The sequence below is a fragment of the Ornithodoros turicata genome, chromosome 7, assembly GCF_037126465.1.
Source record: "Ornithodoros turicata isolate Travis chromosome 7, ASM3712646v1, whole genome shotgun sequence".
Lineage (NCBI taxonomy): Eukaryota > Metazoa > Arthropoda > Arachnida > Ixodida > Argasidae > Ornithodoros > Ornithodoros turicata.
Window position 1 is genome coordinate 11,790,026 of NC_088207.1, and position 69,905 is coordinate 11,859,930.

The 69,905-nt window shown below is 47.6% G+C and overlaps 1 protein-coding gene and 15 non-coding genes across 16 annotated transcripts; all 16 read left to right on the forward strand.

Annotated features, from left to right (window-relative positions):
* Positions 1-15,524: 15,524 nt before the first annotated feature.
* On the forward strand, positions 15,525-31,322 carry LOC135399535 (uncharacterized). The gene is made up of 3 exons (XM_064631277.1): positions 15,525-15,682; positions 25,548-27,611; positions 30,995-31,322. The coding sequence occupies exons 1-3, from the start codon at positions 15,603-15,605 to the stop codon at positions 31,155-31,157; spliced, it is 2,307 nt and encodes a 768-aa protein (XP_064487347.1). The 5' UTR covers positions 15,525-15,602; the 3' UTR covers positions 31,158-31,322.
* Positions 31,323-33,503: 2,181 nt separating this feature from the next.
* On the forward strand, positions 33,504-33,587 carry Trnal-uaa (transfer RNA leucine (anticodon UAA)). The gene has a single exon. It is a non-coding gene; the product is annotated as a tRNA-Leu (tRNA).
* Positions 33,588-33,771: 184 nt separating this feature from the next.
* Trnal-uaa (transfer RNA leucine (anticodon UAA)) lies at positions 33,772-33,855 on the forward strand. The gene has a single exon. It is a non-coding gene; the product is annotated as a tRNA-Leu (tRNA).
* Positions 33,856-59,126: 25,271 nt separating this feature from the next.
* Trnal-uaa (transfer RNA leucine (anticodon UAA)) lies at positions 59,127-59,210 on the forward strand. Its single transcript has one exon. It is a non-coding gene; the product is annotated as a tRNA-Leu (tRNA).
* Positions 59,211-59,394: 184 nt separating this feature from the next.
* Positions 59,395-59,478, forward strand: Trnal-uaa (transfer RNA leucine (anticodon UAA)). Its single transcript has one exon. It is a non-coding gene; the product is annotated as a tRNA-Leu (tRNA).
* Positions 59,479-62,890: 3,412 nt separating this feature from the next.
* On the forward strand, positions 62,891-62,974 carry Trnal-uaa (transfer RNA leucine (anticodon UAA)). The gene has a single exon. It is a non-coding gene; the product is annotated as a tRNA-Leu (tRNA).
* A 451-nt stretch (positions 62,975-63,425) lies between these two features.
* Positions 63,426-63,509, forward strand: Trnal-uaa (transfer RNA leucine (anticodon UAA)). Its single transcript has one exon. It is a non-coding gene; the product is annotated as a tRNA-Leu (tRNA).
* Positions 63,510-63,693: 184 nt separating this feature from the next.
* Positions 63,694-63,777, forward strand: Trnal-uaa (transfer RNA leucine (anticodon UAA)). Its single transcript has one exon. It is a non-coding gene; the product is annotated as a tRNA-Leu (tRNA).
* Positions 63,778-63,960: 183 nt separating this feature from the next.
* Trnal-uaa (transfer RNA leucine (anticodon UAA)) lies at positions 63,961-64,044 on the forward strand. Its single transcript has one exon. It is a non-coding gene; the product is annotated as a tRNA-Leu (tRNA).
* A 184-nt stretch (positions 64,045-64,228) lies between these two features.
* On the forward strand, positions 64,229-64,312 carry Trnal-uaa (transfer RNA leucine (anticodon UAA)). Its single transcript has one exon. It is a non-coding gene; the product is annotated as a tRNA-Leu (tRNA).
* A 185-nt stretch (positions 64,313-64,497) lies between these two features.
* Positions 64,498-64,581, forward strand: Trnal-uaa (transfer RNA leucine (anticodon UAA)). Its single transcript has one exon. It is a non-coding gene; the product is annotated as a tRNA-Leu (tRNA).
* Positions 64,582-68,742: 4,161 nt separating this feature from the next.
* On the forward strand, positions 68,743-68,826 carry Trnal-uaa (transfer RNA leucine (anticodon UAA)). The gene has a single exon. It is a non-coding gene; the product is annotated as a tRNA-Leu (tRNA).
* A 185-nt stretch (positions 68,827-69,011) lies between these two features.
* Trnal-uaa (transfer RNA leucine (anticodon UAA)) lies at positions 69,012-69,095 on the forward strand. The gene has a single exon. It is a non-coding gene; the product is annotated as a tRNA-Leu (tRNA).
* A 184-nt stretch (positions 69,096-69,279) lies between these two features.
* On the forward strand, positions 69,280-69,363 carry Trnal-uaa (transfer RNA leucine (anticodon UAA)). The gene has a single exon. It is a non-coding gene; the product is annotated as a tRNA-Leu (tRNA).
* A 184-nt stretch (positions 69,364-69,547) lies between these two features.
* Trnal-uaa (transfer RNA leucine (anticodon UAA)) lies at positions 69,548-69,631 on the forward strand. Its single transcript has one exon. It is a non-coding gene; the product is annotated as a tRNA-Leu (tRNA).
* Positions 69,632-69,816: 185 nt separating this feature from the next.
* On the forward strand, positions 69,817-69,900 carry Trnal-uaa (transfer RNA leucine (anticodon UAA)). The gene has a single exon. It is a non-coding gene; the product is annotated as a tRNA-Leu (tRNA).
* The last annotated feature ends 5 nt before the right edge of the window (positions 69,901-69,905 follow it).

Consider the following 69,905-nt stretch of genomic DNA (forward strand, 5'->3'; position numbering starts at 1 on the left):
CCCTAACAGATTACCTTTTTGCTGTAAATCAACACCTCAAGATGGAAGTACACCTTCTAGGAGAGGTGCTAATACAACACCATCCGGGGTGTAACTGAGTGATACCCTAACTGATTCCATTTTCGGTGTAAATCTAACTCCGTAACTATTACACCCATATAACACCCCATACAAACTTTTTTGCGCAGAAATGTGTAGCAGCGGTGTGCAAAACACCCAAGTGCAAGTGCAAACCCCAATTTTACACCCAAGTTACACCCCATTTGCACCGAAAAGGGTGCTCAGAATTTAAGAGTGATAGCAAAAGACGGACACACGGAGCACCAAGATGACGCTACAAATTTCAGAGACACAGCAAATGTTTATTTGCAAAGGCCAGCACCATACTCCCAGATAATCCCGAATGGGAGGGAGAGTGACAAGTGAGGATCTTGTAACACAGTGGGCGCGTTGGCTATCTCCACGAATCCATTACGTAATTGAGTAGCTTCGTGAGGAGAACCAGAGAGATTTCAAATGCCACTAAAATGGTCTCGAGATAGCCAGCCGTGGGAACTGCGCTAGCATATAGGATTGAGTTCTACAAATAAACATTTTCTGTGTCCGAAAAATTTGTTGTGTCAACTTTGTGTTCCGTGCATCCTGTCTTTGATCACCATAGTACATATTGTCTGACAATGAGTACAACGCTCCAGTTAACAATACTAGTTCACGAAAAGCAAAGAACACGGGTACTGGATAAGATAACAGATAATAATAACAACTGGACTGAAGTTCGGGTGCTGCTTTTGTACTTGTGTCCTTTACTGCCTCATCTCTCACTACATTGTAGTAGTACGCTTCCGCCCCCGCAGAAACGATCATACAATGCAATACAATGTTTATTACTAAAGCAAACAACCTTGTAAGAGACCTCTAGGATGTCTACTTTGAAGTCACATTCAGGTGCCACCTCATCTAGAGCGCCACCTGAAATACACAAGATCTTATAGCAATAACGACATCATGTTGAGTTCAGTTGAGTTGACATCAAGTGCATGCGGATGTTTTACACTCGTTCGGCATAGCTTGCGGGTGCGAGTGTCAGAAGAGTGTCACAACACTTTAAAATATTTCATAAATGTCGGACATGCTTTCAGTGGAAGAAGGTGTTCCGTCTGGATTTTGCTCAGACGGCGGAAACGGAATGTCTCGTATTTTTCTATGAAGTAAACCTAGGAAACCCCGAGCGAAGCCGCCGGATCAGGATGTCAAACAATTCGGTAATACCGGCATTATCACCAAAATTTTCCAGCACCACCACACCCCTTGCATTCCAGTCTTTTAGATAAGCATATATAATTTTCATGAATGTGGATGGCAATAGTCAGCATACAACCGTGTCCCACCCCTTTACGGAATAAAAAAAAAAGACATGAGATAGAAATGCTTCAAAAATTCCTAATCACCAGAAGCAAGTCTTCCCAAGTACCCAAGCACTTGTCTTTCTCCTTTCTTTGCGTCAGCGCGTGTGTGCATTTGTGTTTATTCACAATCAACCTCGAAGGTTGTAAAAGCTTTACAACACTACTCTTTAGGACAGACTAAATCCTACAAGTCATCTCTAAAATCTCACAAGTCCTCACAAGCCTCACAAATCCAACGACGGCCTTGATTGGCTTAGGTGGGCGCATAGCATTTGCGAGTCACAACGTATGGTGCCCGCATATTCCGAAATGTTATTCACTGCGACAACGCGCGTCTGAGACGACATACCTATACCATGTCACGTCGAAACTGAGAGGTACCCGGGTTCGAATCCCGGTGCCGGCTCTGCTGTCTGGGGTTTTTCCTGGGTTTTTCTCAGACACTTTCAGAAATATGTCGGCACAGTTCCCTTAGAAGTCTGCCCAAGACGCACATTCCCCAGAGCGTCAGTCGTGACGTTGCCCACCTCTGTGAGGCCGACAACGGCGAGCCCTTTCATCATCACCACCACCACCACCACCACCACCACCACCACCACCACCACCACATATCTATAGCACAATTGGATGATTTGAAAGGCACTGTAAAGGACCAGAAATGTACCTTATATGGACGACATAGTCTGATACCACGTTGCTTGTAAACGCAGCGCAACAAGTTAAAAATGTGTCAGACAGCACTTCATATTTTGATTTCCTAGCCACACTGCGCTAAAACGGCTCGCGGCAACACCTGGTGGGAGAAATTCCTCATTTCGTGAAGCACTAGTGATCTATGACTCATGTGCTGTTTCTGATGGCTACGTAGTCGTCTTCGCCACGTAGCCAACTTCGTTTCTGGTTATAGTGTTGCCCGCTATCAATGTAGTTGTGCCGCTGTAAGTGATAAGCGATGCGCAGTTGGTGACCTCTTTCCACACAATGTAGTTCTTAATTTTTCGTTTTCATTATCTAAAAAATATGACTACAATTGTGTCCGATTAGTACTGAAAGCTGAGACTACAGAGGATATATTTTTTTCTGAAATTTCATTTATTCTCTCTTATGCTACCTGTAATGGAAACATGTAAAGTATTCGTGTTATTAAAACATGCGATACGGCTTCTCCATCTGTCAGCCCGGCGCAGGGAAGTGACACGATCTTGGGTCGGCGATAACTGTGTGTCTCAGCGAGACATCAGTGTTCCCAGTGCCTTCTATACCAAACGGAGTCTGGCCATTAATGGGACCTGCCTATACCTGGAGCTCCACCCACTTTTTGAGCTCTCTGGCCAATCACGATCCAAATACAGTTTGGTATTAATCCCAAGCTATCCAAGCTATATATTACCTGTATTTACTGTGTAAGGTGCCACATACACAATTCAAAGCGAAAAAAAAAAACGCTCACAGTTAAGGTACTACCTTCAATTCATTTAATGTTTTTCTTTGCTTTCTTTGTTTTTCAAAAGCGTACATTTCATAATATATATAAGCTTTATACATTATCTTGACACATGGAAACGAACTGTGAGACCTAAGCATAAGTCAACAGTGGAAGGGTGGTATATGTGGTGTATGTATATGGGCATAAGAGGGGTGTGTGTAGATGTTCAGTTGTTCTTTCGATAGCTATGAAACACGAAGCAATACGCAAGTATAGTTTGCCTAGCAGTTGCATACAAGAGGCAAACGGACTACAAATTTCAACAGATTACATAAATTTACAACTGCTAACAATAACTTAGAACAAAACGTTTCAGGATAAAATCTGTGTTCAAGCTCAATGCGTCCAGAATGCAACGATACCGTAAGAATGCGGCAGATGAACTAGACCCTCCAGGACAGCTTCGAAGACTTCCAAGTCCGAGACGGTCGAAACACCTTGCATTCTTAGTAGAATGTGAATGTAATCTAAAAGATAGTAAAGTGAAATTAATGTGAAGTTGAGTGTATGTAAGCGTGAATTACATTACGTATTACATTTTATGTATGTACAGTCAACCCTCGTTTTATGAACCCTCGATATACGAACTCCCTCGGTTTAAAAACGGCAGGAGAGAACTGATGTTCTGAGGCTGGAACAACATAGAAAGGGCAAACACATACATAGCCACAAATTGCCTAAGAAATGACCAATGAAAGATGAAAGTCATTGAAAAGGATAGACTGCTGTAGGACTCGAACCCACATCTTCTGGATTGTCGGTCCAGAGCTCTACCAATTGCCCTAAACTAATACGCCTTCTCAGCGACTTCCAAGGGTGCGTCATCTGAAGGGACAAATCAGCCAAACGTGGCGGTAATCCAGAAGATGTGGGCTCGAGTCCTACAGCTGGCTAACCTTTTCAGTGACTTCTTTCATCGTTCATTTCTTAGGCTATTTGAGACTGTGTATGTGTTTGTCCTTTCAATGTTGTTCCAGCCTCAGAACATCAGTTCTCTCGTGTTCAACAGTTGCCACTTGCGTCGACCTCGTCGTATGAACGTGTGTATGAGTGAGCAAAAATGTAAGAGTGAAAGGAGGATGAGTGAGAGAGAGTGGCTGTTTTGTCCCTTCAGATGGACGCACCCTTGGAAGTCGCTGAGAAGGCATGTTAGCTTAGCTCAATTGGTACAGCCCTGGACCGGTAATCCAGAAGACGTGGGTTCGAATCCTAAGTTGACGCGCGGGGAAGTACTGCAATCGCATCAATAAAGATGACCAGTGCCGATGGACGTGCAGTGTCCCACAGCCACAAGAATTACCAGAGGTGACTCACCTGTTTTCTGAGTGATGAATTTTACTTCCGGAGTAACCTTTGACGGCCGATTTTTGAATCATATTGTAGATGGAAACACCTCGCGGCTCCAGCAGATAGCGATTAGCTCTACCGTTCAGTGACAAACGGGATATTTGGCATTGGAAACAGTGTCACTCCTCGTGTAACGTGAATGGCGTCCTGGATTTGATCCACAATGGCCGTTGAAATAAACATAAGATCTAGTGGATTTCCTATCGTGTTTCTGTCGATTTCTCCCTTTCGCGCCCCTTGTACCTCGATTTATGAGTTCTTCGATTTATGAACGATTTTTCGATAAACGAAAGGTGTAGATCAATCGGGGGTTGACTGCATACAATTACATACTATGGTGTGCTCGAAGACTCCTGGACGTGGAAACAAGGCCTACAGAAGGTGTTATATCTCGGATGGCTCGGATGCAAGCAGATTGGAGAACACGTTTATTCCCTGATCATGTTCCATCCGGGAGCGACCAGCTCTCGCCATTGTACTTTGAATAGTGAGAGAGGAGAAGAAGACAAAAGGATCATCTCACGTCTGAGAACCCGTATCCAAGGCAAGACTAAAAGAAGTAGAGGATGCTACTGTACAACTCTACAACATGCCGCCCCTTTCTCTTTCTTTTGTTTTTAGAATGTACAACAGTTCAATGGAACCAGACACTTTTCATCACGCGGCCAGTCCTTCTGACTTTTCAGCTGGTGTAGTAATCTCGTAAATACGCCGGGCACACGACGTGTCTTCCTGACCTTGTCACTCGGCTGTCGGAAGAACGTGGACCCATTGATGAGGAAGTCTCTTCATGTTGTGTACGGCCACGTACAGGTGAAAGAGGCTCTCCTGGAGGTGCACGGCCATGTGCAGGTGCAGAGGGAGAGGCAGTCACTGTAGTGAATTCTGTACCAGTAGTAGCGGAGGCAGTCGCAGAGTTGTGGTAAATGTCATCTGCACGCCCGGTCTCAAGTATAAGCGATTTACGCCTCATTGTAGCTCCTTGCTCAGTCCTGACAACGTAAGACCTCGGTTCGGGTCCTACTTGTATGACGACCGCCTTTTCCCAGCTTTGACGACTTCCTGACCCATACGTGTTGCCTCTTCCTTAATGACGGCAGCGGTGACCTTCGGGCAGCTATCCGCGGTGTCTGACAGGCTTGGCGCGATAGCTTAACCCTTGACAGCAGTGGCTTCTGGTAGGGTATGCTGGTTTTAAAAGTGCCGGATGTGTGGGAACCAAGGTCCTGATTTTCAGAATCAGAATTAAAAGGAAGGACCTCAAAGGGAATCCCAAACCGTGCATAGATTTTCTTGAGCGCTTTGACAACCGCATGGTGGGTGGTAGTGTTCATGAGCTGCATCTCCACATACTTTGAGAAATACTCAATCACAAGAAGGTATGCTGAGGTGAAAGAAATCGATGCCGAGCTTTCGCCATGGAAGACTTGAAAGAGGTACTTTTAGCAGGGGTTCTTCGCTGTTTGCTCGCTGGAAGCGCTGGCAGGTGTTGCGCTCGCGGACCATCTGCTCAATGTTTTGTGTCATATTCGGCCAAAACCAGGACTCTCGGGCACGGCCCTTACATGCTGTCATTCCGCGATGCCCCACACGTAGTTTATCCAAGGCGCTATTTTCGGCACTTGTCAGGGATGACAAGTCGCACTCCCCTGCATAGGAGACCCTGTTCAAAGTGGAGCTCATCTTGACAATCCCAGTAAAGTTGAAGTTATCAATTCAAGTCACGCCAACTAGGAGGCCAGCCATTGCGGCAGTAGGCTATAACAGTCTGTAAACGCTCATCTTCTATTGTAGCACGGCGAATCATGCCAAGAACACCTGACGATGCCGTAAACCAAACAGAGCAAGAGTTGCTTGTTTAGGAGTTTGTTCCGTGGTTGTGATTGTAACAGACTGGAGTAGTGCCCGTGACAGAGTGTCCGCAATAACCAAGTCCTCCCCAGGTACGTACTCGAAACGTAAATCGTACTTCTGTAACCGAAGTACCAGCCGTTGTCGCCTCTGTGACATTGAGTCGTACGACTTGTTCAGTAGCCCCAAGAGTGGTTTGTGATCTGTTTGCGTCACCACTGATCGACTACACACAAAATAACGAAAAAGTTCTTCAACAAACACAACAGCTACACTCTAAGAAAAAAAAAAAGTAGTGAAACGGGGAGTAATTGCAGCTTCTACTCCCCTGGACTACAATTACTCCCCATTTTAATCCCCTAACCCGACATTTAGTTGTGGCGGCCCGTGTGTGATGACGAAGACGTGCCTCTGCTGCCACGCGCTACGGCTCTGGCACCGCAGTTCTACCGGCACCGTCCTAGTGTGAGGCCACGACCATCTGCCCGCTGGGACATTCCATCACCGCCGGTCAGGACTCATGTAGAGGAACTCCACCTCCTCTACATTTGGTGACCCGAACAACGAACACCATGTTCGGCGTAATTCGGCCCAATACCATCCCAAATTTCTGCAAGCCCACCTCTGAAGTCATCTCCGAAGGTGCGGTGCATCGTTCAACCGAGGAACCGCTAGGCGAAGACGCCAATCCACCGCGGCTCTACTCATCCCAACGCCCGGCCGCGAAACACCGTGGTTGTACCCATCTACCCAGCTCACGTCGCAATGGTCCCACACTCCACGTCACGTCGCCACACGCTTCGTGATGGCACTCCTCGGGCTTCCACCAGCGGCACCTTCCCGAGCATCACGCTCCTGTACCGGTCGCGGTACGCCGCTGTCGACCGCCCCACCCGCATCTGCTACGCTTGCGGTCCAAGAACCCTGCCCGCCTCGCCTTCCCACCAGGCTTCCATACAAGACACTGGCAGCTCGTCCACATGCGGTCAAGAGGCTCCGGGACCAACGTTCCACCGGGGACACGCACGGAGGCCACAGTGAGTTTTACTCCCGGTCTCCCCGTGCTTCACGATGGTCCTCCCCGCAGTCTCCTTGGCGACAACACTACGAGCCCAGCGCTCACGAACCGGTCGCGGTTCTGTCGCCCCTCTCTGAATTACTTCGGCATACCTGCCCTCACACCGCCCCTGGAACCCGCCCGGTCTGCGCTTGCCCGCACCAACCATTCTGCTGCTACTGCGATTTCTGAACAAGTCGTCCCTGTTCCACGTGTCGCCCGTCTTCCTCCTCTTCATGTATCGACGCGGACCCAAACCGCTAGCTCTGCACTGCTCCGCGTCTGAGGGGGGGAGTGATGTGGCGGCCCGTGTGTGATGACGAAGACGTGCCTCTGCTGCCACGCGCTACGGCTCTGGCACCGCAGTTCTACCGGCACCGTCCTAGTGTGAGGCCACGACCATCTGCCCGCTGGGACATTCCATCACCGCCGGTCAGGACTCATGTAGAGGAACTCCACCTCCTCTACATAGTAATCCCGATATTTACTTTCCAGGACTGCAAATTGTCACTGAACTTCGCGAATGTTCTCCTGATTGCAACAGTCCATGTAAATATGTGCCCTTGGTCAATTTGATGGCATATTATGCTGTATAACTCAGCCACCCTATCAATTTTCCAGCCACACAGAGTTATTAACAGTTAGCGCATCTTTCTTCGCAAATTGTGCCCCATGTATGGAGCAAGGTTTTATAAGCTCGATATATCACAGTTGACGGTTTGATTCAAAGTATTTTCATGCATGCACACGAATTACGTACCTAGGACTCTTACAACAGCGCGTGAAATAGTCTCCACTCTGTAACATTCATTTACTCCCGCGCAGGAGTAAAAGTACTTTTTTTTCTTAGCGTGTACTGGTTCTTTCTGGATCTGAGAAAAGCGGCACTGAATCTCGGTGAGGGCAGGTGACGCATAAGCAACTCGGCGGTTGTCCTGGAGCAGAGCAGAACGGCACCAAACCCCTGCGAGCTGGCATCGAATGACAGCACAACAGGCTTCGAAGAGTAAAAAAAAAAAAAAGAAATGACAGCACAGGAGAGCTGGTGAGGTGTTGTTTGAGGTCTTCAAAGCTGGTCTGACAAGAGTCGTCGTCCCAAAAGCCACGCAGTAGTTTTATTTCGTAGTTTACGTAGTTGATGAATGCGACGTGATGGATTTGGGACAAACTTTGAAAGGTACGTAACCATGCCCAAAATCTCTGCAACTGACTTTTGCTTGTCGGTGTCAGAAACTCGGATAGAGCCTCAACTTTGAAGGGGGCAGGTCTAATTCCTTCTGAGGTAATCACATGTCCGAGGTAAGGTGTCCGAGCACTAATTTTTTTGTTTCTCTTTCAAATTCTACGGCTGTACGGTCTGAAATATTTTGCCAGTAGACATTGGGAATGTCACTTCTTTCCATCAATTTAAAAATTTAAAAATTGTGACCATAGGAGACACAAGCTAAAGCTTACTTTTGTTGAATTTCAAGTTGTGCTATTTCGAATAACCTTGCCAATTGCTTGTAATGGTCGTCAAGGTTAGCAGAAGCGACAAGGAGGTCGTCAAAGTAATATGGTATGTCTGGTTCACCTTGAAAAAGCTCATCCATTGTTCGTTGAAACTCTTCAGGCACACAACTGACTCCATAGGGCATGACTAAAAACCGAAAACGGCCATAGCGGGTGGTACAAGTGCAAAGCTTGGAGGTCTCGTCATCTAGTTGGATATGATGAAATGCATTAGACGCATTCAACAGTGTGAACACTGACTTTCCATGTAACCGCACAAACAGTTCATCCTGCGTGGGTATCCGGTAATCAGGGCCGGCGATAAAGGGGGGGGGTGGCGAGTAAGGCGACCGCCTTAGGCCCCGCGCTTGCATAGGCCCCGCACAGGCCTAGCGGGGCATGCCTAGCAGGTCTAGCGTGATGTGCCTTTGCCTCAGGTCCCGCACACCCCTAGCACCGGCCCTGCCGGTAATGCGGCCGTTTGATAGTTTTGTTGAGATTACGAGGGTCCATGCAGATTTTTAGAGTGCCGTCTCCCTTAGTAATGATGACAATATGACTGCACCAGTCCGTTGGTTCAGTCACTTTAGCAATGACCTTTTGATCCAGCATTCGTTGTAGTTCACGTTTGAACTGCTCCTCCAGTGCAATTGGTATCTTCCAAGCAGGTGAAATTGAAGGATCAGCATTCCCGTGCACCATAATGTGGTGCTCCCCCGGGGGACGCGTAGTTCCTTCGAACACATCAGAGTAACTGTTTAGTAATTCGTAGGGGCCTTGCTGAGTTGTTGCAGGCACGCGGGGTCTATTCACAGAGCTTAGTATTTGGATTAGTCCAAACTTTTTTCATGCTTCGAACCCCAAGATAGGGCTAGCACACAGCTCTACTACAACAAACGTCACCTCATGCGTGTCATTTCTGGCAGTGCATTTCACAGTTACCTTCCCTACAATGGGGAGTCTCTCACCAGAGTAGGTGTCCACGTTCGCAGAAGATGGTCTAATACCCAAAACGCACCGATGCAGGATCCACATAGCGCGCAATCGTGATTAGGCAGTGATTGTGATCGTTCTCAGGTGCGGACAAAGCGAGTCTCGGCGACAGAGATCAACAACGCAGACACTTGTCCCCCGTTCGCGAACACAATTACATACTTCAAGGAGGGTTGGCGCAGGCGCAGTGGCTTCCTTTCACCCTCGTCTTCTCGCCACTCGCACTGCCGGTTCCGGGTTGCCAAGATGGCGGCGATGACAGCGGCCCGCACGAAGAAAACAACATCGGCAAACGCCGAAACCGATGAAATCACATTTGTATTAATGTGAATTTCTTTAAAGTAGGCATCATAGACTACTGTTTTCTTTTAATTTTTAACTGGCATTGTGTAAAGCTTCCTCCAGACGGCTGCAAATGAAAACCAAGACCACGAACGTGAAGTGCGGACGGTACGGCGTGCCCAGCGGGATTACGCCGACCAGGATTGCGGACCGATCCAGATTGCGTGCGACAGTGCGTTTTGGGTATAAGAGAGGTGTTGTTGCAGGTAGCACAGCTCTTTCTTAGGTGGAACGTTCACCTGATAGCCAGAGTCTAACTTAAATAGTATGCTATGTCCTTGAACATTAACCAGCTCCGTCCAGCTGTCTTCATAGATGCTGTTCACAGTTAGTACGTCGAGTGATACAACGTCTCTTGAAATGGTCAACTAGCCTTCACAGTCCTGAAGATCCAGCTGCTGAACTTGACGTGGAGGTTGGGAACTATATGAGTGAACCGTCTTGTGGAATGCTGTCTACAGACGTTGGCAAAATGATTCCAAATTCCGCATCTTCGGCACTGCTTTCCAAACCCCGGGCAGCTTCTGGGGGCATGGTGCTGACCCCCTGGTGGCGACCTGGCGCAAGGTCGCCTGTTCTCAAATTCGGACTGTTGAACGAAGCCTGGGTTCTGAAGCGTAACAGAACGCTGTATAGCTTCCACCGACTGTGACTCATGAGGACATTTAGAGGGAGAGAGAGAGAGAGAGAGGAACGAGAGTCCAGATGATTGAGAGACTCGGAAAGTGCGGTTCGGGAAGGTTGCTAGTGTGGTCAGTGGAGAAGAATGTGCTCGAGGTCTTCTGGAGCATCTCGGCGACAGCATCTAGGAGAGTCAACTTGTCTGAAGTGGCAACGCCACTGCCCAGGCTGCACGCCAATATCGGACCAACGGTGGTAGCCAATACTACCAATATTGGCCCAATTTTACAAATGCAACCCGGCCCGATATATGGAAGCCAATATTGCCATCATGGGCCCAATATTGGTTGGCCCATTTCGCCATTACCTCATTTGTACCCGTATTGGAGCTTTAAGATCTGGAGCTAGAGATTGCAGCTGGAGATTATCTCAACAAATATTGCGAAAGCCATTAACGATTCGTGATTTTTGTTGGAACACTTTGGTTACTGAAGAAATTACTCCTACCTCTTATGGCCACTACATTGAAGCATTCGGGCAACATGTTAACGCCGTACTTTTTTAAAAAATTATATGTATATTCTAATGGGGAGACATCAGAAATCCCGGTCTTCGTTCTCATGTGATGAGGCGGAGGTGGCGCTTAAGTTGACACTTGTCCTGCGCTTCTGCCTTCCGCCACTTGTGTCACCCGCGCCAGCAAGGAACCCCCTTCAGCCTTGTACACAGGGGGCTCTTCGTACAGTGTTGACCGCTGCACTATTCTGGATACAACACCCCTGACTGAAGCGTCGACAGCAGCTCCTCCAAAACCAGCAAGGCTTCCTTTCTTAAACAAATGCATTACAGACCATATAGATTGTTCTAGAACAGCATGACCTCCCTCTTGCAGTATACAGTTGTGGTGTTTACCTGCTTACACCACTACACTATTCGTCCTGAAAAGTAGCAGTATATGATGAGTAGGGCTTGTTTGTATAATTCAATATTCAATAACACTTTGTAGAAACACAGGAATAGCACTTAAACACATTGCAGAAGAGAAAAGCAAAGAACACTTCTCTGCATGGCCGTTTTTGTGACTTATTGCTCGAACAAGATCCTGTGCCGCTGTCGAAAGTCCTTTGATGCTCATTGAAACCACAGCAAATCTGTCGGACACAAAAATATATTTTAAGGCCCCTGGGAAACCTTGTAGTCATGGGAGGAATGTAAGTGCCACACACACCCTATATTTCCACATGCGACTGCTACATCTAGAGTCGTAAGTAAGACAACTGCAAGACAACAGCATTAGGATTACCTAGCAATAATAACAGTGTAGGGATTCGACCTCTTGAACGCAGGTTTGCTACCTTTCGTCTCATTCATATTGAATTTGGGCTGTAGCCATGGAGGCATTACCCTGGATACATGACTACCCATGACTGCAGCGTCGACAGCAGCTCCTCCAAAACCAGCGGAGCTTCCTTTCTTAAACAAATGCATTACAGACCATGTAGCTTGTTCTAAAACAGCATGCCCTCCCTCTTGTAGTATACAGCTGTGGTGTTTACCTGATTACGCCAACGTTAAAATGGCTGTTTACGAAAGAATACACAGAACAGGTACTCAAGGTTGATTCCATGCCAAGTGTATCAGACTTCTGGGAACAAGAGCTCCTATTTGTACCTTATCTTTGGCTGTGTGGTCATCAACGAGGTCGCGAGGTGTTATCGGTGCGTACGCGTGTCTGCGATGCATTTTGGGGGCGTATCACCGGTAATAAAAGCAGAGCTGAGTTAGCAGCTGGGCCTTTAATCTGAGCTCCCAGCCTCGCTTACCCAAAGTCACACCACCACCACCACCACGCAGCAGGGCCTTCTTTCTACCATCGTCTTTGAGCTGTTCGCTTGACTGTTAGGGGAGCGGACGCGCGGTGTTGGCCTGTTGTCACGGTACGTGAATAAATATGTTGTTGTTTGTGAACTAGATGCCCTTGGTTTCTCCGGCGGTAGTACGGACAAGGATTGAATCTCATGTCATTATTTCTTCCGAGAGTTGTAGGCTCTCTTCTCAGAAGCCATCTTCCCGTGGAGCGTGTAGTTCCTCCGGTAGGCGAATGGGCAGGAGAAGATAGCCACAAACTTTAAGATTGCAACGAAGCAGATTTTGGGATTTTACGAAAAAATCTTGAATTAGAAACACGAGCATAAAGAGTACCTGAGCATGAAAAAACAGAGTTCTAAAGTTTATCAGTTTACAGTATTACAGAGTATCTCAGTTTATTACACATTATTCTCACATTTGACGTAACGTTGCCCACCTCTGTGAGGCCGACAGCGGCGAGCCCTTTCACCAGGACCAGCACCATTCTCATGTTTGTGTTCTCTTTCTATGGCATCTGCTTGCAAAGGGAGCCTTCATGATTAATCCCCGGTTTCCGTGGAAGGGAAGTCGTCAGTAGGGAGATTGACAGTATACCAACGAAAAATTCAAAATGATGAAGTACACGAACGGGTTCTACATCTGAAAAACATCCAGGTCAACCCATCTTGTTTGCTACACACTGCGTCCAAGAAAATTACACCGCTGTGTGCCATCGCGTACCCACATTTCCCGCCACCTGCTCCTCAGGAAAATTCGATACCGCCCTGAAAGCAACTTCTATCCATTGGGCAAAGGACACGAGAGAGTTCCACTGGCTTCGTGGCTAAGGATGTAACACCGCCACTGATCCCTTGGTCTCCGCCGGTACCACCCACATTCGTAAGCCTTCCGAACCTTCTGGAACGAGAGATCAGGTTCCTCATCAAGTCATTCGAGCCCATTTGTATGCTGTAGTTGACGAGAAGTTTCCTACATCTGTACCAGCATATACGTACAGATGGTGCATCCAGAAATGGAAAGTCCTCTTCCGCATTCGTCGTACCATGCGAAGGCGTAGTGCAAGGGTGACACCATTCGCATCCAATCTCATCAACAGCTGCAGAACTCTGTCAAATCCTTCTCTTTCTGCAGCACATGGTTGCATTTACCCCGCGGGAATGGGCACAGTCTTCTCTGACTCAAAATGTGCACTGCAAGTTATTGAAAATTCTGGCATACGAGGCTCAAACGTACCCCTGATGACGGATCTAGTAATGTGTTACCACCTTACGTACGAAGCAGGGCACGGGCTGGTTCTGCAGGGGGTTCCAGCCCATTGTGGTGTTGTGGGGAATGAACAGCCCGACAGCGCAACAGAACTCTCTCGTATCCGATGAATTAATGCAGCATCTTGACGAGGGGTGTTTCGTGGCATGCTGCAAGTGAGCGTTGGATCAACTCTTCTCAGTATAGAGGGGGGCAGAATGTCAGTTGTCAAGAGGCGTCGAAGAAGCAAACGGCGGTCTCCTCTGAGTTGCGCACTACTCGTCCGTCTCCCAGACGAGATAGCTTCCTCTGTGGCCCTGTCGGCTTGTTCATTCCCTTCGATACCACAATAGGCTCGAACCCCCTGGAGAACCAGCCTGTGCTCTGCTTCGTACACAAGGTGGTCAGCCATTTAAACATCCGTCACTAGGGGTGCGGATGAGCCTCGTATGCCAGAATTTTCAATAGCTTCCAGTGCAGATTTTGAGTCAGTGAAAACTACCCATTCTCGCTGGGTAAAATCTACGACGTGCTGCAGAAAGAAAAGGATGGCATAGAGTTCCGCACTTTCTGATGAGGTTGGATGCAAAAGGCATCGTCCTTGCATTATCGTCCTTGCGGAAGACGACTTGCCGTTTCTGGATGCGCCATCTGTATATGCTGCTGCAGATGTAGCAATCTTCTTGTCTACCACAGCATAAAAATGGGCTTCAAGGACCTGAGGGATAACCCTTTGTCTCTTTGTTCCAGAACGTTCGGAAGGCTTCCACAGGTGAGTGGTACCGGCAGAGACCAGGGGGCTTCCGTCGGTGTTATGTCCTTAGCTACGAAGCCAGGGAGACTCTGGCGTGTCCTCTGGGCTCCTCGATAGAGGTCGCTTTCAGAGCCGTATCGAATTTTCCTGTGGAGCGGGTGAAGGGGAATGTGTGCACACAAATGTAGGAAATGCCAAGCCGTTTCACGTTCACATAGAACTTCAACCGGGAGTTCACCAGCTTCAACCAGGATTTTTCGTGTTTCAGTCATTCTTGGAACTCCAAGGCAGCGGCGAAGGCTTCGAGCAAACAGTGTCCGAAGGGCATTTAACGATGTTGTGGAAATTCTGTGCAGGATTGGAAGGCTGTAAGGCACAGTTGCCCTCACCAAAGCCGTGTGAACCGCTAGAAGCGAGCGCTGATCACTCTTAACTGAGCAAACTTCGCAATTGCATTCGTAAAAACAGTGATCATCAAGCTGATCTGAAAAAAAAAAAAAACGGAACGCATGTCGTAAAAGAATCCGCGCATGTGCGCGACGAAAAGAGCCGCATTCCATGGCGCTTCCTTACCTCCAGCGCTATCCATGGCGCTGTAGTCCGCAAAAGCGGCGATTCACCCACCCATCCACAGCGCGTGCGCAGACCTACGGATTGTTTCCTCTCCGCAGACGCAACCGTTTGGTTCAGGTGGATCCGACAGCTATAGCTATTGATGAAATACTCGTTAATTCTGCCTTGTTTTTGTAAGTTCGTTGGCGCAGCTGTATCACACCGCGGAGCCAAAATATTTCGCATGGCGACTCCTGGTGGACAGCTTGACAGATGAGGCAGCGTTACGAGCCACGTTAAATGTCACCTTATTGCTCCTTCAAGAAAAATGTCTGCACAGTTCCCTAGGAAGTCGGCCCAGGACGCATGATCCCTCCAGCAATGGTCGTGTCGTTGCCCGTCTAAGCGCAGCCCAATAATGCGAGCTGTTCCGTCACCACTAATACCACCACAGCCATCTTTTGAGAGGAAGAAGAAGATTGCCGCATAGTTTACAGGAAGGAAGAAGAAGAAGCATCTCTGTGCAACATTCCTGCTCAGCGCCCAGAAGATCTCCTACACCAAGAGAACGGAAGGAAAAAAGCTTTGATGCATCAGGACGTGTCTCGCGGTGTTACTTCTGCTTCTACGACCGGGACGTTAGTGGGCTCGTCCACTTCCGCAAATACGTGAGTGTTTTAAGGGTATTTCTTTCAACGATCGCGGCTTGCAACTATCGTAACTGCATAAGTGTCGCAAAAGCGGCTTGGTGTACGCGTCCCTTTTCGAACAAATTAGGAACTAGCACAACATCATTTCGAACGACGGTTGGTTCGCAGGGTGTTATACGGTGAGGTTCTGTTTTTTTAGAGTGCATTATGGAATGAATTCTGTAATGGAATGGGAAAAATACGACACTCGATTTCTGCTTTTGGCAAAACGGCTGTAGTTCGTTACTCGGGATGTAGTTCGTTACAGGGACCACTGCGTTTTTGTAAAGAAAGAAGATAACTAGGTAAATGATATGTTTTTACCTGAAGCAGGAGCAAATTAGGAACGAAATTAAACAGGAATGACCCTCGTATATTGCGTGAAACGTATAAAAATTAAATTTTATCGCCCGTTTCTTGATGGCGCTCCGCCATCTTGGGTGAGGACCTTCTGACCTAACCCGAGGCACAGTCTCGACGCCCGCACCGCCTACTGCGTGCCTGGGGGGGGGGGGGAGCAGACCCCCCAATCTGTAGAACCTAACTTGACCTAACCTCACTAAAGTGAGACGATTTAGCCCAATTCTCTTGAAAGTTTCGAATCCGTTAGGCTTAGCATTTCCGTGTTTCTCCTGTGCTAAAAGTGAATGAGATGGGGTTGTTGAAATGCCTATAAAAAAACTTCTAGTCCACAGAATTTTATAATTCTTACCTTTTTAGATTCAGTATATGATCTTGTTTAACTTGCTATGCAATATTTACCATTCAAACGCTTTCACAAATTTTTAAAAACGAGTGGTCCCGGTAACGAACTACACCCACTGAATCTAAAAATCTCAGAATTGTAAAATTCTGTGGACTAGATGCGTTTTATATGCATTTCAACAACCCCATCTGATCTACAGGAGAAACACAGGAATGATAAGCCTAACGAACTCTAAACTTGCCATCTTGCAAGAGGCAGGGTCGTTAAATTGGGCTAAACCACCTCACTTTAGTGAGGTTAGTCTAGGTTAGGTACTACAGATTGGGGGCACCCTCCCCCCCTCCCCCAGGCACACACTAGGCGGTGCGGGCGACGAGACTGCATCGGGTTAGGTCAGAAGGTCCTGAGTAAAGATGGCGGATCGCCTTCAAGAAACGGGCTAAAAAAATTTATTTATATACGTTTCACGCAATATATCAGGGTCATTCCTGTTTAATTTCGTTCCTAATTTGCTCCTGCTTCAGGTAAAGACATATCACTTACATAGTTATTTTTCTTTGCTGGTTACAAAAACGCAGTGATTCCGGTAACGAACTGTATCTGGCAAGCAAACAAAGAGTTACGTTGAGTGGGTAGATTTCAGAGGTCAATTCAGAAAATTCATTTCCTTTTTCTTTTCTTTTTTTTTGCGGCTGAAAATAAACCACACTCACGACATAAGTCCCGGCAACAGTTCGTCCAAGATAAATGAAATTAACCCCACAATTTTAGGACAAGTAGACTATCTAATAGTCGTTTTTGACAGGTTAGGTGAGACATTTGTTAACATTTGTAAAATTACGGAGAAGTGATTTGTATGCAATTTCTTTGTCTCTTATTTTGAGCGTTTCATTTGCGTGGGATGTGTCTCGCGGTGCGACTCCGACAGCTATCCAGGTTTGAACTTAAGTTCACGTTTTTCGCATGGAAGCAGACTTGTACACGTTACAGGAAAGAAAAACAACAACAACAACAACTAAGTTGTCGTTACTCGTTAACGAGGAAAAACGGAACTAAATACCGTTACCCGTAAGCAAAGTATCGAAAGGAACGCGTTCCCGTTACCCGAGAGTATCGAGTTACTCTTACGTTACCGTGGTATTACAGAGCCAGGATAAACGTGTGAAAATTAAAATTGACATGCACTTTATTTGGTTCGTACAATTTACATGGAATTCGCTTTGAACTGGCACTCGAAATTAGCATTTTGGTGCGTTGGCTGTTGTTGGCAGCACAAGTGGATTCGGATTCGGTACATAAGCCAACTTGCGGCATTCGCTATATGTCGGATCACGTAACCATTGCGAGCGCATTGCCCGACAGCAGCCTATATTACAGTTAAAAGAGGTAACAACTCCTATCTGCATGTATTTTATTACGGGTGCAGTACGTGTAATATTGTTCCACTACGCTTCGTAATTCTATTTACAATTTATTGTTAATACTTTTCCTTCATAACGTGTGCAGCGTTAATACAAAAACGCACTTTTTTCGGATACGGGCGACTAGATGCACCGCCATACATTCCATTGTTACCTCTATCCATTGTTACGTCATCTGAGGAACTGTAGCACTCAATCAGACGCCGACGCGCAGGTACACATAACGTTCTGCCTTACACTCTTAAAAATGAACTTCACCGCATGGCAATGCTCCTAGCCAACCGTCATCCCGAGTGACAACATTCTCCTCCCCGATTTGGTGAAAACGGGAGGCGTAGCCTATTTTGCAGCCATAATACAGTACATAATGGCTCTACATAATAGGCTCCGCCTCCCGTTATCAACAAATCAGGAGCGAGAACGTTTCATTTGGGATGATGGTTGGCGAGCAGCGTGCCATATGTGGTGAAGATACGGACCTATCAGATTCATCTATACAAAAGGTGTCGCAGCCAGAGGTCGGCATTTCGGCCCGAATGAACTCACGATCACGATCATCTAATAAGGCGAGCGTGAGGCTGAAGCCGACCCACGCTGACGCTCAGGCTGATATGGCGCGTGATCGCTGTGCACCATGAGCGCGATACTGGATCGCACTCATCCTCACGCCACTGTTCATCGCAATCAGAACGTCGAACGAATAAGTTGATCGCGCATGCAGCGATCATCATGAGGGTGGTTGCATGAGTGCGATCACGATATCAGGCAAAGGCCGTTCGTGTGATATCTATGCATTATCGCACTCACGCGATCACCATGTAGTTGCGCTGTTCGCACATGGCACCTTGCACACACCAAAGACAGGGAGGGTGTGAATTTCCTCTTGTGGAGGTGGTGGTGGTGATGGTGAGAGGGCTTGCAGTTGTCGGCCTCTTGTGATTTTGCTTTCGGGCCAAAAATAGGCAAATCAAAGATCGCAATGGCAATAAAAAGCTGTTCGAGCCCTGGTGTGGGTCCTTTGGGCACTGGTTGTGCAGGCAACAGGTGTTGCGGCACTGCTGCAGCGAAGAATCATGTCTGATCGCGTTGACGAGCTCCACACCATGGGTGACTTAGCTGTCGCCCATTGGCTGCGGGACCACTTCAAATATATCGGCAGCTCTAGTGACGGCGAGAAAACATTTATGATGTGTCTTCACTGTAACACGCGAAAGATTGGAAAGAGAAGAGCAGTGGGAAATTTCAAGCACGGTCAGAGCACGCTGTGGATCTTTCCACAGCCCTCGGCATGCACAGTGTCTTTGATACCACGTTCCTGGTGCCTGAAGTTCGGCAGACGTCTGAACTTGATGAGTAATCTTGCGGAGGAATATGACGAGCAAGATGTCTATACCTTTTGGAAACACGACACATATCATAAGCTGGGTCGTCTAGCGGCCACTGCCGGTGGCGTCGAACGCCTTTTCTCGGTGGCGGGTGCAATACAAAGGGCGCGACAATCCTCACTCCTCCCGACTACAGTGGAAAAAGTCATCCTCGTGGCGGAAAGCGTGAAGGGGTCAAAAGGGCAGGGAGCCGGAGAAATTCCACGACGCAGCTGAATAAATAATCGGTATTAGAAGCACAATGTAGGCTACCGATTATGACAGATTTCCTAACTGTCGTGGCTATTGGCCCTCTCGTCACCAGTATGTCTACATGCCGAAGCAAACTGCGGCAAGCAGGAAACGACAATCACCACCACATGCCGACATTGGAAAATTCTATCATCGTGACAACAGACACTTGGTCTGGTCACCCGGCAACAGGTTCACAACGACACAGTGATCGGCGAAGACGGGATACGAAAAATTAGAGACGTCGGAGCACGATAGCAGCAGTTGAGAAAGCATCCAAAGACGAGCGTTATGCAAATATCGCCTCTTATGTTTGAACTTTATGGGCAGGGGCATGTTGAGGGTAGACAGCAGTGAAGCAGAGCATCATCCATAATATAAAACTAATCAGAATGGGACTGAACACACTGCGTTGCGAACGCGCCCAGAAAGTGCGCGCTTCCCTATACTTTGCGCTTTTGCAGAATAACATGATCGCGGTGATGAGCGCGACTACGCAATAATCGCGCTCAGGGCAAACAGCCTGATCGCAATCACATTTTAATTCCCATGAGCGCCTGCAGAGGCGCGGCATCGTTATCGCAATACAGGAATCACGGAATACAGATTACTGCCGTGAGCGCGATCGCGATCACCACAGGTTTTCCTGGTGTTATTTCAAAGCGCCGTGATCATCGCAAGGGCACTTCAATGACGATTGCAATCGCAGCCACACTCATCGCTTTGGTGATCGTGATGGCGGTTATTTTGGGTTATCGCGATCATGCGTGATTTCGCCGAGGTCTGGTCGCAGCCAATATATAAAATTGCCGCTTGGAGCCGGCACAAGCCGGGCACAAGCCGTGCAAGCGTGGTAGAGTTCATAGCCCCTTTAAGGGATGAATGACTGCTCGACTCCAAGCAATTAATGAAAAAAAAAAGTCTTTGCCGCTGAGTGACGGCGGTTGCCTACATATATTTTTTTCTGGTGTTCAGAGGGTGTGATAGGCGTGACAGCGGTGTACAGTTTGGCTGGTTGGTACGACATAACTGCAAGAAAATGGCGCAAGAACACGAGGACAGAAAGACACGATACAAGTGCTGACTACCAAGTAGATGTTTACCAAGTTCAAGCGCACTTAAATATGCAACAAAAAGCCAGATGCTGGCATGTGCCTTTCAAGAAATTCAACTTCTTTATCACAGAGGCTAGCAGACGCATGACTAACACACATATCTTTTTTTCTTCTTGATATGTAGGCTTCAGTTATCTCTCGAGTGAGTTTGTTGTCTGCCAGCTCTGTCTACTATCACCACTGAATTGAACAAAGGCTGGCACCCGCATCTACTACAATGAACGCTAAGATATCCAGATGGCGTGCCTTACAGTGACGCTCGGTGCTCTGTAAATCTTGTGTCCACACATCGCCCAGCTTGCCCTGCATGCGACCTCCCGTAGGATACGGGAATGCTATAGACTACCTTATCCGTGCACTCAAGGAAGTGCTACGGCAGATGTCTTTTTTCTCTCTCTTGGATTAACCAATGTACATAGCCTCTGAAATTTCTAAGGTGCAGAGAACGCCACCGGTACATTACATTTAGATGCCACTCTCTTGATATTGTGCAATCTCCGATACAAATAAGGAACAACCACCGGTCTGCCTCCACAGAAACATTCACAGTCCATCGGAGCTGTGCCTAACTCGTTACAAGTAACTCGTTACTTGGTAACGGTTACTTTTTTAGTAACTAAGTAACGATTCAGTTACTTTTTAAAAAATGATAATAGTAACGAAATCTGTTACAAAAATTGGCAACTCGTTACAGACGTTACTGGTTCCTTTTCTTCAGCGCGGGGGAGCACATTTCCGCACTCCGTATGGCGCAGTGCGTGGACCTCCGTGACCTACGACCACGTGTGACTCAAAGTATTATTGCAGTCCCTCGCTGAATGTGTTGTTGACGTGCTGAATCGTCTTAAACGAAGGCCCTTGTCTTTTCTCTTGTTTCCGTAATCTCCGACCATCACTCCTTCCCAAGAATGGTCACCAATTGTGCTACGGCTACAAAAAACGCGTTTCGACTTGAAGCCTTTTCTTGTCTTTGCTAAGCTTCTGAGCGCCCTAAATTATGACGCAGCCCCTCGTCTGTTTTTGGGGACCGTTGGTGATCGGTGGCATGAAAACCGGTGTCTTTTCTTTTCTTCGATGGGTAGAAATCCAGCGAACTGGTAGAGAAGTACGAAGGTGTTTTCATACCCCCCGATCACCCCCACTTCGGCAGCAGATGTCCTCACACGAAAGAGAACGAAGATCACTGATGTAAATTTCGAGTATCAGCTTCTTGTGAAGTGCAACTTCTCATTAATAATGAGTTGAAAGCAAGTGACGGCATGTTTGGTGGCTCATCTAGCTATGCGGCGGTAACGTAAAAGTAACTCGTTACCTGTGAGTAACGAGAACTCGTTACTTTTGTATGTTGGTAACTAGTAACGTTTTTAGTTACTTTTCCTGAAGTAACGGGTAACGGTATTTAGTTCCTATTTTTTCGTAACGGGCACAAGTCTGCCGTCCATCAACACCCAGCGAACGTCGGCTTGTGGATGCTGGGTACGTCTCACGAACGGCCACATTTGCTCCCGGATACGTTTTAACTACGCCCGTGGTACCCTGCTAATCAAGAGAAAATTATGCGAAATCGACGTCGTAGGACCGCCGATGCGGATCTTTGAGGGACCTGTGGAGGATCTATTTTGTCCCCATAGGTATCAAGTGCAAATGGAAGATTCGTAATTCTAATTGTGAAGTGAATAGATGGACGCCAGTGTGCACCCAAAACATTTTATTTCCATGTGGGAAGTTTGAACACCACTTGTAAAAATGGAGCCCATTGGGCCTTACACGTGGTTTCAGCATTTGCTAGCTAAGCATTCACACATGGCCGCCGACACATAGTAAAAATAATGAATGAATGAGACAAAGTGCCATACGCAGATCATTTAGCTTGACAAAGCGTCCGTTCATACAGATCGTGATCACAATATCGCCACCTTATGTAAAGAAGAAAAACATCACCGATGTTGCTCGCCGTATAATTTGTTCGTATCCTGCATGTAACCGACGCAACTGTAGCCTCACGTCCCTTCTCACCTCATGAACGGCTACCGATCAATTTATAATGCCCCTTCTAGCCCCTTACTGGCCAGGTTCAAGTTCTGCCGCTGAGGCACACTGATAAAAATGACAGAGACATATTGCAGGCTTCATCGCGCGCTCTCTCCATGGCGAATACGCATATCAGAATTTGACTTCGTATTTATCAAGCATTCTTACATGTAACGCATTACACAGTAAATAATTCCAAGTTTGCTGAAAGAGAAAACATCCGACACTTTTCGAGAGATGCTGAGATGCAAACAACGAGAAACGGATCAAAGATCAAAACCTCAATGAGTGGACCACAAAATAAAAGTAGCACACGTACGCTAATATGCCCACAGGGGTGACACAAACCCGCCATTGTTGTAGCTACCCTCAAGCGGGTGCTTTTGGCAAGACTGCCATCTTGTCCTGGTCGCACGTCATAGAAAACGTCATTTTGAGGTCATGTGACTTTGTTTACATGTCGTTTTGCCGCTTACCGACATATTTCCGTCGTCATAACGCCAAGAGATGGACGTATTTTGCCATTTTGCCAGCGTAAACTATGCGGTACTTCTTCCGCAACATGGTAGCCCATTTCTCCTTAGTTTAAGTACATCGCATCGGCTCAGTGAGTCTTAACGCGCGGTCGTCGTCACATCTTTGGAAGTCGTCAAGACTGCGAGGCCTTATGTGCAAAACCGCGCGTTTTACTGCGAGATTATCGGATGAAAATAATTACCGTGATCGAAAGACATCCAAAACGCCGTGCAGAAACAACAACCGCATTGTTTACAAACGGTTTGGCCGCCGATCTCGGGCGCCGCCATCTTTAAGGTCACGTGTGCCTTGACGTTTGCTGTGACGTGCGACCAGGATCTGTCCAGGATGCATTGCGTTCGCAAAGCAGGCTTTCGTCTACGGAGCAATACATTGGATGCCACCCCTGTGAATACGCCTATATTACACGCATAGCTAGGACGCTTTCATTTGTCTCATTATCTCAGTGGGCTGAAGCGTCTTGAAGAACAATAGAGTCTAAAAAAGAAACGCTAATAAACAAAGGCACCACGGCCGGTTTCCTGTATTTTGGTCATAGGCAGTCGCTTCAAGCTGTGCTCGTACCGTTCACCTCCGTTCAGGATTACCGCATTACTCCCAATACATCGCAGACACCTTCAGGTCTGTTAAGTGCAAAAACTCCAGCAGCGTTTGAAATTACCCACTGTGACAGGCTATGACATCACGTTACTTTCTCTTCTACGTCTGGCGAAAACATACGCCTTCTGCTCAGATTTCTCCATTGGCGGCAACGGAGTCAGACCACAGAGGGGGATAGAAGGGGAAGTCGGATGGTCGACGGCGAAAGTTGGTGCTCAAGCACCCCTCTGTGTACGCAGTGCGGATGGGGTGCTCTCAGTGTCCAGAGGGCGCCTGCTGCTGTATACCCATTGGAGCATCCCAACTAACCCGCTCCGGAGGCGTTCGATGGATGTTCACACTAAGCTGCGGATGATCAGACCTTGTTTGCTGTCGACGGGCGGTTACTGGTTGTGTGGTCTACATATGATATCATATATATCTATCACATCAGGAAGAGAAAAAAAGAAGTCTGTTAGTCAGGCGTCTGTCAGCCTCTGTGATAAACAAGCTGAATTTTTTTTTCGACGCACATACCATGATCTGACTTTATCTTGTACATTTAAAATTTTAAATGTTTCTGGAACTCAATAATCCTCAAGTTGCTAGTCAGCGCTTGTATCGTGTTCCTCTGTCCTCGTCTGCTTGCGCTGTTTTTTTTTTTTTTTTCGGTATGATAGGCGGTCACTTACGACCATGTTATGTTGCGGTGGGCTCCGGTGCGGGCAAATAGACCGTATAGGGCTTACGCGTTCCGATGTAACGGCGATGAGTACTACCGCTAAGTTGTTTCAGTGAGGTTTACGGGCAGCACATTGCATTGTTCTGCTTTGCGATACTTACAGTAACCAAACAACCTGTAGTTCCGGTTGTATTGCGGTCATGTATTGCGTCGATAAACTGGCGAGGTTTCGAAACCACGACATTGGTCAGGTAGCGCCTCGGTTGCTTGCGCGTCTCTCATTGTTGTCGCTAGCCCCCCACTAACCCCTAGTGTAACTAACCCCCTCGGTCTCCCACACCTTCCTGCTGTGCTCTCTCCACTTGTCCACGTGTGTTTGCCAGTCATAGCCACAGCTTTTACGCGGTGCTAACCAGTAATGGTCAAAGCTAGCTAAATGTAAAAGTTAAAGTTAAAGGTCAAAGTTAAAGTGCAAGTTAATCTGTTTTACGGCTGTTAAAGTGTAGATCGAAACCACCTGTAGGAATGCAGTTACAACGCAAGGTTGACGATTAGAGCAAAGTTTAGCGAAGTCTAATCGCGGTCTAAGTGTGAGCCAACGTTGCTCAAAACGGGCCTTAGCCCCAGAAAAGATTCTCCCCGAATTCCATGTAGTTCAATGGAACAGAATTTAATTTTATTTGCATTATTGTTACATAACTCTGGAGGTGTCCCAAAATTAGCACATGCGCTCTTTGACCAGGGTTATGTCCCCTGAAAATACTGGAGACACTGAATTCAGCTGTTGCTTATACACAACGAAACAATATGTGAGATAGAGTATTGGAGCAACTCCAGTTAAATTTAAGAGCAAAAACGAGACGAACAACGTACGGAATAGGAAGGGAGTTGCCTCAAGACTAGAGCCACTAATATTATGAACAGAAGCTGTTCTACTTCTGGGCCCAGAAGAAGAAGAGTCCCTGTTCTAAATATCGGTGGCTCTTGTCTTCAGGCAACTCCCTTCCCACTTCCCTACCGGTTCGCTTACTTACTTGAGGTTGTTTTCTTCTAAACATCCCAGCTACGGCGTACTACATGAATAGCTGGTGCTGTATTCACGCTGTTGTTTACGCGTAAATCTCTATAGTTAATGGATGAACTCTCTTGCTCCACAGACGTGAACGCAGCTTGTCTTCCAACAAGCGCAGCCGTCACGGACCAGAACGAAAGGCGAAGAACCGGCTGATTATTTCGCTCACTCTGATAACGGCAGTCGCTGTTGCGTGTGTGATTCCTTGGGCGGCTGTACGCTTTTGGGAGTACGAGCCCGAAACAACCCTGGCCGATTTCACAGCGATGGTCATCGAAGCAGAGTCCGGTACAACACTGCCCCCTCCGCCACCTTACCTAGAGGGCTTCTACTGCCCTTCTGCAACGTGTGCCGAGCAACTGGTGCGCTTGTCCCTCTCGTCCGAACACGATCCATGCGATGACTTCTACGCCTTCGTCTGCTCCAACTTCACCGCCGAGCCAGGGTCCGTGCCGCGTCGGCACCGGGATGAAATTGCTCGGTTCATCATGAGGACAGCGCTTGAAACGAAAGTTCCGGAGTTAAATCAGACCGCGTTTCAAAAGGCTGCCAAATTATTCCAGCTCTGTTCGGACAGCATAAATCACAAAGTAGAAAACGCAGCCATTATAAAACGTTTCTTGGAAGAACAAGGCATAATCTTGAGCGCGGCTCCGTCATTCGATCTTATCGACGCGGTTGTGAAGCTAAGCTTCAGGTATAACCTCCATATATTCTTCGAGCTTCGCAAAGCGCTGGATAGCGGGGAGATTGTTCACGAGGACGGTGCGTTTCACTTTGTCAATATATTCGAACTGGTCCTACCACCGACAATGATTTCCTGGATGCGACTCCGAAAAACATTAAAGAATGAAAGAAGGTACGACGCCCTTGTGAACGTTGCGCTTAGTGCTCTTGGAATACGAGACTCCAGCGTGGCCGCAGACATAAAACGAATGGTAGATGACTCAAAAAGCCTACGTGATGTCTATGAGCTGCCCTTTCTCGATTCCTCATTTCTTTATACGGGCAAGGTCAGTTTCGAGAACGCCAATTATCCATGGGTGGATGATCAACGAAAAGCGCTGGAATGGATGACTGCATTGACAAAGTACTCCAATAACTCGACACTGAACACGAGGGGAGTTCGCGTTCCACTCTTGCCTCCCAACTTCTTATCCGACCTGTTCAGCAACGACGAGGAAGTTCTGCGAGTTTTCTATGCACTGGAAGCGGCCATTCGCCTTGCACTACTATCATCCCAGACTGATGTCCGTCTCGAGAACACCGAGTGGTCATGCTACAACACCACGATGAAACTGATGCCATTCGCACTGGTTTCACCACTTCTGTTACCCGCTGCCATCGACACAAAAAACGACGTGCAGTTCCTGGAGAAGCGCGTCAAAGAAATGTTGAACGCAGCCTTGCAAGATATCAGCAATAAGAGCGTACCAGTGCTGGACTTACCGCTGAAAGTGGCCGAGACATCCACTCGATATGGCTTCCCCCTAGGACTCGAGTTTGAAGATGGTCTAGAGGCCTACTACGAAGCGTACCCGGATGTTGCTGGAACATTCCTGGAGGCGTTCCTAAACGTGTCATCAGCGTACATTCATCAACTTATTGGACGTGGCACCGCGCTCAACCTAAATATCTCTAACCTGGAATTTAGCCCAACTTCGCTCGCGGTACGCTATACCATTGACCTGATGTACCTCCTCGACATACCTGCCGCTTTGATGTTGCCTCCCTTCTTCGCGACCGACGGTGCGCCCGAGACGAACTACGCGTTCCTGGGGACTAGTCTGGCGACGGCACTCTTGCTCGCGGACTCTTACTTCGGATCCCCTCCTTGGTCTCAAGTTGCGGTCAACGATGTGATATATGCGTCGAGGAGTTCCTGTCCAAATCTGTCGTCCAGGCGACCGATCGTCATAGAAAATAACCGTACATTACCGCAGCAAATTTACGGGTTCTTTCCATTGTCTATGAAACTAACGCGCGCATTTGAAAACCTGTACAAGCGCCTATTATTGGCAGATATCCTAGGAATATACGCCAGCTACAAAGCATACGAATCCGTAGTCTCAACGTACAACGGAAGCTCGCCAGAGGAAGCACGGATGAAGAAAGACGATCAGCTGTTCTTCATCAGCACCTGTTATAGGTAACACTATTCCTACTGCTCTGCATTCCCGACCGTGTGGTAAATAGAAAGGTTCGGGAAGTCGCAAAATAGCTGACGATAACTGTTCCGATCGGGAAATTCACTCACTCATTCGTTCACTCCTTTACTCATTCATTCACTCCTTTACTCATTCATTCGCACCTTTACTCATTCATTCACTCCTTTACTCATTCATTCACTCCTTTACTCATTCCTTCACCCACTCATTCATTCATTCTTTCACTCATTCATTCATTCATATGATGGGGCTGACATCACTTTGCTCACTTTTCGTGTAACAGCGTCCTGTATCGTATCGGTTTCCTAGGGTGCTCCTGTTCCAATAAAACTCGCTAATGTGAAGCAATCTACAAAACAAAGAACACGAAAGTGTAGAATTAGAACAAATTAACGGGGGCAGGCTCAGCCGTGTCCAAGCCGTATAGTGATCTTGTATTCGTTGTATTGACCGTATCTTGATTCATTTATTCAAGAGAGGAAGGGTCGTTGTGCGCCCCGGCAGTCGAATTTGCCTGCGTCGCTAATCTTGTTCGTGGCTCCCGTAGTCGGTGGGTGTTGGACTTCGGAGGTTTTTTTGAGTTCCTCTCGAGTCGCCCTTGCTTCTGGTTGTTCTGTGCTTCGATTCTGATCATATTTTAGTTTCATATATGCCGACATTCGGGCACAATTTTTGATGTTTTAACTTTGCAAATTTATAACAATTTCGTTATTGTTGTTAATGCCGATATCGCTTAAAGGAGCATGGAAATAACATTTAACGTGACTCGAAACCCTGCTTCATCTGTGAAGCTGTCTACAAGGAGTCACCATGCAAAACATTTTCGCTCCGCGGCGTATTGTCACTGCGCAATAAAATTTACAAAAGACAGTCGGAGAAAAGGCCAGTTCCCACACACAGCGCTTCGGTTTATAGCGCTAGAACATAGCTCTCAAAATCTGGCGGTGTTTCTCTGCTTGCCGTTCTCACATAAAGCCGAGCAGAGAGCGCTATCCTGCTGCAGTCACGGGTATTTCGTTGCGACGTGATGCACTGGTACTACCGTGATTGTTTACTGTCCCCGTGGGGTATCCGCAGCATGAACGCGGATGACACTTTCGATGCTGCGATCGCCATACCGAACTATAGTAACCAAACAGCCATGCATCGGCAGATGAAGCTCGTGGCCATTTTCACGTCGCCTTCCCGCTTTGCTGCTTCGAGTAATCGGAAGCAAAACAAACCCCAGCTTCCGCAACGCCACGGCTGAAAGAAGCCCTCGATTGGTTAACGCAGATTCACCGCACAAGATAGCGCTAGAAAAGTTGACCGGGGCTCTACTTCGACAAGAGTGGTTTTATAGCGGTTCGCAGCAATGCGAGGAGGAAAATATCGAGCAATTTTCTAGTGCTATGTAGCAAAGCGCTATATGTGGGAACTGGCCTAAAGGAGTCGCAGACGAGAGACACGAGCCCCGCGTGACGTAGGAACTGGTCTGGGCCTCTTCGCTGTTTGTTCTTCTCGGCTCACCAGCCGCTTATACACGCTTGAGCCTGTGCCGTTGGACGTCACTGGTCACGTGCCGGAGCCCGTGATACGTCACGACGTCTTCTGCTTCGCCGATGCGCTTTTTCGATATGGAGAGGGTTTTTTAAATGTGTGCGGAACAGAGCCTTGCTCGTGCTCTGTAGGTTACCTGCGTTCATCGTCCTTTCGCAGGAGCTCATTTTATTCGTTGCAGAAGACGTCGCAGCGAAAAACAAAGAAATATTTTGGGGGTCACTTCCATGCTCCTTTAAGGTCCAGGTAAATCCTCTCAAGCGCTTACGAACGACACCTCGATCGGCTGCCTAGCTTGACGCGCTCGTGAGACAGACTGCCCGCAAGGTAGGCGTACCCCTACATTCCCGTCTCTCTCGCACTCGCCCGCCATGCCTAAAGATTGCGTCAGCAGCAGCAGTGCCCTTGTTAGCTAGAACCTTACACGTGTAAGCTATACGGATTTATCCTGTCGGTGGCTATAGGTTTATTGCTTACCGAGTTATCACGCCATGAAATTCGGCATAAATTCGTTGTATCGTAAATTTTGACCTGGCTCGAAACGAAACTTGCAGAAGTTTTCATGTAAAAAAAAGAAAGAAATATGGTGAAGATACAAATTTTATCTTGAACGGGTAGATCTACAGTAGATACGCTGAAAACGTCGCTGGTTTACTGATTCCTCAACTATTCAGAGTTGAGAAAAAAAAAAAAAAAAACAAGCAGACAGCGGGCACATAGTGGAAGACGGGAAGCTGAAAGTAGTTTCTATTGTGTGTAGCTCCAGAAAATGAAGCACCACACTGAGTACTCTTCTGAGGTGGCAACAGAGGGGCAAACGCAGCGATCGCATTCCTAACAGGAAGCACGGGAAGGTTATAAGATTCGGTAATAATGAGAGAGCCGAAATATAAGGCACTGTGTGATTTATAATTCATTTTTAACCGTTTCACTTTCAAAATTTCTCAGCAGAGCCTTAAAGTGCAGAACATTTATGCGAGCGAATAATGTACTAGTCCAATCTGGCGTAGCTCAAGACGGAGAACGTAATTCTACGTTCATGTTTTTTGTTAGAGCACTCATATTTTAAGCTATTATGGGACAGTGTTTCTAGGGGGCGCTTCAAGGACATCCTGCCCAAGGAGGTTGTCCTCCACTCCTTCCTGCTGTCCTCTCTCCATATGTCCACATCTGTACGCCCCTCATAGCCACCGTTGCTTCGCGGCGCTAACACGGAATAAAAAAAAAGAAGGAAGAGGGGACCGAGCGGTGACGCCGGCATGTCGCCATCTTAGAAGGGGAGAAAAAAAAACGCTCTAATGCACTCCTGCTCACTAGGGCAGTTCTAAAATGTGTGCTTTTATGAATCACTTTAAAAAAGCGTTTGAGCCATCTGCCTCATTTAAATAGCCCATGAAATGCAGCTGGAAATTACTAGATAAAATTCTCGGAACCCCTGGCGAGTACGAGCATCACCTACCAAGTGTACGATTTAGTGCTCACAAAGTGATACGTCAGAAAAACTGTTGATTTCTATCGGTTTCCCCGCAAGACGCAGCTGCAAAAATATAACCTTAGACAAGAGAGAACTGATGTACATCATAACCTTTTCCCGCAATACTGGCGGTGTCAGTTTTTGCCCCTTCCAATATGGCTGCCGGCTTCACGTACTCGCAGTGGCTCTTATGGGGTATCTGGTATCGAACCTATTTGATCCCGCCCCAGGCAGAATTGTGCCTGAGGACGGCTCTCCTGCGAGGCACCCCCGATAGACCTGTTAATCTACTGTGCCGCTTGGATACTCGTGTGCAAGATGTCTAAGATGAGTGTAACCTTGCGATTGCAGATGGTGTCGTTCCGAAGGTGCCCTTGACTACGCGGCAGAAGGTGACCTGTCTGCTCGTTTGAGATGCAACGAGCCTCTGAAGGACATCCCTCAGTTCGCCAGAGCATTCCGTTGTGCTCGAAACAGTCCAATGAATCCGTCGAACAAGTGCGGCGTCGTATGACTGTCAACACGACGCAACACCTGAAACAATCATGTTGTGGAAATCCGATATCAACTCATAATAAAACTTGATTAGCTAGGTGCAGATCTTACTTTAGCATCTTGAGCGTTATTGAACAGGGATGTACATATATGTTGTGACAATACACAGCAACAACAACACCTAAGCCCGGTTTCACCAACACTGGTTAACTTTGAACGGAGATCAAGGGTATTAAAACTTGAAGCTAAAGGTCAGCTCCGGGGAAGATACATTGTCGCAGATCACAACAAAAGCGAGCAGGCGCAAAGGTTGGTGCTTACTGAATGTACCTGCAAAATAGTCTGACCGAATACCCTGTATTTTGGAAAAATAAATTGTTTGGTTTGCCGTCCGATTGTTCGCTCAAACCAGTGACGTCACGGTAAGCTTTCGCTTTGACTCTTCTTGGCTTGTTTACTTGCCCGCGGTTTCGCAATCGCCGGCAATCGTCAGGCTGAAAGCGAAATCAAGAGTCGCCCGTATATACAAGCAGCACGAGCTCCGTTGTGTTCGTCTAAATTTGATCATCGCTTTCCTTCTGCTGGTCAGGAGACACAACTTCGTCTAAGGTATCATCGTGTGACAGATGCGGTGCGAAAGGATTGTGAGAAAGCCGTGCTCCTCGCCGTACGAGCTGGTACGGTAAAAACAAATATGTTTCGTACCAAGTTACGCCAGATCATTTTGTGCGTGATTGGGTGATACGAAATTGGTGGTTGACTCCTCTGAACATATCAAGCTTTCTGCATCAGAATGTTACGAGGTCGTTCACCTGACGGCCGATTTGGACTCGAAAAGTCACTGAAAAGAGATGCGGCACCTGCCTCGTTCGAGGATGACAGAGGGGATATCACCAAAGGACCAAAGTTGCAGGTAAATGTCCGCACGAACTTGCACTATGGCTTGCACGCAATATGAACATGTGAACGACAAATGTGGGGCTGCTGAGCCCTATAGTCCACGGCTGTATGTAAAACTACGCTGTTCCTCAGAAAAGTTGGTTGTGAAATTATATGAGTTTGAAGAAGTCTGAGCCTCTGCACAGAGAAGGCGAAACAGTCACGGCAGCTGAAATCAGCAACAACTTGAGGGTCCCTGTTTTGAGACGCTCTCTCTGTCTGTCTTCACTTCTGTATGATCACGCTCAGCCTTTTCCCAACCATGGAACAGCCCCATATGACAGCTTCCCACTTATATGACAGCATTGTTGTTCCTGTTTAAAAGCCGAGCTGTGTCTGAGAGTGCTGCGCGTTCGAATTATAATGTAAGGTCATCACGTGCCACAAATTCTATATTGTGTTTTAGTCCATTGAAGTTGACTCCAGCAACCAGAGGGACTTCAAAGGGTGCTTGAGTACCTTGGCCAGCAAGGGATGACACTCAGCATGCTCAGAGCATGCTCAGTCAGCATCCCTCCTGTAGTTTTTTTTTATTACCGTTCAATGACAAGTCTTTTGGGACACCCTGTATAGGCGATAAAAAGTTTCCCATTTTGAAACTCGTACCCCCATATTTACATCAGGATACCAAGATTCATTACAGCTTCCAAAACGTACAATATTTCAAGCTGTTACAGAACGAGATCACGTCAATTTCGATGAAGTTGTATGATGAGAATGGTCGTTCACTTCATTTCATCCATTATGAATCGGGATTTGGTGATCTTGTACCATTCAAAAAGCCGCTGTTTCAAACTGGGAATGACTTCTTTAGTTCTTTGCATAATAATAAACGCGAACATGAACGAACAATACTGTATCAGATCAAGTGGTAAAGTGGTTTCGAATACACATGCCCATGGTTGTAACAGCATGCAACTCATGGGTGTAAAAGTACTCCAAAAGCCGGGAGACGACATAACTAGACAAAAAAGTAGAGCACTCCGACTTAACATAACAAAATAACAAGGTTTACTCAGACGTTTCGTCCGTCAGTTTGGCACTAATGATGTCCGTCGCATGACGGACGAAACGTCTGAGTAAACCTTGTTATTTTATTATGTTAGGTCGGAGTTCTCTACTTTTTTTCTAGTCGGGGTCAGTACTAGTCTAGTCAGTACCAGGATGGCCGAGTGGTCTAAGGCGCAATATTTAAGCTATGGTCCTCGTAAGAGGGCGTGTGTTGAAACCCCACTTCTGACATAAATGTTCACGTTATCCAGGTAGTTTTTTGGAGGGATGCATCCGGTTGCGCTTTCCCATAGTAATGCACTGTGATAAGAATAAACGGGAAAATGAAGGAACAATATTGCATCAGATAAAGTTGTTTTCAATACACACGTTCACGGTTCAAACAGCATACAACTCATGTAAGTACGTCAACCGTGTCAGGATGGCCGAATGGTCTAAGGCACCAGATTTAAGCTCTGGTCCTCGTAAGAGGGCGTGGGTTCGAACACCACTTCTGACATAAATGTAGACGTCATCTAGGTAGCATTTTGGAGGGATGCATCCGGTTGTGCTTTCCCATAGTAATGCACTGTGATAAGAATAAACAGGAAAATGAAGGAACAATATTGTATCAGGTAAAGTTGTTTTAAATACACACGTTCATGGTTCAAACAGCATAAAAATCATGGAAGTACATCAACCGTGTCAGGATGGCCGAGTGGTCTAAGGCGCCAGATTTAAGCTCTGGTCCTTGTAAGAGGGCGTGGGTTCGAACCCCACTTCTGACATAAATGTATACGTCACCTAGGTAGCATTTTGGAGGGATGCATCCGGTTGTGCTTTCCCGTAGTAATGCACTGTGATAAGAATAAACGGGAAAATGAAGGAACAATATTGCATCAGGTAAAGCTGTTTTCAATACACACGTTCATGGTTCAAACAGCCTAAAACTCATGGAAGCACATGTACGGTGTCAGGATGGCCGAGTGGTCTAAGGCGCCAGATTTAAGCTCTGGTCCTCGTAAGAGATTCGAGCAGTTCGAGCATTCGAGAAGTTCGAACCCCACTTCTGACATAAATGTAGGCGTCATCTAGGTAGCATTTTGGCGGGATGTATCCGGTTGTGCTTTCCCTTAGTAATGCACTGTGATAAGAATAAACGGGAAAATGAAGGAACAATATTGCATCAGGTAAAGTTGTTTTTCAATACCACGTTCATGGTTGAAACATCATAAAACTCATGGAAGTGCACCAACCGTGCCAGGATGGCCGAGATTCTACTTCCGGCAGCGTTAGCGAACGGACGTGGGAATCATGAGATCCCCGGGAGCGGTCACAACGGCTAGGCCTAGCCGGGCTACAAAGGATAATGCGACTGAAAACGCCTACAAGGTTATTTTGCCAACAATACCTCCAGGTAGTGTGTCTTACAATACTCTTTTGCTCCATGCTGACCCGTTTGGGAGACCATACAACGCTGACAGCTTCGGTGATGCTCTGAAGGACATTGTTTGTAAAGAAGATGTGGCGGGGTTTGGGTCATATCAGTTCAATCATGTCTGGGCCATAACATTTCACCGACGTCTTGAAAAAGAAAAGTTGCTAGCACAAGGGGAGCTGGTTGTGAAAGGAAAAAGGTGTATTATGGTTGACCCAAATAAGAAGGAAGTCAACATAAAGATCAATTGGATTCCCATACACGTGCCAAACGAAGACGTTGTGCAAGCGTTGCGGCCTTTTGGAACTGTGAAGGAGGTCGAACGTGTCAAGTGGAAAAATACCTTCTTTGAAGGCGTAGAAACTACAACACGAATTGCTCAGATGGAACCACTGATCTTGATTGTAAAAGGCTGGATCGCGGATGGGGAGCGCGAGCGTGAGGAAACCGGCCGCCATCTTACTGTACCCACAACAGTCGCCGCAGCGATAATGGCAACTTCTTGCAATTACGGTCGTACCAACCGTACCGGCAAGGACACAAGGCCGAAATTTCTACAGGTGAGTAATTCTTTATCAAGGAATAAATAGGCGTCTATTCTGTGTATTTAGTTGACCATTATGAAGGGTTTTTTTGCTCAAAACGAGCACTGGATGCAGGTTGCTTGATCGCTCTTCCGAGGTTCAATCGAGCACACTTGCATGTTACCTGGTGGCAAATACAGTTTGAGTGCATAATGTGCTTGAAAGAACATGTTATAGTACACTGGTAGTGTTGTCATCAATATATGTGCGAGCACTCGAGCGGTTTTTTGCATGCATTGCTAGCATGGTACACGGTGTTCTCTGCGGAAGCGAGTGCCACATTCATTTCTTTGAATTACCTTCGCGCACAAGTTCGGTATTACGTCATAATTAGACCAAGATTGTCACCTTTTTTCATGTATTGGTATTGTTTTGTGCCGTGGTTTTATTTGTGACACAGAATGCTACGTGACGGTGGTGTGGCGCGACTTGGATAACGCCTTGTGTCTCAGCTGTATCGTCTGCTTGTTACGATAATAATAATTTGTAGCGTGTCGTGCTATTTGTAGCAGTTTTTAAGGCAAAAGTGGTCTCTCGTCAATACAGGTTTCGTCATGTGGACTACCCAGTGAATAATCTGTGCAGTGTGATACGACTGGGTGTACAGGTAAGTATCAAGTTCCTCATCCACTGGTTTCTACTTTACAGGAAGGAACCACCTCAGTGCACGCACTGTGGTTAGCCTGTCTCAAATTTGCACATTTTCTTAAATGTTGACATCAGAAACACACCTTAGGCTCCTTCACCCAGCAATATAATAATTATAATTCTTTTTAGAAGAGTTCCCCATATTCTTTTTAGAATAGTTTTTAATCTTTTCAATTTTTAGAAGATACAGGGATTGTAAGCCATGTTTTAAACTGATGTTTTAACATTTGTCCAATGCATTTATTAAACAACATTCATTTTTAACTGGTTGCACCCAAACCAATGTTCTGATGTATTATTGTCTTTGTTGTCGATGCACCATAAAAATTGGAATAATCATCAATACAGGTTACTTCACAGCTGCCTCGACATACTCAAGAAATGGGTGCAGAACCTACGTAATGCCCACAAACTTTGACTACCACAGCACCTCCAGAAAGTAAAGGCATATGTGTCACATGGGATTTTTAAAGGCATTCACAGTATATAATACCATGTATAAACTGTTGTAGATCTAAGCAGCCTCTACAGTACACTCTCAGAAATGAAAACATGTCAGGGAACTGTGATAATTGTTTCAGATAATAGGCATGCACATATATGCTATAAGAAGAAATTTATTTATTGAGGATGCATTTCTCTGGTACTGATGTTGTTTACATCTACCGTTGATCACATTAAATTTAAAATTCAGCATATATGAGAAAATATCAGGAGGGAAGTTGCTATTCTTTGCTCATTCCAGCCTAAAATTGAGTGCTAGAAATTTAGAGAGTGTACCTGTCCATTGTCATCCCTAAAATACATATTGTCATTCTAGGAAGGTCACAAAACAATCAATGTAGTCTTTTGCGACCTCCCTGCACGTTCATTGTATCCTGAAATGCATAAGTGCAAAAAATAAATGTTGAACTTGAAAAATGTATAATCTCTTTACTCATCATCAGTGATCTTCTTTACAAAAGCATATCGTGTTAGACTTTTTTGTTTACGCTTCACAGACAGGATACACGAGGTCCAAAATGACAAAAGCACAACTGTTTCAAGCTCCAAACCGTTCTGTTGCAATTTGCAGACCATACGTGTGTAGTGCCAGAGGGCCCTTGCACATCAAAGGGTAAGATGGGAGTCACAGTTAATGAAAGGGGTTCCTATGAGAGACTTCGATGCTGAAGAAAATTGTGCAAACTGCGGAAAGTGCCATAGAAGATCTCCAGAAAGCGTGTCTGGTCTCACAACGGTGCCCCTTTTAGATGACGATGATACTGATTGTGTTTCAGATGAGGAGCTGCATTTTTTGTAACGTGCTCCACATAACAAGCATGACAAAGCCAGTGCTGGATGGACATTCAGTTTGGCACAACCGCGCCTGCAAATACGCAGAACAAATGAAGGAAGCAACAAACAAACAGAAGGGCTGTACTTCAAAAAGAGATAAGTCCTGTGTCTCAAGCAGGTGTCACCACTTCCTAAGTAAGTTAATTGATTAAGCTTACATCACTACTTGATTAACTGTTCTAACGAGCGCGAACGAATTGCATGAAGTAATTATTTGAGCTGCTTCGGTGTGTCCATATTTGCGAGGCATGGCACCCATGTCGTTCACTAAAAGACTCTTTCTGCGGCTATGCTTGATATAAATCATACTAAACGCATACACGGCTAAAACAACGGCTTAGAGTCTACAGAACGATATCTTTCTATCATGCGAGTATATCTTTTCCCGGACCGTTCGTGACGGAACAATTTTTGTCCAGAACGCAGCACGGGATATTATATACATGGTTGTTGTTAACCTCACATCGTTTCTTATTGAAATATTGTCTGGGAAACGTGCTGTAGTACAATTCCCAGCGCTGCGCTGCAGTGACGGTCTAGTTTCGGAATGCAAAACATAACGTAATTAAGAATCGAAAAGCAGGGCACCTACGAAACACTGTTAGCATACATCAGTATACTGACACCTTACAAAATCGCGTGACGACAAACAATGATCAACGCCTGTAGCGCAATAAATACTCACAATCTCTGTTGCCTCCCATTGTTTCCAATGGGCAGACACAGCGTTTTAGGGCCCACCAACATGGCGGCCCGAATGCGTGCCTCTCTCCCACGAGCCCCTCTCCCATGCGCGATCCAGCCTTTATACATAGAGATCAGTGGATGGAACTGAAAGGAGGAATTACCGCGGATGACGTTCCCCATCTGATACACATATCAGGGTGCCAGGTCTTGCTGGCAATACCGGGAAGACCGCCTTTATGCCTTATGGGAATTCCTTCCCATCTCCCCGACCACCCCCGCCCATCCTGCCCATGGCGGAACAGAAGAAAGGTCAGTCAAACATCAGACGGTTTATTGCATACCTTGACAGAGTAAGGCCGCTCCCTCGATCGTGCCGCTCGCACAAGTCTCTCCCCACCTCCCCACCGTTCCTTTTTACCCTTTTGCAATCGCGCCCTTTCGTGGCGGCTCCTTTGCCTTCGCTGCCTTTTACTTGCGCCCCTATAGTCTCCACATCCCCCCACCCACAAGTCCAGAGCACTGGATCTTCAGAGATCCTCATTCGCGTCTAGGTCGATGAGGACGTCCTCCTCCTGGGGGTTGGGGGTGCAGCTACTCCCTCCGCTTCTCGCAACAGCTCTGGGCGGAGCCGGCGGCTAGTAGCCAGGGCAGTGGCGACGTCGCCGAGCTCTGGGCGCGCTCGCTCGGTGCGCGACCGGTGGAGGTTTCCCCGTCGATGGGTGGCACGATGGAACTCCGGGACTTTACAAATGGGGCAGAGGAGACGCTGCTCGTCTGGCGTGAGGGGTTGAAGCGGGTCCGCAGGGTGCCTCTCCTCGAGCGTCAGGCCCCGGAAAGGTAGAGGGGCGGTGGCTGGGTCGGCGCTCGTGAGCGGGCGCGGCTGGGACGACCACCTGGAGTGCGAGGCCCACGATACTGGATAACCTTGGTGGACAACCGTCTACGTAGCTGCTGATCTCTGCTGCGGGTAAGAGCTGGCTGGCGCCGGATTCAATTGTGGTCTGCTGCGCGGCCTGCTGCGTCGGTACATCTGAACCTAGAAAAACTAGAGGGAAAAGCAGTAAGAGGGAAACTCCGCACTGCGAGTGCCTGGATAAGCACTCCCCAAATACGAATGTGGAAGTCCGCGTAACGGAAATCAGAAATATAAACTACATCGTGAGCACCAGGTTTTGGTGACCGAAAATAGTAAGTGCTGCGTGCGCTGCACGCGCATAGTGCCGTACTTGAAAGCAGGTTCTGAAGGAACCAAGCGTAGTTGATGCAATGTGGGCCTTCGTAGGTCCCTCATTGCAGTGATCAACCTTTGCACAAATGCGAAGGGATCGAATGCTTGGGGGAACAACGCATTAGAAGCATGGCTTGCTCGTCCCAACCAGCTGAAAGCCGGCAATCAATCTAGCAGACACGAGATTCAGTAGAAAGATATCGTGAAAGTACGATCTTTCCACGCTATCGCTTCAGAGCTATGTAAGCGATATGCTCGAAGATATGGGCGAAAGCGGGGGTGTGGCACTGGCGGGAATAGCCCGTGCGACGCATCGCCTATCACTGCAACCTGCTGGATGCGCGTGATTATGACATCAACTTCGATTCCTATGTCGGTCTGACAGGCCGTCTAGTTATGAAGTCTGACAACGAGTTTATCGTCCGCGTGCCCCTGAAAGGAAAGCATCAGAATGCAAGTCGTAACGGCGCGTGCGGCTATGCTTGCGGCGGCGAAACCAACCTAGCGTCAATGCGCACCGTCATTAGCATGCACAACTTGGTTGCACGTTGCTAACAACTCTGCCGTTGAGGAAGCGTCGGGGCTACAGCCCTGGAGGCACCGCTGCTAAGACGCCCTACGGGGAAGGCACTGCGGACACCATAATCCCACTGGCGAGACTACACGGGTCATGGAATGTCGAGCGTTCGGCCTACTAAAGGGAACGGTCCCGGAGACCTCTTTGTCTAAGGCCGGTATCGTACGGAGGGTCCTAGACGTGGGGTGCATGCCGTGAGCCTGTCTCCGAGAGACTCTGATACGGGAGCAACTGGGAAAACTAACACATAAATGAAGGGGGAACACGTTGAGACCAACCTAGTGCGTTCCTCCATGCGGATGGGCACAGGAGTGGGTCCCTGGTTTGGCGGGCGTTCCCTGCATGCTCCAGCAGTGCGAATCACGAGGCCAGTGAAAAATACTAGAATTTCGATAAGATAACGGGGCGACTCCGCTGCAGCAGGCAGGTTGAGCTAACTGCCCCTCGAGACAACAACACAAGGCTGCTTCCGTCTCGAAAAAAACGAACACACAAAACAACAAAAAAAGCCAGCGGTAACGCTAATGCACTGTCCAAATTCCGGTCACTGCAGTGGAGACAAGAGCACGAAACTCCTTCCAGCCTCCAGGAACGAAAAGCCAAATTGAAAAATTACAAACATACCTCGCCTCGCACCCTCACCAGCAGAAAATGAGAAAATCCTGTCGACCGCGCCATTTATGGGAATTCCTTCCCATCTCCCCGACCACCCCCGCCCATCCTGCCCATGGCGGAACAGAAGAAAGGTCAGTCAAACATCAGACGGTTTATTGCATACCTTGACAGAGTAAGGCCGCTCCCTCGATCGTGCCGCTCGCACAAGTCTCTCCCCACCTCCCCACACTTCCTTTTTACCCTTTTGCAATCGCGCCCTCCCGTGGCGGCTCCTTTGCCTTCGCTGCCTTTTACTGGCGCCCCTATAGTCTCCACAGCCTCAAGTGTAAAATGGTGGGGCACATTCGAAAACAATGAAGGACGCCCTGGTGTAAATCGTGCCGTACGTTCGGACACACAGAAGAAGAATGTGTGAAGAGCTATGCATCGAAGCTCCGCAGGTCCACGAGGGAAACAACTGACCACGACGCCCTACAGCTTGCAGACGATCCGGAGATGGAGATTGAAGCACATGAACGTGTTGGTGAAAAAGAGGAAGAACCATCTACTGCAATGGCTATAAACAACGAGCATATGGACGAAGAAAGTATTCTAGGCGAAAGTAACCAGGCAATAGAGAAGGATACCAATGATGAGCCAATAAAAAGGAGGATGCGAAAGGAGGATTCCAGAGCGTTGGACGACAGAGACAAACAAAGGGAGCACCAACGAGATGATGTAGTGCCGACGGAAAGAGACGCACTTGCAGAGGAAGAAACTGGAAAGCAACATTGGGAAAGTCCTGGAAATTGTGCCTGTAGGACAGTCGGCGCTGGAGAACATGAACTTTGGGGACATTTGATGTGAACCATGTCTCGTGAGAGTGAATGCCCGTCTTCACAGTTGTAATGAGATAAGCTAAACAGGTTCCTCTAGCGAAGGAGAATGGGTATGTGATCCTTTTAAACATGATGGAAGGGCATATAACTGTCGCGACAATCAACGTACGAGGTCTGTGTTCACGGAAAAAGCTGTACCATTTGAAAAGGTTTTTAGATTCGCAACCTGATATAGATGTGATAGCATTGCAGGAAACGAAAATTAGTAGTGACGAAGGGACTAAAGAACTGCTTGAAAACTTTTTCCTACCGCAATATGAGGCAGTTGTAAGACATTCATTTCAACACTCTGGAGGTTGTTTGCTGCTTGTTAAAAGATCACTGAAATATGTGCCAGTTTACCCTCATGTTGATAGTAGTGGTCGTATGGCTCTGTTGGACATTGCTTATGAAAATGAAATCTGGCGACTCATATGTATTTATGCACCGAACGATGCAAAGGAGAGACAGTCCATTTTTAATTCTGTGGAAAAGTATGTTGACACAGACTACACTGCAGTGCTGCTGGGTGATTTTAATTGTGTGCTGAATAATGTTGACACAAGTAGTTGCCGATTACAGCAGGATGTAGGCATCGAAGCATTGAGGAATATCACGCGAGAGTGTAATATGGTGGATGTAGCCGAATGTGCGCACCAGACTATCAAGTACACTCATTTCCGGAAGGGATGTGACGCGCAGCTCGACCGCATATACATTTCAGGAAATGTAAGGGGCGAAGTCAGCAAATACAACGTCATACCAGTTCACTTCACCGACCATTGCATTGTTATCGCTTCCATTGGGAAGATTCCGGCCAAAAGTAAAAAGTTTGGATGGGAACACTGGAAGCTTAACAACAAACTATTGGAAGATGAAAGTTTTAATGACCTTGTAAGGGAACAGATTGAACAAATGAAAAAGTCAGATGAAGAATGGGGTATTGAAAAATGCAGCGTGATGGCGTATAAAAGAAGATACGAAGAAAACAACTCCAGGAAAAGGTATGCACGCTGATTACACTAAAGTGCAAGATACCTGGGGAATTTTGTGATGACATCCAGCATACAAAGCTTCAGCTGAGCCTGATAGACGAAAACAAAAGCCAGGGCGCACTGATAAGGTCAAGGACACAAAACTTCCTTGCGGGTGAGCAGCCATGGAAAACATTCCATCAGGAGGAAAGGAAACATGTGGCTCGAAACAAGATTACAGAAATTAAAGTCGGCAATCGAAGCACTGATAACAAGAAAGAGATTGAAGATTGTATTTGGAACTATTATAACTCATTACTTGGGACTGAGTCTTCAGATGGTGACAACATGATCTATGAGCAAATGAAGGATACGATGCCCCAACTGCACAATAAGGAGAAGGAATAGCTAGAGTTACCGATCACTGCGGAAGAAGTGCGGAATGCCATCAATTCTCTTCGAAATAATCGGTCACCAGGACCGGACGGACTAAGTGCGGAGTTTTATAAGAAACACGTCCATCTGCTAACCGCTGTCCTGTTGCGGGTCTTTAACGAAGCCGAAGAAAAGATGATGTTACCCAAATCGATGAAGTGCTCGAAAACTGTCCTGATTCCCAAGGAAATACCCGAAGGGTCCACACCAAGAGTGACAGATTATAGACCCATCACACTGAGCAACGTTGACTAAAAAATATTCGCAAAGGTTATGGCCGGACGGTTGCAAAAGGTGATACCTCAGCTTGTGGGGGAGCATCAAACGTGTGCAGTGACGGGACGTAGTATACAAACTAATATACATGTTGCACAAACAATACTGGACTTTTGCAAATTTGAAGGTGCCCAAGTGGTCATGCTGCAGCTTGATTTGTCGAAAGCCTTCGATAGGGTCAAACATAACTTCCTGTTCTTCTTGCTTCAAGCTGTCAACATGGGACCTCGTTTTATAAACAGAGTGCGCATGTGCTACACAATGGCCCAAACCCAGCTGGTTATCAATAACGTGATCACCAAACCAATAATTCTAAAATCATCAGTCCGTCAAGGATGCCCAACGTCTCCTCTGCTCTTCAACTTATATCTGGAACCTCTATGTCGAAGTATTAATAATTGTGAGTAGTAATGACTGGACACAGACTGTCCGCAACGCTACAAGGCTTCTGGACACGTTTAATTAGCAATTAGAGCTAATTGGGACCCCCCACATTAATCAGGACCCTCCAGGGAGTCATCACACTAATTGGGGAGCATCTAGGACGTGTCCAGACCACCCTGTGCGTTGCAGACAATCTGTGTCCATAAAAATAAAAAAATAGGTAGAAAATAAAATAAAAAGATAGAAATAGAGTGGAGAGAAACAATTTATTCGAAAATCAACGATGCCGCGGCGAAGAACCCGCTCCGCAACACCCGAGTGACCAGCGCCAGCCATGTTGGTAGTTGGCACCCAGCAGTTGCAGAGATCGACGACAGGTGGCCACTTAGTTGCAAGGCATCACACCAGATGGCGCCACCATCATAGCTCTAGACGAGAAAGACAGAGAACAAGATACTAGCGGCAGGTAAAAATGGCAGCACTGCTGAACAAGTCTAGGCATGCGAGAGAAAAGGTCGAACCGCTACTGCTAAAACAGCACAGAGAAAACGGTACACATCGGGGGAAAAGGCTCACGGGGGCGATCGCTTAGGCCTAACACTGGGCACACATCGCTAAACATGCGTCACCACAAACAAAAGGCTTGCTCACCACAAAACAAGTCTAAACATGCGAGAAAAGGCTTAACACGAGCGCGGTCAAATCACTCGTTGGTCACCGCTAAACACGGCAAACATACGAGGAAAAGGGCTTACGGGGGCGATCGCTTAGGCCTAACCTCAACGTCACAACACTACGCAGCTAACACAAGGCGGGAACCACTGGGCACACATCGCTAAACATGCGTCAACACGAACAAAAGGCTTGCTCACCGCTAAACACGGCAAACATACGAGAAAAGGAGCGCGTCAAATCACTCACCTTTTCCCCCGCGGCGACTTCCAGGCAGAAACTGAGCGAGCGCGGGGAACACACGTCTGCTCTCTACGAGGCGACGCGCAGCGGCAGCTATGGATGCGCGCGCGCCCTCTGCTCCACCCGTCCGCGCATGCGCGCGCGCGCTCCTAGCGCCCTCTGCGCCGCCCGCGGGTGTTTTCGGTTTCGACTCTCTGCTGCACGCGCGCTCGCGCGCTCCAAGCGGCCACGGGTGGCTTCTGAGTTTCGGTTTCACTCTCGTTTCTTTGCGCGCTCGTTAATCTGTATAAAGGCAGCGCGCACCGCGCTCGCGTCATCATTCTGACCGATACGTGGAAAACGCCATGTGTGGTTTATTCTCCTGCGCTTCTCGTCGTCGCAAGGAAAAGACAAAAAACGAAGAACTTCGCGAATTTATTCGCGGCATCGTGGAGGAAGCCTTTCAAGTCCACCGCCTGGAATGGTTGCAAGCGCGTCAAGAAATGTGTCAGGACAAGATGAAGACACTCGACCGCATCTTAGCGGCGGACAGACTGGCAAAAAAGAAGTCCAACTTTAGCCTGGATAATCTGTATTGGGAACGCAGTTCCGATGTATAGGACGACGATGACGACGTGTAAATAAAAGCGTTGCATTTCTCTTCGAGTCTCAGTCTCTTCTTTCTCTTCGTGCAACGTGTACGCACGCAACATGTCTTCCCCCGAACCTTTTCGTTTCCATCATCCCTTTCGCTGTATCTTAAGCGGCCCCTCCATGTGCGGCAAATCTACTTTCGTTGCTAACGTGCTGAGGAACCTGAACGACGTGGTGGACAAGCCTCCGTCACAAATATTCTACGTGCAGAAATATGCTTCGCCGAGCATGCAGGACGAATTCGGGGACTCCGTAAAATTTACCAAGGAGCTACCGCGAGAGTGGGACACGTCGCGCTACGCTGATCGTCGTCGACGATCACATGACCGACGCCGGTTCCTTGAAGGAGGTGACCGATCTTTTCATTCGGGGTTCTCACCACGCCAATGCGTCGACCTTCTTACTCATTCAAAACATCTTTTTCGACAGTAGCCATTTTAGAACTATATCCTACAACGCTAGTTACGTCGTCCTGTGGCGCACCGTGCGCAGCGTGCACCAGATGGAACATTTCGGCCAACAGCTATTTGGCAGAAAAAGATTGGAGTATTTTCTGGACACATATAAACAAGCGATGTCGTCGCCCCACGCATGTTTACTCGTGGATCTTCACAACTATACGCACGAGGATCACAGGTTGCGTAGCAATATCTTTCCGGGCGAACGTCAATATATCTACGCTCCGAAATGAATCTCCGCCCTCACCTCACTTTACTCTAAGTACTCTCCACTCTACCCCCTCCGCGCCGTCGCGACGTCTTGAGACGTTCGTCCTCGTCCGACATGAAACACCTCTCCGAAATTTGCCTCAATGTATTGAACAGAAAGGTGGCTCTAGCTCCAGACACCTTCGCGCGTTTTAAGAAGCACAAACGCTTTTTACGACGGCTCGCCTACAAAAAGATTCACAAGAATCCGCAATGTTTGAAACGCTATCTGTCTCAGCAGCGAGGACAGGGCGTTCTTTCGTCGGTGGTTCCTCTCCTGCTTTCCGCCGTGTTGAACCTTTTCGCCAATGGCCAAGAGAATTGAAGTGACCACCTCCTCCTCCTCCTCCATCGGAAACATTCTTTCCTCGAAGGAGAGTGACGACGTCAAAGTGAAACTCATACTGCAAGCACTGTATCGCATACTCAAGCAGTACGGATTTGACCCCTACGACAATAAAAACAAGGCGTCCGACGCTACAAATGACTTTGACTATTCGCTCCTCTCTCCAGAGGTGGACGAAGAGGAAGCGGAAAGGGTCGTCTTGGAAGTAAAGAATGTTCTTTCCTGGGATCGCGAGGGTTGTGTCTCCGTGTCGGGCAAGCCCATCAGGCACTCCTCCGTTTACGAACTCGTCAATTATTTGTTGCAACGTAAGACGGGAAAGAAACCTTCCTGGTTCCCCAAAGTCTCGAAACTATTGCGTCTGATTTCTCTGCCCAAATCTCGCGAGCCTCAACAGCAGCAGCAGCAGCAGGCCTCCATTGCGTGGACGACTTATGGAGGGATATGAGAAACCAGAGGGTGGTTTGGGGTGTGTGGAACGCTATAGGAAAGCGCGTCACTTGAGCAAAAAGAAGGCTCTCGCCATTCTCAGAAAGCTGGATGCCCACACGCTCCACTATCCGGTCAGAAGAAAGTTTAATAGGAGATGCATCATCGCGCTCAAGATCAACGACGTGTGGCTAATGGATCTCGCCGACTTTTCAAAATACAAGAGATTCAACGGTGGCTACCGCGACATTCTCGTGGCAATCGATTCCCTCTCGCGCTTTCTGCGCACCCTCCCGCTAAAGACGAAGCGCCCCGCCGAAATGAAAAGGGCCATGATAAGACTTTTTCGGGGAGGTAACGTACCTACACGCATCTTTTGCGACAGAGGAGGGGAATTCTACAACAAGACCGTCAAGGAGTATCTCTCACGAAAGGAGGTACACATGTATTCGACCTTCTCTCCAGTAATCAAAGCATCGCAGGCTGAATGCGTGATACGCACTTTACGCGACAGAATATTCCGCTATTTTAGAGTAACCGGAAAATACCACTTCGTTTCCGCGCTTCCCAAGATCGTGCGCGACTACAACAACACCAAACACAGGACTTTGGGCATCAGCCCGTCCGAAGTCACGCCCGAAAACGAATTGGAGCTGTTCAATAAGATAAATGGGAAGCCCGTCGTACCCTCCGTGAAAAAGAAGCTCAAAGTGGGGGATAAAGTGAGGGTCCTACTACACAGAAAAGGTTTTCATAAGAGCTCGGAAGGGAGTTGGTCGCCTCAGATTTTCACCATCTCCCGCCTGAGAGACACCTCCCCTCCCGTCGTGCACCTGGAAGATTACCGGGGTAAGGAAGTGGACGGATCTTTCTACCCGGAGGAGGTAGTCGTCGTAACCCGAGACGCCAATCAGCCTTGGCCAGTAACGAAAGTGCTGAGAAAGAAGCAAGTGAATGGTCAGAGCAGGTGGACGTAGATGTCTGACGTCATTTCCCAATCTTGACCACGTCGCTGCTCGGAACCCAACTGTCGTGTTCTTTGTCGTAACCGAACCAGCGACGTGGTCAAGATTGGGAAATGACGTCAGACATCTACGTCCACCTGCTCTCGAATGCCAGCATGGATAAGTTTCCCTCGAATAAACTCAACGCCTTCACGGTAGCTTTCGATAGTCCGCTTCAGCTCTCGAACCGCTATAAAGTCGGTATCTCAGCATAAGCAACGATTTTTTAAATATCGGGTACGAAAGGCAAGATGCGAAAATCGAGGTTTCTTTCGAGGACACGGTTGAAGCCGGGAGAACTTTTCGTGTCACCTCGGATCTCGAGAGGGATTTGGGAAAAGCCCTTTCGGAATTTAACGTTTCTTTCGCGTACAATAAATCGCGATACAACTTTGTCTTACCCGTGGACGTGAAAGCCGTGGAATTGGACCCTCGCCTCGCACAGGCGCTCGACGCCTCGCTAGCGTCCCGCGAAGCAGGTCGTGCGGTGAAACCTCCCAAATTGAGCGAACGCGAAGCCACCTCCATCTTATTGGAGCACGCCGCATCCGTCGCTTTCGGCGGCGTCACTCTGAATTCAGAAACCACGTCCCTACGGAACACACTCAACAAGTATTTCCAGACGCACAAGCTGGACGCCTCGCTAGAATACGTGGATAACGTCTACTCTCGGAAAACGCCGAAAGGGTTGCACGTACCGGAACCCTTTGTCAAGCTGCTACATCTCACTGCCGTCGAGGGACACGGAGAAACGCTACGCGTCTCTCTCCCCGTAGCGCGGCAATTTTCTTTCACGATCAAGACGAAAATTCATCGATCTTTGCAAGTACATCTGCCTCCCGGCTATTATGCGACGCCGCAAGCACTTCTGGATGCGATTAACCAGCGCGTAGGCGAACGCGCGCGCTTCAGCTTCGACGGAACCGAACAGAAATGTAAAATTCGGCTTTCCGAGGGCACCTCCACCTTTCCGAGTACCTGGCCGTGGTTTTGGGCTTCGAATCGCGTACCGTGTTCACGGGGGAGTAGGAGGAGGATGCCACGAGCTCCGTCGAGGTACTCCTGGAACCCCCGTTTCACAACATAATCGTCTACACGGATATCGTGGAACCCACGTACGTGGGGAGCGGGAAAAAAACGATATTAAAAATACTACCCTTTTATTACGAGAAAGACAAGCACGTCGTCACCTACACGTTAGATAACATCCAGTATTTTAACTTGTCTCAATTCGAAATTCTCTCAGTGACGATCGTTCTCGCGGACGAAACGGGAAGACATTTGCCGTTGCGGTCCAAAGGCAGAACCAATCTAACGTTGCATTTCAAATATGTACCGTAATTCCCCCCAAATAATTCCCGTGTACACGGGACCCCTTTTCCAACGAGGGGGCGGTGTGTTGAACAACATATCCAAGTTTATCGTTCCCATCTGGCAGCAAATAAAACCGATCGCCAAGAGAACGTTGAAGCGCTTGGCGCGGAATTCGGCCGATGGCGAAGGAATATCGCGCGCAGTAAAAAAGACGGCCATAGCAACGGGGAGAGACGTGCTGGATTCCATGCAGGGCTCTGGAAACAACAACAATGGAAAGAAACGCCGCAAAAGACAGCAAAAGGCGCCGACACACGACGCACCTGCAGATATCTTTGGTACGCCGTGAAGGTCACACATCCGCTGCGCGCGCTCCATCATGACGTCAACGAAAGCAAAAATACAGACGCAACGGTCACCGCATTGTCTTACGAGTGACATGATGATATCCGAACCCCCTTCCATTCAATACGGCGTGGAAGATACTTCGTACCAACTCGTTTATCCGGTCAACGGGGTAAATAATTCCGGGATCGAATTTTCTATTCAAAATTTGCAAAGGGCACACTTGGATCTCTACGGCAGTTTCGTGTCTTTGACCGTGCGCATTGTTCGCGACGGCGGGGCAGAAATGGACGAGAAAGATGTCGTTTTCCCAATAAACCACCTGTTGAGCGGCATGTTTAGGACTGTCACCGTTTATGCGAACAACAAGCTCGTCAGTTCCAACGAGTTGTACGCCTACAGGAGTATTTTGGACGTCGTGCTTCATTCCACGCCCATGGCTCAAGAAACAGTGCACGCGGCTGGACTTTATGTCGAGGACGACGAACATTTAAAGAACGATTACGACGTCTGGTCTCGCGGTCCGAAACAATGTTACGAAGCGACGAAGGGTGGAAAATACTTTAACCTGGTCGGTCAGATCAATACCGACCTGTTTCAACAGCCGCGCCTGATGGTACCTGCCGTCGAAATTCGCGTCGTTTTCCTGTTAAACAACGACGAATTTAAACTCGTATCGGTCCCCAAAGACAAGCAAACGTACAATTACGAGGTGGACATTAAAGAAATGACGTTACACTTGAAAAAGGTGACGCTGGCACCTTCCCTATTTTTGGAATACGAGCGGCGGCTTCAGACCAGGCCGGCCATCTACGTGTTACGCGGATTGGAAACCAAGGTGCGGAGCTTGAGTGCCGGGAGCTTGGACGCTCACTTTGAAAACGTTTACCCCGAAAGGGTACCTTCCAAATTATGTGTCGTCCTGCTGGCCACGTCCGACTTTCTCGGCGACGTCCAATCGAACCCCTACAAATTCCGTCATTACGACCTGTCTCATTCGATGCTCTCCGTGGACGGCCAGCAACTGCGAGCCGAGTACGACTTTCAGAACGACCTCGTCAAAATTCCCTACTTTAACTTCTTGCAAGAACTGGGAGAGAAACATTTCAAGTATAGCTACGAGTGATTTAAAACGAACGGGTTCCTTCTCTACTTCAATTTGGACGTGGGCAAGTGTTCTTCTCCTTCGCATTTGAGCGAGTGGCGAAAAGGAAACGTTCGCCTGCAATTACGCTTCGCTAAAGCGCTCCCACACGCGGTCACCGTCCTCTTGATTTCCGAGTGTCCCAAACTCATGTGCGTCGACAAGGACCGTACGGTCACCTTCCCATAAGAAAAGATGTACGAGAGTGACATCTTGGAACTCGTGTCCCTGAACCCACTCGCTTCCTCCATGCTGAGAGGCATTTGCGCTACCGACGAAGCCTTCGTTTTACGCGAGCCCGGCTATTTAATCATCAATACGGAAGAGCGAAGAAGGCGCGGGCAGCACTGGGCGCTCTACCTGAAGAACTACGACGGGTCTGCCGTGTTTTTCGACAGCTACGGACTTCCCCCCATCGAAGCAAACCTTCGAAGGACTTTACCTGTAGTGGACGAGTATAACGACACCTGTATTCAATCACCCTTTTCGCCTTACTGCGGGCGTTTTTCTATCTACGTAGCCACGCGCATGTCGAAACGCTACAGCTTGAAAAATTGTGTATCCATGTTTTCCTGTAACCTCGAAGAGAATGACGAAACAATAAAACGTCTCCTCGTGAACGAAATCGTTTCGTAAAAATAGTCTATTTATTCACGACATACACAAGACGCTTGCGAGACGATCTTCCAACGCGCTGACCCGACGCTCGTCGTCGCCGGTCTGCACCGTGACGTCGAGGGATGTGTGGAGAAGCCAGTAGCGACAGACGATAGGTCGGTTGAAACCCGCGTTGATGAGACACGGGTCGACTCTCTCTCCTCGTCTATACTTCTCCAACAGCTCGAGCTTGTAATCTACGAAACACTTCATTTTCTTTGCAATCTTCCCACTGACGGTGAACAGACGTAAGGGTATCGTCTTGAGAATCGAGCGAAAGTCTCCCTCGCAGCTATCGCCGTGAATATAATCGCGTAATCGCAGCAAGTCCCGATACATTCGCATTTGCACAAAGGTTGCGAACCTCTGCTCGGGCGTCATGACTGAGACGGAATGAGAGTAGACAACATTTTTTATTTCTCGTTACACATGAATTAGGCTCCAGCTTTGGTTTCGTAGCCGGGAAGGCAGCCCAAATACGGACGAAGGCTCGAGTCTAACCAATGGCTGGGGTTTCTCGACCAGAGTCCACCGCAGCGACAGGTAGTCAGTTGATCGCCGATTCGCAAAAAGAAGGTCTTTGGAGGAGGCTTGAAGGTTAGGACCAGGGGTAGATCTCCCGTCAGTAGCCATTCGTAATCTGCAACGAAAGGAGCGTGAGAAACACGTGTTTTTATATCTCAAACACACACACACGTACAATCTTCTTCAGTCACAGAGTGACACTGATGGTCCATCTTCTCCATCTTCCTTCAATAGTCGAAGTCCTTCGCAACGTACGTCGAACGGTACCGTCCGACAGCCGAGAAACGGGCGAATCAATCGGTCCGTCCAATGCTTTTGCTCTGAAAAAAATGTGAACGATTATAGAACGCATTAAAAAAATAACGAGGAAGCGTACCTTTGGACCACAATCCACCGCAATTGGTGCAGAAGAAGCGGGCGCTGCCAATCTCCCGAAATATGTGAGGTGGGAAAAAACCGACTTCACGCGCAGCAAAAGTGTTGTACACTGGAAACGAAACTCTTTAAACATTTCGACGATGATGACGTCATGGGTATTACTTACGAGGATCTACCAAGCTGATCATGATGGCACGAGAATGACGATCGAACGTTCGTCTCGTCATTTATAGTAAAGCTTTTCCTCTCCCTCTCTATGACGTCAGTGAACGTGTTTGGACATCTTAAGACGTGTTTGAGCATGTTCAGTCACGGGTGGCGAAGTCGCCCCTGGACACACTCGTTCCTCTCTCTTCCTCTCTATGATGTCATTGAACGTGTCTGAACATGTTTGGACGTGTTTGAACATGTTTGGACGTGTTCAGACACAGGCGGTGAACCGTCGATGTCGTCCCTGGACACACTCGTTCCTCTCACCCTCTCTATGACGACATTGCACGTGTTTGAACATGTTTGGACGTGCTTGAACATGTTGTGACGTGTGTAGACACGAACCCCGCAATACGAAAAACGTCACGCAGTACAAATTAGACTGGTGGTTAGTGTGTCGCGCTTAGTGTAGAAGGATCCTGGGTTCGAATCCCACACTATGTCTTCTCGTCGTCGTATACGAGTCGGCCCAGAGTGTTAGCTAGAAATTAGTGGAATGTTTTATTCAACGTCGATGGTATCATTGTCATATGCGACATCGCAAAAAGGCCCGAAAGACGGAAGGCGGGGTGGTCAAAGTACAAACGACACCGTCGCAATGCGAGGAGGAGGAGAGCGGTGTAGCGACTATAAAAGGTGCGCTGGTTCTACGACGATTGATCGAAAGCCCACGAGGGGCATCCATCCACGACGCGAGGCGTTTCGTGGAGCAAAATGTAAGTTGACCGTCTCTGCTGTGAGAGTGTATTCTATGTATGACATTGTTTTTCAGGAACCAATAGCCGCTGTCTCTGCATGACACTGAACACACACAGGGACTCATCCCATCCTTTCTCATCATCAATCTCAAGCATTCCTCAACTGAAGGGAAAAGTGAGCATTGTTTCGTGAGGGGTAATCTCGTACTGATTTTGTTTGACCGCAGTGCCACGCTGTCTCGTATGTCAGTACGATCCCATCGATGCTATGCTCGTGGCCGTAGAAAGAGAGCACCAAGCTAGAATGGAGAATCTCGGTAGCAGCCCAGTCGTCCTTTCAGATGATGACGACAACAGAGTTAGTAGTCCGCTTTTTGTAATACCTGAAACGGACGATGACGACGACGAACCCCTAGATGGGCACGACAGTGCAGACGAATTGCTCATGTGGGAAGGAGATCAGTCGTATGCAGATTTCATTCCTCTGTCTGGAAGGGCTAGAAATGAATCACCAGATGCAAGCCCAGAATTTCGAAACGAAGCTGAGCCTGTCCAGGGTCGTAGAATCGTTGAATTACGAGAACACGTCGTAGAGAATCATCCCTCCGTCACGGAGAGACGATTCCTTCCTTTCTTTGTCACAGATGAGGCATTTGACGGAACGGCTACTAGGTACACGCTTCTCTGTTCCCCGCACGACGACAACGTCGACGATTTGCGACTCTATCTACCGAGCATAGCTCCAGTAATCACGCGCGTCCTCGAAGCTTATCCCATGCCTTTCACATTTTGTCTGTGCTCGAAGGCGCTCATGGTTAAGGACGGAGCCGACGGGTTGACTGCTCATCTTCTTCACGTGAACCTTCACATGAGAGTGGTTCATAACCGTCAAGAAATCGAAGGCGCGATAAACGCTGCCATCGCAGAGTCCAACGCGTAGAAAACTATGCGAGAGAAGGGTCTGGTTTCACCTCGAATGACGTCCAATGTGTCGACTTAAAACTAACGCGCTTAAAACCAAAGCGGATTGGGTGCACGGTCGAGCTTCCAGAAATGTTGAAAAGAAAAACAAGGACTCTCACAAACGTCAAACTCCCTCCGAATCACGAAAACGAGTGTTTCAAGTATAGCGTGCTGGCACTCTTACATCCTTTGAGGAAGAAACCAAACGATTATGCCAGATACCACAAATACATGAATCCTTCGAATCCGGAGACGCGCGTAACGTACTGGCCACCCTGCTTCCCAGTCACTTACGAAGACATCACCCTGTGGGAGAGAAAAAACAAAATCTACGTGTACATCAACGTGTTCGACGAGCAGACGAGTTCGATATCTACCGGACGGGTTCCCTCTACGCTCCATAAAGATAAAGTCCATCTGCTCGAGGTTAGGCAGCATTTCTACGGCATCAAAAAATTTAGCATTTTCATGGGACGAAGTGACTATTTTTATTGCGAGAAATGCACGTCCGGTTTCGGGACGAGAGAGGCATTGCAGCAACACGAACGTCTGTGTCGAGACGTAAACGAAGTGATTCTCGAAATGCCAAAAGCGGGGGAGTGTGTCTTCTTCAACAAGATACAGTACATGCATCCCTATCCCTATTTCGCGGTGTTGGACACGGAGAGCGTCTTGGAAAAGGACGCACTCGTTAAGGACGCCGTGAGTGTGCACAGGATGAGCTCGTACTGCATCGTTGTAGTGAGAAGTTGGGATGGAAAAATACTAGGCTTAGATGGCTATTTGGGACCCAACGCGGCAGAGAAATGCTTGCTCTCGCTCAAGCGATTTAGCGATCAAATCGATAGGTTGAACCGTTGTCCCTCACCGTTGGTCATGAGTATGGAAGACCACTTTCGGCACGCGAGCGCTACACACTGCGAATTTTGTGGAATCGAATTTAGCCGACATACGCGGAAGGTGTCGCATCACGACCACACCCGCTTCGTAGAGCCCGGTTCTTCGAATTTTGTCGCGACGCTGTGTGATACGTGTAACCTTACGTGTCGTAACACCAAAGAACTGGTTCTGTGCGTGCACAACCTGCAGTACGATTTGAGCTCCCTTCTCCGCCACATGCACGTTCTAAATCTGGGCGAACCGTGGATCTTAGCTTCGAGCTCGGAAAAGATCAGAGGGTCCAACATTGGCGATCTCCATTTCAGCGATACCACGCAGTTTTTCAACCTGTCCTTGTCGAACCTGGTGGAAACCCTCCTCGCCAGCGGTGGCGAGAGCGCGTTTCATTGTACCCATCAAATGTATGGTGATCGTTTCCGGCGCCTCCTCAGGAAGGGCATTTACCCGTACACCTTCGTCGACAGTTTCGAAGCATACAATTTGCCCACACTACCGCCAAAGGAAGCTTTCAAAAGTGACCTGAACGACCAAGAGATCACGGACGAGGACTATCAGTACGCCCTAGAGATTTTCGAATTGTTCAAATGAGAGAACCTCGGCGATTACACGCGTCTCTACGTCACGCTCGACGCTTGTCAGCTCTGCGACGTCGTATTGTATTTCAGGAAGATTGCGCTAGAGACGGATGGGATGGATATCTTACGTGCCATGTCCCTCGCCAGTTACGCGTGGAGAAGCGCTCTGAAGCTCACCAATGTCAAACTCGAGCTCATGAGCGATCGCGAGATGTATGAAACGATCGAGAAGGGAATCAGGGGAGGCATTTGTAATAGCTTCCACAGATACTGTAGGGCTAATCACGAGGGGTGTGAAGATTACGATCCCCACCAAGAAAAGACTTTTATCCAGTACCTCGACGTGAACAGTTTGTACCCGTACGCGATGACTTTCCATCTCCCAACAGGAGGTTTTGAGTGGGTGGATCCTTCGAGGTGGAGCGAGATCGATTTTCTCAACATTCCTCACAATTCGGAAGTGGGTTACGTGTACGTGGTAGACTTGTCATATCCAGAAGAACTGCACGCGCTCACCAGGGATTTTCTCCTGGCACCCGAACACAGATGCGTGGACGAGAACGAACTGTCCCCCTACCAACGCCACCGAGAGATGCGTTGTCGCTGAACGCCCCTCCCACCAAGAAACTCTTGCTGACGTGCCACGACAAAGAACGCTACGTCGTTCATTATGCATTGCTCGCTCTGTACGTGAGGTTGGGCATGAAAATAAAACGTGTTCACAGCATCCTCTCGTTCCGCCAAGACAACTTTTTGCGAACCTTCGTGCAGAGAAACGTCGCGTTGAGGAATGCCGCCACCACGAAATTCGAGCGACTTCTGTACAAAACCATGTCGAACAGCACGTTCGGTAAGTCGATACAAAATGTGAGACGCATGAAAAGGTACGCTATAGCCTACGACAAAGAAAGCGCGCTCGGAAAAGCTAGCTCCGTCGACAGTCAGCATTTTCACATTCTGAGTGATAAGGTTTCAGTGAAAGAACACGCAGAGTCTCGTCAAAGTTATTCGGACTGTTTAATGCGTTGCATGTCAATAACCAATCGGTATTTCAATAAATCAGTGACAAGGTTGGAGATGTAGACTGCTTGCAAATGTCGCTGCTTCCGTAGGGCGTGCTTAATATGAGCGATGGCACGAGCGAGAAGGTCCACGATGTCTGCAGCGATGTAGTTGAATTCTGCGTTGGCCAAGCTCACAAATTCGTTCATCAGTCCCAGGGGTCCGTCCGGAACCGTTATGCAGACGTTCTTGTAACGGGCGTAAATTCGACGCACCATCTCCTGCAGCGGCCCCGACGAGATTTCTCCTATATTGCCAAGGCCTACCATGTCTATCACGTAGCGAAAAGCAGTGATGACGAGCTCGTTGCGGGGACTTTCGCTGTTGAAACCTTCCTTCTCCACTTCTTCCCAAGAAGCGTGGGTGCGGGAACAATTTTGTAGCGAGTGGTAGCTGAACATCTTCACGTAGTGATGACGCGAGCGCGGTGCGCGCTGCCTTTATACAGATAAACGCGCGCGCAAAGAAACGAGAGTGAAACCGAAACTCAGAAGCCACCCGTCGCCGCTAGGAGCGCGCGCGCAGCAGCAGAGAGTCGAAACCAAAAACACCCGTGGGCGGCGCAGAGGGCGCTAGGAGCGCGGACGGGTGGAGCAGAGGGCGCGCGCGCATCCATAGCTGCCGCTGCGCGTCGCCTCAGTCAGTTTCTCTCTGGCTGTCGTGGAAAGCACACGTGCGCTCCCCGCGCTCGCTCAGTTTCTGGCTGGCTGTCGTAGAGAGCAGACGTGTGTTCCCCGCGCTCGCTCAGTTTCTGCCTGGAAGTCGTCACGGGGGAAAAGGTGAGTGATTTGACGCGCTCCTTTTCTCGTATGTTTGCCATGTTTAGCGGTGAGCAAGCCTTTTGTTCGTGTTGACGCATGTTTAGCGATGTGTGCCCAGTGGTTCCCGCCTTGTGTTAGCTGCGTAGTGTTGTGACGTTGAGGTTAGGCCTAAGCGATCGCCCCCGTAAGCCCTTTTCCTCGTATGTTTGCCGTGTTTAGCGGTGACCAACGAGTGATTTGACCGCGCTCGTGTTAAGCCTTTTCTCGCATGTTTAGACTTGTTTTGCGGTGAGCAAGCCTTTTGTTCATGTTGACGCATGTTTAGCGATGTGTGCCCAGTGGTTCCCGCCTTGTGTTAGCTGCATAGTGTTGTGACGTTGTGGTTAGGCCTAAGCGATCGCCCCCGTGAGCCTTTCCCCCCGATGTGTACCGTTTTCTCCGTGCTGTTTTAGCAGTAGCGGTTCGACCTTTTCTCTCGCATGCCTAGACTTGTTCAGCAGTGCTGCCATTTTTACCTGCCGCTAGTATCTTGTTCTCTGTCTTTCTCGTCTAGAGCTATGATGGTGGCGCCATCTGGTGTGATGCCTTGCAACTAAGTGGCCACCTGTCGTCGATCTCTGCAACTGCTGGGTGCCAACTACCTACATGGCGGGCGCTGGTCACTCGGGTGTCGCGGAGCGGGTTCTTCGCCGCGGCATCGTTGATTTTCGAATAAATTGTTTCTCTCCACTCTCTTTCTATCTTTTTATTTTATTTTCTACCTATTTTTTTATTTTTATGGACACAGATTGTCCGCAACGCACAGGGTGGTCTGCACACGTCCTAGATGCTCCCCAATTAGTGTGATGACTCCCTGGAGGGTCCTGATTAATGTGAGGGGTCCCAATTAGCTCTAATTGCTAATTAAACGTGTCCAGAAGCCTTGTAGCGTTGCGGACAGTCTGTGTCCAGTCATTACTACTATTGTGCTAGTGTACATGGGTACTCTCTTTACAACGCTGAGATAAAGACACTGGCATATGCAGACGACCTGGCCATCTTCGTCAGTGACAAGAAAAGCATCACGAGAGTTATGCAGATAGTTGAAAAATATTGTGATGTTTCGGTAGCTCAACTGAACAAAGAAAAATCGGTAGGTGCCTGGGCTGGTTCATGGGGATCCACACCAGGATTGTACGAAGGCATCACGTGGCAGACTGGGTTGCCCAAATATTTAGGAGTGCCAATGGAGCAAAGTGTGAAGACCAACCCCGTGTGGAAGACAAAGACGACAAAGAAGACGTGTGAGGGACAAAGTGCGCAAACAAACGTTCAAGTGGAGGCAAAGTGAACTCTCCATTTTTCAGAGAGCAAATGTGTGCAATGTTTTCCTGCTCGTAAGGATTGTGTATTTGTTGCATGTATTGCCGTGTACGAGGAAGAGCATTCACGCGCTTCACAGGGTTTTTGCCACATTCATTTGGTGCTCTAAGTTTGAGCCAATGCGTCGGGAAAATATCTCCAAAAGTGTCAAAGATGGCGGCCTCGGACTGCATCATTTATTTGTTAAGCAAATCGTACTACGACTATTCTTTTTTCGTAATGCGAGCCATCCTGTTTTAAGAACTAGGATACAATGCATAGCTGGTGAATATCTGCCAGGTGTAGCTGTGTCGGTGATAAAACTAAGGCCTAAACTTCGCGGCTTTTACAAGGAGATTGTTGAATGTGTGAATTTTCTACTCTGTAGATTTTCTGTTGAATATGTTTTTGAGGTCGGAAGGAAGAGACTGACAAATGATCTCATAGATTCGCTGTTCCCAACGCCCAGCTATCGTAGTGCTCCACAGATAACGCACGGCACTGATATATTGTGTCGCGTTAAGGAAATGACAATCAGGTCGAAAATCAAGACATTTTTCTTTCGACTCCATACGGGTACGCTTCCAGTGAAAACGTGGCTGGCCTCAAAAGGTATATTCGTGCCATGGACTGTTAATTGCCGTTTCTGTAAGGTACCGGAAACCATTGACCACGTCTTCCTGGATTGCACAGAAGCAACCTTTTTCTGGGATGATGTACAAAGAAAGCTGAAGAAAAACCTGTACTTATATTCTCACACAATCCGGTTTTTACCCTTGGCTGGAAAAACAGGTGCACGTTACGATATGGTCGTTCTAATTGGACTTCATGCGTTGTGGAAGCTTAAAGTTCGGGACAGGAATGAGGAATCCCTACAGCCTCCGTTTGTGTATTTCAGGCAGGAACTGGTAGAAACTTTCAAAGTAGCCCAATACAGGGACGATGTGCCTGAATGGTTTCCGAATATCATTAGAGATGTGTGTGATGAACTATGTCTACCTTGGATGTAGCATGACGAGTGCACAAGATATTTTAACATTAATATTGTGTTGTGACGTGTACAAGCGTACGCGGTTTGTGGAATAAAAGCTTTTAAAAAGGAAAAAAAAAAGTCAGGATGGCCGAGTGGTCTAAGGCGCCAGATTTAAGCTCTGCTCCTTGTAAGAGGGCGTGGGTTCGAACCCCACTTCTGACATAAATGTTGACGTCATCCAGGTAGTCTTTTGGAGGGATGCATCCTGTTGTGCTTTCCCATAGTAATGCACTGTGACAAGAATAAACGGGAAAATGAAGGAACAGTATTGCATCAGGCAAAGTTGTCTTCAATACACACGTTCATGGTTCAAACAGCATAAAACTCATAGAAGCACGTCAACCGTGTCAGGATGGTCGAGTGGTCTAAGGCGCCAGATTTAAGCTCTGGTCCTCGTTAGAGGGCGTGGGTTCGAAACACACTTCTGACATAAATGTTGTGGAAACATTTATGGAACATGTGGAATGGGGACCATTTTCGTCGGGAATGCCCGCGACAAAGACCGAACACCCGTAATGTGCCATCGGGAAACGGTCGCAGCCGGCGTCCATGAATGCTCGCTCAACGACGTCGGCAAGTTGTGAAAAAAGCGAGCAGACGGTTACTATCCGTGGCCTTGATCAGTCAAAAACTAGCTTTGCAAGCGGTAAGATAACGCAAAGAGATGCTTTGGCTCCTCTTGCTTTTTCTGTCCGAGATTTCATCGAGGATAAGGAACCAAACATCGCCGTTCGAATTTTGGGTAAAGATTACATCGCCCTTATCGACACGGGAGCTACGCTTTCCCTTATCGGGGATAGTGTTTACGAGCATTGCGTATCACGGCATGTGGAATTGCAATCCACAGATGTCACTCTACGTCTTGCTTCCAATGACGCCGTTCCAGCACAGGCAGCAGTTGTGCTCTGGTTACGTTTGGATGGGAGACGACGAAAGCAGCGCTTCGTGCACCTTCCTGGCCTGGCAGTTCCTGTTATCCTGGGCAGAGACTTCATCATCCGGCAGAAGTTGGTGCTGGACCTGCCCAATGGAGGATACGTGTACCACGGCTCGTCGGGATTTTTCCGCTTCGCCGCAGCACGGGAACACTGCACAGCACAGCAAGCTGTGGCAGCGACCGTTGAAACGTCTGGGCTGCCGACTGTCTTGGGGTCATTCCATGGTCCTGAGGAGCAACGCCGTCAGCTTGAACAAGTACTGCGGCAGTTTGACGGAATCTTTACCGAAAAACCGGGTAAGTCGTCTGTGTTACAGCATAGCATAGACACCGGTAACGCTAGGCCTTGGCGTTGTAATCCGAGACCATTGAGTGTGCATAAGCGTGCTTTGTTAGACGCTGCTCTTGACGAAATGCTCCAAACCGGTGCAGTTCAAAGGTCTCAGAGCCCTTGGGCATTTCCTGTGGTTCTGGCTCCGAAACGTGATGGTACGGCTAGGTTATGCGTCGACTACCGTCGACTTAACGCAGTAACTGTAAGGGATTCCTACCCCTTCCCGTCCATTGAGTCAATCTTGTATTCCCTGGGCAATGCAACTGTGTTTTCAACGCTTGATTGTAGTAGAGGATTTTTGCAAATCCAAGTTGCCCCGGAGGATGTCCCAAAAACAGCCTTTACGTGTCATAGAGGTTTGTTTGAATTTGTACGAATGCCTTTCGGACTGTCTAATTCACCCGCCAGTTTCCAGCGGTTGATGGATACAGTGTTGGGAGATGCGAAGTACAATTTCGCAATGGCCTACATGGATGATGTCGTAGTGTTTTCCAGAAATTTTCAGGAACACTTGGAACACCTATCAATCGTCCTTGCAAGGATGAACGAAGCGGGCATTACGATCAACCCCCGCAAGGTGCAGCTGGCATCGTCTAGGATCAGCCTTCTCGGCTTTGTGGTGGACGGAGGGACCATCCGTCCTAACGACGACAAGCTAAAGGCGATCACGGACTTTCCGGTTCCCGGTAACGTCAAAGCCTTGCAGCGCTTCCTAGGTATGGTTGGTTTTTACAGACAATTCATTCCTAATTGTGCCGAGCTAGCGCAGCCGCTTAACCAGTTGTTGCGCAAGGACACGCGCTGGAATTGGGGAGAAGAGCAGGAACGATCATTTCGAGCTCTATCACAAGCAATCGCTGATACGGCTAGGCTTTATCTGCCCGACCTCAACAAACCATTTGTTGTGCAAACAGATGCAAGCGATTATGGTGTTGGCGCAGTTCTCTTGCAGGAGCATGACGCTATTCTTTGTCCAGTGGCTTTTGCAAGTCGCACGCTGAATCCGACAGAACGGAACTACTCCGTGACGGAAAAGGAGTGCTTGGCGATCATCTTCGCTTTCAGGAAGTTCGACCTGTACCTGGACGGCAGTACCTTCACTGTCCAGACTGACCACCAGGCACTTTCTTGGCTGCAGCGGCTCCATAACCCGTCTGGACGACTTGCCAGGTGGGCCCTCATGCTACAAAGCTACTCCTTCAACGTGGAGTACAGGCGGGGCTCAACGAACGTGGTAGCAGACGCACTGTCCCGCGCGCCTCTACCGGAGGGGGAAGAGGAAGGCACCGAGGCGCCTTCTCAACTTCTGGCAGCAGCACAGGTGGCACGAGACGTATCTTCGTCTTGGGGCACGGTCGTGAGCAGAGAGCAGCTCCTAGACGCTCAGAGAGCGGACGGCTTTTGTCAGCGGGTGTCGCAGTGGATAGCTGAGCAAGACTCGGCGGACACCGGAACGACTGACGGACGGCACGACTCCTATCTGCTGGGCGAGGATGGCATCCTGTTCAGATACATACCCCAGGCGGATGACGATGACGGCTCATCCCCATTCAGAGTCGTGGTGCCACGGAAGTTGCGTAAGTCTTTCATACGATACTTCCATGACTCGGCCTTGGCAGGTCACAGCAGCGGCAGGAAAACTTATCACAAGTTGTGTCGTGTTGCGACATGGCCAGGAATGAGACAGGATGTAACAAAGTATGTTCGTACTTGTCCCGTATGCCAGAGAGCGAAACCTCGTGGTGGTTTACCCCCTGGGCGCTTACAGCCTGTTCAGAGCAATAGACCCTGGCAGATAGTCGCTTGTGATGTGATGGGACCATTTCCCCGTAGTCCTAGAGGTAACCAGTATTTGTTCGTGGTTACTGATCATTTCACGAAATGGGTTGAGCTGTTTCCTCTCAGGACACTGACTTCCCAGAGAGTGTGGGAAAAGTTACTCGACACCTTTTGCCGGTTCGGGTTTCCCGCACAGCTGATCACCGACAACGCAGCCTACTTTACAAGTAAGGTGTTCTCAGATTCTTGCGCTGTCTTAGGCATTCAGCATAAGAAGACTTCCCCGTATCACCCTCAGGCTAACATTACCGAACGTGTTAATCGGAACCTGAAAATGATGTTGGTTGCTTTTACTAGCCAGCACCACCGTGATTGGGATCTTCGCCTGGCTGAACTGGCGTTCGCTACACGGACGACGATCAACAGGTCTACAGGATTCACCCCGGCGTTCCTGAACTTGGGACGAGAGGCTCTTTTTGGTTTGGATTGCGAAGAGAGACAATAAATCTGGTATGTGGTCTGTTTGAATCTGCTTGTGTGCTGCTTGTTCTTTTGCGCGCGGAACGGACGGGTTGACGCCCCGAGGTTGTGGGAACATAGGTTTCCACAATGTAGACGTCATCTAGGTAGAAATTTCGGAGGGATGCATCCGGCTGTGCTTTCCCCATAATAATGCACTGTGATAAGAATAAACGGGAAAATGAAGGAACAATATGGCATCAGGTAAAGTTGTTTTCAATACACACGTTCATGTTTGAATTAGCATCAAACTCATGGAAGTACGTCAACCGTGTCAGGATGGCCGAGTGGTCTAAGGCGCCGGATTTAAGCTCTGGTCCCCGTAAGAGGGCGTGGGTTCGAAGCCCACTTCTGACATAAATGTAGACGTCATCTAGGTAGCGCTTTGGAGGGATGCATCTGGTTGTGCTTTCCCATAGTAATGCACTGTGATAAGAATAAACGGGAAAATGAAGGAGCAGTATTGCATCAGGTAACTTTGTTTTCAATACACACGTTCATGGTTCAAACAGCATAAAACTCATAGAAGCACATCAACCGTGTCAGGATGGCCGAGTGGTCCAAGGCGCCACAATTAGGCTCTGGTCCTCGTGAGAGGGCGTGGGTTCGAACCCTCTTCTGACATAAACGTAGACGTTATCTAGGTAGAATTTTGGAGGGATGCATCCGGTTGTGCTTTCCCATAGTAATGCACTGTGATAAGAATAAACGGGAAAATGAAAGAACAATTTTGCATCAGGTAAAGTTGTTTTCAATACACACGTTCATGGTTCAAACAGCATAAAACTCATGGAAGCATATCAACTGTGTCAGGATGGCCGAGTGGTCTAAGGCGCCAGATTTAAGCTCTGGTCCTCGTAAGAGGGCGTGGGTTCAAACCCCACTTCTGACATAAATGTTGACGTCATCCAGGTAGTCTTTTGGAGGGATGCATCCGATTGTGCTTTCCCATAGTAATGCACTGTGATAAGAATAAACGGGAAAATGAAGGAACAGTATTGCATCAGGTAAAGTTGTTTTCAATACACACGTTCATGTTTCAAACAGCATAAAACTCATGGAAGTACATTAACCGCGTCAGGATGGCCGAGTGGTCTAAGGCGCAAGATTTAAGCTCTGGTCCTCGTAAAAGGGCGTGGGTTCGAACCCCACTTCTGACATAAATGTAGGCGTCATCTAGGTAGGATTTTGGAGGGCTGCATCCGGTTGTGCTTTCCCATAGTAATGCACTGTGATCAGAATAAATGGGAAAATGAAGGAAAAAATTTGCATCAGGTAACGTTGTTTAAATACACACGTTCATGGTTCAAACAGCATAAAACTCATGGAAGTACATCAACCGTGTCAGGATGGCCGAGTGGTCTAATGCGCCAGATTTAAGCTCTGGTCCTCGTAAGAGGGCGTGGGTTCGAACCCCTCTTCTGACATAAATGTAGACGTCATCTAGGTAGAATTTTGGAGGGATGCATCCGGTTGTGCTTTCCCATAGTAATGCACTGTGATAAGAATAAACGGGAAAATGAAGGAACAATATTGCATCAGGTAAAGTTGTTTTCAATACACACGTTCATGGTTCAAACAGCATAAAACTCATGGAAGCACATAAACCGTGTCAGGATGGCCGAGTGGTCAAAGGCGATAGATTTAAGCTCTGGTCCTCGTAAGAGGGCGTAGGTCCGAACCCCACTTCTGACATAAATGTAGACGTCATCTAGGTAGCATTTTGGAGGGATGCATCCGGCTGTGCTTTCCCCATAGTAATGCACTGTGATAAGAATAAACGTTAAAATGAAGGAACAATACTGCATCAGGTAAAGTTGTTTTCAATACACACGTTCATGGTTCAAACAGCATAAAACTCATGGAAGTACATCAACCGTGTCAGGATGGCCGAGTGGTCTAAGGCGCCAGATTTAAGCTCTGGTCCTCGTAAGAGGGCGTGGGTTCGAACCCCACTTCTGACATAAATGTAGACGTCATCTAGGTAGAGTTTTGGAGGGATGCATCCGGTTGTGCTTTCCCATAGTAGTGCACTGTGATAAGAATAAACGGGAAAATGAAGGAACAATATTGCATCAGGTAAAGTTGTTTTCAATACACACGTTCATGTTTCAAACAGCATAAAACTCATGGAAGTACATTAACCGCGTCAGGATGGCCGAGTGGTAACAAACGAATGTCAAATGGAAAAACGCATGAAAGGAAATTCTGGCTATAGCACCAAGCCACAGCTTACAGAACCCGGAGCGTCGATGCTGGAAGATATGGATTTTCTTAATAATTAACTCAAGACGAATGGCCTCCCTTCCGTTGGGCGCTTCTGAATTCGAACGAGACGGAGTGATCAGGCATCAGGACGTTACCCAATATCTAAATGACTAGTATTGTCATAGGCACATTAAACGCAAGGGGGCTAAATTCAAGAAAAAAACAATACCAATTGCGAAGGTATTTGGAGCACCATACGTATATTGACATCCTCGGTATACAAGAAACTAAAATCAGCAACGAAGAAGAAACTGCTAGGTTAGTGCATAATCTTTTCGAGAAAAGCTATGACGTCGTAGTGAGCCATGCTGTGGGGCATTCAGCTGGGTGCCTGATCCTATTAAGAAAGTCCGACAGAATCGTGCCAATCTTTCATGGAGTGGACAATGAGGGAAGGTTAGCGTACCTTGATGTATTGATCGACAACGTGGAAATTTGGAGAGTTGTTTGCGTGTATTCCCCAAATGACGAAAATGAAAGAAAAGAGTTCTTCAGCAGCCTCGGTAACCTCTTCAATAGTTCAAATGCATACATCTTGCTGGGCGACTTCAACTGCACCCTTAGGCAGCGGGACAGATCGACAGGGAAAACGACACGGGATTCAAGTCGAGCGGTACTGGAAGGTGTTATCAGAAACTTTGATTTAGAAGATGCCGCTGACAGCTGTCCAAGAGGTTTTCATGTATATACTCATTTCCAAGGAAACTCACACGCTCGACTAGACCGCATATATATATCCGAGTCCCATAGTCGAACGGTCACGGAATACAGCGTAAAGGCAGCTTACTTCAGTGATCATTGCCTGGTGACAGCAACCATTGGGGAAAAGAAGAAAGAAAAAGACAAAAGAAACAAATGGCAAAAGTGGAAGCTGAATGTAAAGATACTAGAGGATGAATCATTCCTCGATATAGTCAAGCAAGAAATTGTAGAAGTTGCAATAAGCAGCGAAGAATGGGCAGTGGCATGGGAGAAGTTCAAGATGAAGATACGTGCAACAGCCATAGAAAAAAGCAGCATAAGGAATTTCTTACAAAAGCAAAAGGAGAATGACTTAAACAAACAACTCGGTGAAGTGCTCGAACTAGAATCAAGGGCTCCAGGAAACTGGAACGAAGTTTTAGAAGCGACTAAGATGGAACTAAATATCATAAATGAGGAAAGGTATAACGGTGCAAAGATAAGATCGCGCGCAAAGAACTTTCTTCCCGATGAGCCACCAGGAAAGAATTTTTGTTGGAAAGAACGGAAGCGAGGAAGAGCAAAGCAGATCGACAAGCTAGACCACAAAGGGAAAATAATCTCGACAGATAAAGAAATGCTAGGTGCTTTCGAAGCGTACTACAAAGAACTGATAGGAAGCGGACAGAAATCTTCGAGAAACAATCCTCAGGAAGCAATAACTTTTCGAAGATTATCAGACAAGAGCAGGGAGCATCTTGATGGGCCTATCACCTTGGGCGAAATTCGGGAGGCTATTGAAACTTTGCCAAGAAACCGAACACCCGGACCCGACGGCATCAGCGCGGAATTTTATCCAACATTTAAAGACTTCCTATCAGTAATATTGTTGAACATATATAGAGAAGCTGAACAGAAGCAAGAATTCCCACCATCATTCAAACGGACACACACCGTGCTCATCCCAAAGGAAATAGAAGAAGGAAAAGTACCACAAGTGAAGGACTTCAGACCAATAACGCTCTGTAACGTAGACTACAAAATATACGCAAAAGTTTTAGCTGGCCGGTTACAGAAGGTTATTACAGAAATTGTCGGGGAACACCAGACTTGTGCCATCAAAGGAAGAAGTATTCAAACGAACATACATGTAATGAGAACTGTGTTGGATTTATGTCAGTTAGAAGGGGAGCAAGTAGCAGTGCTACTAGCAGACCTGGCCAAAGCCTTCGATAGAGTGGACCACGAATTCCTATACGGGGTAATGACCATGAATGGAATTGGACAGACGTTTCTTCAAAGAGTACAGCTGTGTTACAAGAATGTCCAGACCGTGGTGTTATTCAACAATCAGTGTACGAGTGCAATACCGTTAAAGTCATCCGTTAGGCAGGGGTGCCCATTGTCACCACTTCTATTTAATGTATATGTGGAATACTTGTGTCAGAGCGTCATTCAGAGGAAGAGCATCACAGGATTCGAGGTGTTTGGGACGGAGGTGAAAGTTTTAGCATACGCGGACGATATAGCATTTTTTGCAAAGGACAAAAACTGTGTGAAGTGTGTGTTGAAGTGTGTGGAGGAGTTTTGTGAATTATCAGGGGCCAAACTAAACAAGGCTAAGTCTGTAGGGATCTGGGCGGGCCAGTGGGGGTCCACGCCAGATCATTTTGAAGGAATTAGATGGCAGACAGCGCCGACAGTTTACCTTGGAGTTCCCTTGGACAAGACTCGGAACACCAGCCCGATGTGGGATGAACAACTGAAGCAGATAGGAAAAACAGTCCACAGCTGGAAACAAAGAAGACTCTCAATTTTCCAGAGGGCCTCCGTGTGCAACATATTCTTTGTCTCAAAACTCCTGTATTTACTCCAGGTGATGCAACTTCCCCGTAGGAATATTCAGAAGTTTCATCGTTTGTTCGCAACATATGTGTGGTTTTCAACGTTTGAAAGTATGCGTCGAGATAACCTATTCCACAGTGTTAAGCGAGGCGGTCTAGGGCTAAGGCATTTGTTCGCGGCCAAACTGGTGATGCGACTGTTTTTCTTCAGAAAGTGCAACCACCCCTTGTTAAAGACAGTACTACACTCAGTGGGAAGTGAAAACTTGGCTAGCATAACTGTTGCGACAGTCAAGCGTGTGTATGCTGTGAGTAAGTTTTATGCAGAGGTTGTAGAATGTATGCAGTTTTTGCTTGTAAGATTTACACGCGAATATGTTTTTAGTGTAGGTAAAAAAAAGCTGTACCATGACTTGATAGACATTCTCTTCCCTGTTCCTATATATAGAATTGTACCACCGAACTTGGAAGGACAGGACATATTGTGCCGAATCCGAGCCATGCCTGTAAGACCTCAAATCAAAAGTTTTTTCTTTAAAGTGCATACGCTGACACTCCCTGTGAAATCATGGTTGGATAAAAAAGGATTTTTCGTGCCCTGGACGACGAACTGCAGATTCTGCAACACCCAAGAGACAGTTGAGCACCTGTTTCTTGATTGTACTGAGGCACTCTTCTTTTGGGATGAACTCAGTACGAAACTGGGAAGATATGTAAGATTAGATCCATACACTATGAGGTTTTTGCCTTTTGACCAGACCGAAGAAATCAGGGATGACATCTTATGTGTAATCTCAATGTTTTGCATATGGAAGGTCAGGGTATTGGACCGAAACGAAGAGCCACTTAAACCACCGATGTGCTTTTTAAAAGAAGAAATTGATCAAATGTACACAATAGCACGGTACAGGCAATTGATACCTGAGTGGTTACGTGTATATGTAGCAAAATTACTCCCAAGTCGGGAGGCCTTTGGTGAAATGTTACGCGCGTGAAGCTCATGTGATATCACTGTAAATATGCCATAATCATAAATAAATCTGCAAAATCAGGAAAAAAAAAAAAAAAGGATGGCCGAGTGGTCTAAGGCGCAAGATTTAAGCTCTGGTCCTCGTAAGAGGGCGTGGGTTCGAACCCCACTTCTGACATAAATGAAGGCGTCATCTAGGTAGGATTTTGGAGGGCTGCATCCGGTTGTGCTTTACCATAGTAATGCACTGTGATAAGAATAAACGGGAAAATGAAGGAACAATATTGCATCCGGTAAAGTTGTTTTCAATACACACGTTCATGGTTCAAACAGCATAAAACTCATGGAAATACATCAACCGTGTCAGGATGGCCGAGTGGTCTAAGGCGCCTGATTTAAGCTCTGGTCCTCGTAAGAGGGCGTGGGTTCGAACCCCACTTCTGACATAAATGTAGACGTCATCTAGGTAGCATTTTGGAGTGATGCATCCGGCTGTTCTTTCCCCATAGTAATGCACTGTGATAGGAATAAACGTTAAAATGAAGGAACAATACTGCATCAGGTAAAGTTGTTTTCAATACACACGTTCATGGTTCAAACAGCATCAAACTCATGGAAGTACATCAACCGTGTCAGGGTGGCCGAGTGGTCTAAGGCGCCAGATTTAAGCTCTGGTCCTCGTAAGAGGGCGTGGGTTCGAACCCCACTTCTGACATAAATGTAGACGTCATCTGGGTAGAATTTTGGAGGGATGCATCCGGTTGTGCTTTCCCATAGTAATGCACTGTGATAAGAATAAACGGGAAAATGAAGGAACAATATTGCATCAGGTAAAGTTGTTTTCAATACACACGTTCATGGTTCAAACAGCATAAAACTCATGGAAGTACATCAACCGTGTCAGGATGGCCGAGTGGTCTAAGGCGCCAGATATAAGCTCTGGTCCTCGTAAGAGGGCGTGGGTTCGAACCCCACTTCTGACAGATATGTAGACGTCATCTAGGTAGAATTTTGGAGGGATGCATCCGGTTGTGCTTTCCCATAGTAATGCACTGTGATAAGAATAAACTCGAAAATGAAGGAACAATATTGCGTCAGGTGAAGTTGTTTTCAATACACACGTTCATGGTTCAAACAGCATAAAACTCATGGAAGCACATAAACCGTGTCAGGATGGCCGAGTGGTCAAAGGCGATAGATTTAAGCTCTGGTCCTCGTAAGAGGGCGTAGGTGCGAACCCCACTTCTGACATAAATGTAGACGTCATCTAGGTAGCATTTTGGCGGGATGCATCCGGCTGTGCTTTCCCCATAGTAATGCACTGTGATAAGAATAAACGTTAAAATGAAGGAACAATACTGCATCAGGTAAAGTTGTTTTCAATACACACGTTCATGGTTCAAACAGCATAAAACTCATGGAAGTACATCAACCGTGTCAGGATGGCCGAGTGGTCTAAGGCGCCAGATTTAAGCTCTGGTCCTCGTAAGAGGGCGTGGGTTCGAACCCCACTTCTGGCATAAAT

What these genes read in the sequence shown, in the direction of transcription:
- LOC135399535 (XM_064631277.1), top strand. Translation starts at nt 15,603, where the DNA reads ATGCATCAGGACGTGTCTCGCGGTGTTACTTCTGCTTCTACGACCGGG. An exon ending in TCGTCCACTTCCGCAAATAC is followed by an intron (nt 15,683 to 25,547) that starts GTGAGTGTTTTA and finishes CTTGCTCCACAG; the next exon opens with ACGTGAACGCAGCTTGTCTT. An exon ending in TTCATCAGCACCTGTTATAG is followed by an intron (nt 27,612 to 30,994) that starts GTAACACTATTC and finishes TTGCGATTGCAG; the next exon opens with ATGGTGTCGTTCCGAAGGTG.